At 38.3% G+C, this 69,565-nt stretch overlaps 3 protein-coding genes across 3 annotated transcripts; all 3 read right to left on the reverse strand.

Moving 5' to 3' along the window:
* Positions 1-19,117: 19,117 nt before the first annotated feature.
* Positions 19,118-21,469, reverse strand: LOC104234654 (cytochrome P450 710A11). Its single transcript, XM_009788255.2, has one exon. It carries the CDS (start codon positions 20,921-20,923, stop codon positions 19,403-19,405), a length of 1,521 nt encoding a protein of 506 aa, XP_009786557.1. The 5' UTR covers positions 20,924-21,469; the 3' UTR covers positions 19,118-19,402.
* A 12,027-nt stretch (positions 21,470-33,496) lies between these two features.
* On the reverse strand, positions 33,497-36,816 carry LOC104234655 (small ribosomal subunit protein uS11y). Its single transcript, XM_009788256.2, has 6 exons — positions 36,635-36,816; positions 35,798-35,917; positions 35,666-35,711; positions 34,207-34,292; positions 33,963-34,092; positions 33,497-33,800 (listed from the first exon to the last, which is right to left on the reverse strand). The coding sequence occupies exons 1-6, from the start codon at positions 36,635-36,637 to the stop codon at positions 33,733-33,735; spliced, it is 453 nt and encodes a 150-aa protein (XP_009786558.1). The 5' UTR covers positions 36,638-36,816; the 3' UTR covers positions 33,497-33,732.
* Positions 36,817-62,151: 25,335 nt separating this feature from the next.
* On the reverse strand, positions 62,152-62,664 carry LOC138884914 (uncharacterized). Its single transcript, XM_070165781.1, has one exon. The coding sequence runs from the start codon at positions 62,662-62,664 to the stop codon at positions 62,152-62,154; it is 513 nt and encodes a 170-aa protein (XP_070021882.1).
* Positions 62,665-69,565: the final 6,901 nt, after the last annotated feature.

Genomic DNA, 69,565 nt, shown 5'->3' on the forward strand with positions numbered 1-69,565 from the left:
CACCACTGCCTTCTTGGTTACCGACTTGAAAGTTTTAGCTTCAACCCACTTAGTGAAGTAGTCGATGGTCACCAGAATGAACCTATGGCCGTTGGTCGCTGCCGGCTCAATAGGCCCAATGACATTCATGCCCCATGCAACAAATGGCCATGGCACTGACATTGTATGCAATTCTATTGGCGGAGAATGAATCAAATCTCCGTGTACCTGACATTGATGGTATTTCCGCACGAAATTGATACAATCACGCTCCATAGTGAGCCAGTAATACCCTGCTCGAAGGATCTTCTTTGCCAATACATATCCGCTCATATGTGGCCCATAGACTCCAGCATGCACCTCTACCATAACTGTCGTGGCTTGACTGGCGTCTACGCATCTCAACAATCCCAAATCTGGGGTTCTTTTGTACAACACTCCTCCACTGAGGAACTCTTTTTTGGTCTCCGGTGGCCTGCTCCGGGTATATACCCATCCTGAGGTACTCCTTTACGTCATGAAACCATGGCTCGCCATCCACTTCTTCCTCTACCATGTTGCAATAAGCATGCTAATCACGAACCTGAATGTGCAAGGGGTCAACATGAATTTTGTCTGGGTGGTGTAACATCGATGCCGAGGTGGCCAATGCATCGGCAACCTCATTATAAACTCTTGGGATGTGTCTGAATTCTACTGATCAAAATCGCTTACTCAGATCGTGCAAACATTGTCGATATGGTATGAGTTTCAAATCCGGTGTTTCCCATTCACCCTGAATCTGATGCACCAGGAGGTCCGAGTCTCCCAAGACCAAAACGTCCTGGACATCCATGTCTGCAGCTAGTCGCAGACCCAAAATGCATGCCTCATACTCAGCCATGTTGTTGGTACAATAGAAACACAGCTGAGCTATAACAGGATAATGACGTCGTGTTTCAGAAATAAGTACTACTCATATTTCAACTCCCTTCGCGTTTGCGGCTCCATCAAAGAAAAGCTTCTAACCAGGTTCCTTGGGTAATTCCAGCTCACCTGCATGCATTACTTCCTCATCCAGAAAATACGTCCTCAATGGCTCGTATTCTTCATCAACATGATTCTCAACCAAGTGATCGGCCAGCACTTGGGCTTTTATGGTCGTCCTCGTCACATAGACGATATCAAACTCTGTGAGTAAAATCTGCCATTTTGCTAACCTCCCTGTAGGCATAGGTTTCTGGAAAATATACTTTAACGGATCCAAACAGGAAATGAGATAAGTAGTATACGAGGACAAATAGTGCTTCAATTTCTGAGCCACCCAAGTTAGGGCGCAACATGTCCTTTCGAGCTGAGTGTACTTGACCTCATATACTGTAAACTTCTTGCTAAGATAATAGATGGCTTGCTCCTTCCTTCCTGTAATGTCGTGTTGCCCCAACACGCAGCCAAACGAATTCTCCAAGACCGTCAGATAAAGAATTAATGGTCTCCCTGGCTCAGGTGGAACCAACACCGATGGATTTGACAGATACCCTGTGATTTGGTCGAATGCTTCTTGACACTCCGCCGTCCATTCTACCGCAGCATCTTTCTTCAGCAGCCGAAATATGGGTTCACAAGTCGTCGTGAGTTAAGCGATGAACCTGCTGATATAATTTAGTCTTCCCAACAGACTCATCACCCCCATTTTATTCTTTGGCGGTGGAAAATCCTGGATGGAGTTGATCTTGGATGGGTCCAACTCAATACCCCGTCGACTGACGATGAATCCTAACAGCTTTCCTGATGGAACCCCAAAGGCACATTTGGCCGGGTTGAGCTTAATATCATACCTTCGAAGTCTTTGAAAAAACCTCCTTAGGTCTTCTACATGGTCTTCCTGGCGCCAGGACTTTATGATCACATCATCTACGTACACTTCAATTTCTTTGTGTATCATGTCATGAAACACAGTAGTCATTGCCCTCATGTATTTCAATCCGAATGGCATTACCCGGTAGCAGAAAGTTCCCCATGGCGTAATGAAAGCCATCTTCTCCGCATCTTCTTCGTCCATTAAGATCTGATGATACCCTGCATAGCAGTCCACAAAGGATCCGATCTCGCGCCCCGCGCAATTATCGATCAAGATATGGATGTTGGGCAATGGAAAATTATCCTTAGGACTTGCCTTGTTGAGATTGCAGTAGTCGACATATATCCTGATTTTCCCATCCTTCTTCGGCACTAGTACCACGTTGGCCAACCAATCGGGATATCGAGTGACCCGAATAATTTTTGCCTGCAGCTGCTTGGTCACTTCTTCTTTGATCTTCACACTCATATCCGTCTTAAACTTCCTTAATTTTTGCTTGACAAGAGGGTATGCCGGGTCCGTGGGCAATTTGTGAACCACTAGATCGGTGCTTAATCCCGGCATATCATCATATGACCATGCGAAAACATCTTTGAACTCAACGAGGGCTTTGATTAGTTCCTCCATGATGTTTGGCTCAATGTGGATGCTGATTTTGGTTTCCCTGACATCGTCTGCATCCCCTAGATTGACAGCTTCGGTATCATTCAGATTAGGCTTGGGCTTCTCTTCGAACTGGCATAATTCTCTGTTTATTTCTTCGAATGCTTCATCATTGTCGTATTCGGACTCATCATCATAACCGATCTCTTGTACAATTAAGTCGGAGTCAGATTGATTTTTTAGACTAGGTCGAAGATCCGTCGTGCATGCCATGTCATTAGAACCAGTAAAAAGAGAACTGTTCAGAAAGAGAAAAGAATAAAACAAAACAAGAAGAGAGAATTTTATTAAAATGCGAGATAACAGGGTTCACACTTTACAAAATAAAATGAGATTTGGATTACACCCTGGAATAATCCGAAAACAAGAAAGAAAAATCAAAGTCTACTACCAGGACTACCCCCCCCCCGGTAGGAAGAGGAGTAACCGTCCAATTGTTGGTATTGGCCTCAGGCCCCACAAACTGTATCTCTGTTCTGATGGAGCCCTCTCCAACTTCTATCACATTGACATCAGCGAACAGCCTTTCAAAGCTCTGATTCAAATCCTCGTCCATCCCAATCAATGGTCCGAGAATTTTCGGGACCGGTGACCCCTTGGCACTTGCTCTAACAAAGGATCTGGAGAGACGCGGAATAGGTTTGGGAATAACACAAACTCTCTTCTTCATTTTCCGCGCTCACTTTACATCTGACGCAGTAGGTTTGAACCCCAGTCCAAAGGTCTCTAAATTCTTGGGCAAGGAGACAAGTTGAACAATCCCCTGAAGCTCAGCCCCCAGGCCTTTTCCTGGCACGAACCCATTACCCAGCATCTCTGAAACCATCATGACGGTTGCGGAAGCTACCCTGGGGTGTGGAATGCTTTTACCCTCGGGAATCTTGTTTGTTGATACTGCATCAAAAATCTGGTAAACCCACGGACCTTTGTCACCGTTGGTTTCTAGGAATGGCAAAATGGCACCTCCCATGGTGCACGTAGTGTCTTCCCCATGCAGCACGACATCTTGTCTGTCCCATTCAAACTTGACCAGTTGATGCAATGTGGATGGTACTACTTTGGCTGCGTGGATCCACGGTCGCCCCAACAACAGGTTATAAGATACTGCGGCATCCAATACCTAGAACTCCATAGTAAACTTGACCGGGCCGATGGTCAACTCGAGTATAATATCCCCCACAGTGTCTGTTCCACTTCCGTCAAATCCTCTGACGCAAACGCTGTTCTTGTGGATTCTATCATGGTCAATCTTCAACTGGTTTAGTGTTGATAATGGACAAATATTGGCACTTGAACCGTTATCCACCAGCACCCGAGTAACTGCCGAATCTTCACATTTGACCGTCAAGTAGAGAGCTTTATTATGTTTCGTGCCCTCCACTGGCAGATCGTCATCAGAGAACGTTACCCTGTTTACCTCAAAAATTTGTTGGCAATCGTTTCAAGGTGGTTCACTGAAATTTCATTGGGCACATGAGCTTCATTCAGTGTCTTCATTAGGGCCCGGCGATGCTCGTCCAAATGGATCAATAGTGACAACAACGAGATCTGGGCCGGGGTTTTCTTCAATTGTTCGACAACGGAGTAATCCTGCACTTTCATCTTTTTCAAGAATCCCTCCGCCTCTTCTTCTAACACGGGTTTCTTTGTTACTGCTGGGTTGGACCTTCTCAACTCCACTGGAGCAAAACACCGTCCCGATCAAGTCAGTCCCTACACCTCACAACTATCCTCCTCCACTTGCTTTCCCTTGTACACTACCACTGCCTTTTCATACTTCCAAGGCACGGCCTTGCTATCAATCACTGAAAATTGGACTACCGGCTTTATGACGACTGGTTCCCTGCAGACCCCTTTCACAACAACTACGGGTGCAGATGATGCTCCCGATACTACCAATTTGGCTGGCTCTAGTTTCTTTGTTGCGGTGGATGGACTCTTCCCTAATACCACCACTGGCTTGACACCTTCCCCCTTCAATTGTACCCCTGCTTCCCCACCGGTCGATTTTTCTTTCGGAGTGGCACGGATCATCATCACTGTCTGTGAGGGTTTCTTGGGCTCCCCTCCTTTGTGCACCAGCTCGATCATGTGAGCTTCGTGGTGCACTGGCAATGGGTTCTGGTTGATGTTGGGTTCCTCCGGCGTCAATAAGATCCTGTATTGCCTGTTTCAACCTCCAACATTTTTCGGTATCATGCCCTAGCATTCCTGAGCAGTACTCGCCGCTTATCGATTGGTCCACATTTTGGGGTGGGGGGTTTGGCCACCTAGGCTCGACAGGACTTAACAAACCTAACTGCCTCAACTTGTGGAACAAGGCGGTATAGGTTTCTCCCAACTCAGTAAAGGATTTCTGTCTCTGTAGCCTTTCATTTCTAGAAGCTTGATTTTCTCGAAAGCCTGCCCCTGGAGGGTTCCTGTACGCCCTGGGTGGAGGATAGGCGTCTTGGGGTGGAGGGTATGTGTTCTGTGGAGGTGAATATGCGTTTTGGGGAGATGGCGCGCGCCATTGCGGGCGAACCGGAGGCTGAGTATATATTTGGGCTTGGTGCATGGAGAAATGTAGTTCTTGAGGTGGATAGTAGTGTTGTGACGGGCTGTATGGATAATTTGGATTGTGGAGTCTGGGCTGGTTGTAGTATGGTTTGCCGGACCTGGACCAACTGCCTGCCTCAATTGTGGCGACTTCTTCTTTCTTTTTCCTCCCCAGCGCACCTCCCGTGCCGCTCTGAATAGCCTGAGTCGTTGCCTTAAGTGCTGAGTAATTCAGGATTTTATCGGACCTCAGCCCGTCCTCTATCATAACCCCTATGTTTACTACCTCATTAAAGGATTTTCCAACCGTCGTCACCAAGTGACCAAAGTAAGTTGGATCCAGCGTTTGCAGGAAGTAGTCCATTATTTCCCCCTCTCTCATGGGAGGATCAACCCTGGCTGCCTGTTCTCTCCAGCGAAAACCGAACTCACGAAAGCTCTCCCCAGGCTTCTTTCCGGTCCTCAGTAATGTGAGACAGTCAGGGACTATCTCGAGATTGTATTGGAAGTGACCTGCGAAAGCCTGCGCTAAATCATCCCAAGTGTACCACCTGCTGGGAACTTGTCTGGTATACCATTCCAATGTCGATCCGCTTAAGCTTTGACCAAAGTAAGCTATCAGTAGCTCATCTTTGCCGCCTGCTCCTCTCATTTTGCTACAAAAGCCCCGCAAATGTGCCATAGGATCACCGTGCCCTTCATATAAGTCAAACTTGGGCATCTTGAACCCTGTCAGGAGTTGGACGTCCGGGAAAGGACATAGATCCTTGTATGCCACGCTGACCTGGTTGCCCATTCCGTGCATGCTCCTGAAGGATTGCTCCAGGCTTTTGAACTTCCTCATTACCTCATCTTGCTCTGGAACCTTATCCAGCTTTTCCATCTCCGCCGGGACCTCCAAGTGTGGATTATAGGTATGGGTTCTGGTGCATTGAATGTGGGTTCAGAAGGATAGTATTGCGCTTCGTGAACCTGAAACAACCGCTCACTAGTTGATCTTTGCAGCATGGCTGGTGTGGGTCCTATAAAAGTGGGAAACTTTGGTGGTGGGAAAGGTTGATAGGGTGGTGGAGCTTGGGAATCATAGGGGCTTCTCCCCTGATAATAGTGGTGATTCGGGAGGCTTGTTGAAGGGCCAGGGTGAGGGTATTCCGGCATATGCCCTAGGTGTAGGAGTAACGGGTGGTTCAGGGCTCTTTTGTACTTTGGCCAAGGCTAACTGCATCGCGTTCATTTCCAATCTGATCCTCTCTATCTTCTCCATTGCCTCTTTCAGCAACTGGCTTACTGGCCTTTCTTCCTCGACACTGTTTTCTGAAGTAGTCATGATTATTGGTACAGGTCCCTTGGATCTGGTTTGATAATGATGTGATGCCAGAACGTTTTAACAACTAACTGTCTGGTATTTTTGGAAAACAACAAACTTGTTAGCGTTAGAGTTTAACAGATTTGGCAATCGCACGTTGGGGATGTAATGTTCTTAAGCAGTTATCCATTTCTAACATGTTTTTGCTTTCAACCGCATGCGTCATCCCGGCTTGCTTTATTTGTGCCTTTAAAGTGTTTTGGGAACCCTTCGCTTTCCTCTCTATTATTTTTCTTCTTTCCTTTTTTCCTCTTTTCTTTTCTTTCTTTTTTTCTTTCTTCTTTTTTTTCTTTTCTTTCCTTTTTTAGTGGTGGTCGAATCTTATGTGGATTGCCTACGTATCACGTCCCCGCGTGAATCAGACCTGGCGTAGTTCTGCCACAAAGTACAGACACAAAATTCTTTTGGAATCATTTAGTTCATAACCAAAATTTTCTATTACAAACTACTTATTTTAAACAAAGAACAGCAAAATGCGGATTCCAAAATTCTTAACTTGACTCGATGAAAAACACCATATGGGAAGATATCGGACCCATAAAGTCAACAAACAAGACTCGAACTAGGAATACATTAAAGATTTCAACTTAGGTGCTCGCGAGGCATCGTTCGGCCTTTCCGTGGACTTAGGTGTAAGACCCCTCTGCAAGCTCTTCAACTCATTCATGATCCGGTGGACGTAGCCCATGATGAAGGCAAGAAGGATATCACAAGGTATTTGCTCACATGCTAGGCATCTCATGTAGATGTAGTGCCCAATCTCATCAATCCTTCCTCGGATGTGGTCCCTTTCAACGAACAGTTGCTCTATTCGCCGGTTCTTTAGTCCCAGTATTTGAGAATTGTCGGCGAGTCGATCCTGAAACCTCTCCATTAGTTCTTCCATTCTGGCCATTAAATCATAAGAGTGCCTTCTGTCTGCTTGGGCATCTTGGGCTTGTCTGAAGATCCGCTCTTCGAGAGTGGATATTGTTCCTCTCAATATAGTGATGCCCCCTCATAGTCCCTCTTTATTTGCCGCATATGTTTTGCTCGCGCTTCTGTACCCCTTGCCCATCTGGCTCGGATTCTCACCACGCTAGCTTCCGATCTTTCTAAACCTTTTTGACACTTGGTGATTTGATTTTTTAGCCCATTTATCAACCTTTCGTCCGACCGACTCCTTTGTTGGTTGTCAGCCTCTTTTCTTATTTGTCGGATTCCGGCCTTCAGCACCCCATTTTCTTGGGCCAACTTGTTCTTTTCCCCTTTGTCGGCAGCAACTTGCACATTGTTTCCAAATTCCAGGTCCCTAATCTGTTGTTTTAGCTTGCCTATTTCTGCCCTGTAGTTTTCTTCTTTTGCAAGCCAGCCCCACTATTCTTGCGATAAGTCAACAAAATCTTGGAGGTGAGGTCTTTTGGTTGGCCGTTCTGGTTCACCTCTCGCAGTGCTCTTCCTTTTTATGCCAAGCGAGATAAGCAGGTGAGACTTCACCTCTGGATAGGTCACACACTCGAGTATTTGCCGGCAAATACTAGCATTCGCTCCATATATAACGAACTGTCTTTTCATGAAATTGGTCGTCGTTGCTAACCTCGACTGCATAAATACTGAGATCTTCGTCTGGGTGTACCACCTGACATCTTCCCAATTGTCTCATCACCCGGTAAGGTGCATAAGGTTGAATACCTCTGAGTCCCATTAAGAGGAAGTAAGGACCAGTGGCGGGCATATACACAATTTCTTCAACAGGAAGCCAACCCAATGTCCAATCTATTTGTACTGCGGTGATGGCACGGAGATAGGATACCCAGTCTTCAAACCCTTCCGGCAATCTGAACCCTGAAACCCTCGGGTTATATCCTTCGATGCAGCCTTCGTTCGTAGATATATAGCTTATACACTGAGGATGATGACATAAGTGCTCGATCATCCACATCTGCAATAATAAATTGCATCCTTCGAAGAAATCTACCTCGGCTTTACAGGCTGTGAGAGCTCGGTATATCTCGGACACTATCATAGGAGCAAGCGTGCTTTTGTTGTTGGTAATCAGGACCTTGACGATTCCAACCACCTTTAAATCAATATTTCTATCTTTCCGAGGAAACACCACAATGCCCAAGAACGCTACCATGAAGGCGAACCGCCTATGTTCATCCCACTTTGTCCATTCCCTCTACTGCAAACACCGCTTTTCGGATCATCGAACCCTCCTATATGCCCGTACCTCTGTTATGTGAATTGTAGAGTAGAAAAAACCCTATCCAACTCAGAGTACGGGACTCCCTTTCTTATCTTCAGTAGATCCATGAACTTGTGCGAATTTACGGCTCTCGGAGCGATCAGATATTTGTGCCTTAACCCCTCAGTAACGTCCATGGAGCCTGCTACCTCTTCTAAGGTTGGGGTGAGTTCAAAATCCGAAAAGTGGAATACATTGTGGGCCGGGTCCCAAAATGTAACCAAAGCCTTTATGATGTCGCATCTGGGTCTGACATTCAACAAACTGGTCAGACCTCCCAGATGCAGTTTGATCTTGTCTTGCTCTGACTTTTCCAAATCCTCCCACCACAAGCGCAACTCCAAAGGGATCTTGCTCCTAACTATTACCGGCAACTTGGACCTGTGCTCATTCTGAATGTTGGTTTGGGGTGATTAGGACTCGTGGGACTCAAAGAAAGAATAAACCAAAATTGACGCACATTTAAATAAAACTCCGGTCTTGTCAATACGGCCTTTCAGCACTTCGAAGCAGATTTAAAGGCTATGTTTTACCAACCGGACGAAATCCTTGAGAAAATGAGCAAGAGCGGCGTTCTTGCAAAAACAGCCTTCCGACATCTTTTTAGGGACATTCGGCCATTTTTCAAGAATGGAGTCGCCTGACTTCTTTATGACGAAAATTTTGAGGTTTCGATATTTTTTGCCTATTTTTGCAAAAGGGAAAGTTGGACCCGATGGGGGTTGCCTACGTATCTCACACCCTGCGAGAATCAAACTGGCGCAGTTCGGGCAGAGAAAATAAACCAAATTTTGGAAACAATACTCTTCTTTTCATTTTCCATGACACGACAAACTATTTTTCCTTTTCTATTTTGAAAATAAGACAAAACAAAAACTCTTTTTTTTTCTTTTCGTAACAAACAATGACCAACCTATTTTCCAAACTAAAAATAAGAGACTCTTTTTCTATTTTTTTCTTTTGCTTTTTTTGAGTGAAACAAACTATATAAAAAAATATTTTTCTTTTCATTTTTCCCAAAATTTCGGCAGAATTTCGACAGTATTTGGGGCATTGGTTTTTTTTCTAAAATAGGCAATTAACTCTCTACACTGTTACTTCCCTCTTTTTTCGCAACTTTCCAATATTCCCGATTTTCGAAGCCGGTCAGCATGCAAGTCTGAAACAAGTAAATGCATAAAGCACACAGTATGCATCAGGATGGTCTTTTCACTTCAGGTTGCTAGTCCTTGACGGACCCAACCCCAGTGTTGAGTCCCCTAAGTCAAATGCGTATGATGCAAATAAGCGTTCCTACTAGGGATCCGACATGTGGCTTTGTTATACTAAGTTTTTTTTAAACCTAGGTGTTTGTTCTAGACCTGGCTTACCCGAGCGGACGACTCGAGCCGAGGATGGGAACTGTGTACCGGTAACCAAAAGGCCATCCAGTTTTGCCACTTCTCCGAATCCTCGTTCTATTTTGGTATATGACACTAACAGAAAGAAGTCACGACCAGCGTGCACTCCTCAAGAGAGAGAAGAGAGGGGTTTCGTCACAGTTTATATATACAGTCCAAGTAATACCAAAACGGTAAAAGATATCATTTTGCACATATAAAATCAGATAATAGACAATGCCGAATAATAACAATTATTCTGAGCTCGAATTCTTGAACCCTGAACCAGAGATTCTGGGTCTCCAATCCCCAGCAGAGTCGCTAGAGCTGTCACACCTCCTTTTTCCGTCCCCGCAAGGGGTGAAGGAGTTTTTCCAATTAAAGGACAATCGAAACGGGATTTGTTTATTTATTTCAGAGTCGCCACTTGGGAGATTTAGGGTGTCCCAAGTCACCGGTTTAATTCCGAATCGAGGAAAAGAATGACTCTGTTCAACAGTTCGCGAACCAGAAATTCGGATAAGGAATTCTGTTAACCCGGGAGAAGGTGTTAGGCATTCCCGAGTTCCGTGGTTCTAGCACGGTCGCTCAACTGTCATATTTGGCTTGATTATCTGATTTAATGCATGTTGAGCCTATGTGTGAATTTTAACTTTTAACCGCTTTTATCATTACTATTATTTTTATCAAGAATTGCAACATCGTGGAAACACATCTCGAACCACGTCACATCAATGCACCCGTGGTTGTTGGCACATTTCAACTCTGTTGAGATTTGGATTTGGGTCACATAAATGTGCACTCGAGTTTAAGAAGATAACATTATTAAATACGCGCCTAAAGCGACGAGCGTATCATTATTTTGGGTAGGGCCGTGAAATTTGCTAAACGGCCCGTCCCGGAATCTAAGTACTCGAAATAACTATCCGGTGAGGGCCCCGCACTTTGGTATTCTTGTTTGTCGAGGCTCGTCTCATTCGTTGTTTATTGTTATTATTATTATTATTATTATTTTGGGGAATTTGCAACGTTGTGGAAACGCATCTCGAGCCACGTCACACTCAATGTACTCGTGATTAGAGACACATTTCGACTCCGTTGAGATTTGGATTTGGGTCACATAAATGCACACCCGTATTTAAGAAGGTGAGATTAATTAAGCCGCGTCCTAAAGAAACTACGTATTATTATTTTAGAAAAAGGCCGTAAAAAATTCACTAAACGGCCAAATCCAAAGTCTAGTCAATGGTTATGTATTTATTGAGGGCCCCAGCGATGTGTGATTTATTTGGCGAGACGCGCCTCATTTTATTTTAAAAGGTCATCCTATAGTGGCTATGTTTTCTATTAAGTTTGTCTCTAATAATGCAAAAAGAAAAATGGTCCAACTTTATTTACATGCTTACAAGTTAGTTATAGTTGGGTTCCGAATATGATTTGCAAAATCCGAAACATGAACGCGTATATGGGCAGTCGTTTGGATATTATGGGCCCAAATAGTTCACAACAGAATAATCAATTCATGCAAGCCAACTGAAGGCCCAATTCAAAATAAGGTATTATTCAAATCACTACTACTAGATTATCACTCAAACACATTTATACTTCAAACCAGCTGGACTACGGAATTGAATCAACGAGACACAGACCTCTTTTAAACTTGTTTTTTTTCTTTACGATCACTGGAAATAAATTCATGCTTAACAACACTCATTTAAACTAACACTAACAATTAATGATTGGAAACTAGCATTATTCACTACCAAATTACAGCATACTGGACTATTTAGAGTGTACAGTTAACCTGAAAGTCTATGCTACTGAATTCAGTGTTTAACTACCAAATCTATAATCAAATAAGGTGAGATTACTGATCCCATACAGTCCTCGTTAAGTACACATTCCACAGCTTCAAATTTCATCGAGTGTTAATCATCTCAAAACATATTACAACTATCATTTATAATGGAATAACAACAGACTCCTCATTCAGCGAACAACTGCCCAAATATTTCGTTTCATGCTTAATCTCGGAGTTACATCATCAGTGAGTTCATATGTGTACTGGTATTGAAATAAAAGAGGAAAAGGGTGATGATCAGCAGAGCAGTATGCAACAACACAGCAACACAGCCACAAAAACCCAGTGACAGATTTTTAAAACCAAACAGAAACCCAGGACGCTCAATGAAACATCAACAGGTCACCCAAGTGCAGACCAGCAAAACCAGTTTGGAAAAACAACCAGCAATATCAAATGATGAATAGACCAGTGAAGCTGTAACAATACTGTATTCAACAGCAAAGCAAAGACCTCTCTTTTCAGTTTCTATCTCTCAATCTACTGAAAATAACTGTAAGAAAAGCAGCCTAGAACAACAGATCTCTAACTCTGGACATTTTCGATTCAAAAATCCAGCCTGTCTCACACTCAATATACTCTGACTTTCAAGATTTAAAAGCCAGCACTGTTTTTGCTTTTTCTTACTCTCAAATCTTAATCTCCAAATCCTCCTCCTCTCAAAATTCGTCCTCTTTTATTGTTCTAAATGAGCCTGTTTATAGGCCAGAAATGGCAAGCCCCCAGGCTGCCTTCCCACTCTGCCCATACCCCCTTAAACTAATCAAAATGCTCATCCTCCTGACAGCCTTCTCATGTGTTTTTGTACCCAGAAGGTATGGGGAGACTACAATACTCAATTACCCCATGTTATCAAGTTTTGTTCCCCACTATTGTATTAGTTTAATCATATTTCAGTACCCTACTGTCAGCCCTTTTAAACTAACCAATTTGTGAATTTTTCAATCCCCAAACTACCCCTTTAACCCCTGTGTATTACTGTTTTACCCTAAGCTTCAGCAAACTGAAATTTGAACTTATGGAAGTTCAAACTCAACAACTGCCCTAGACTGAGTTCTAGCTATTTCTCTAATTGCACTGCAGCTACAAACCATTCACAGATAATTTCAAACAATCAGCTAAACTACAATAGTTCGATCAATCATGTGAGGCTATCAGAACATTCAAACCTATAAAATTAATCGACGACGTTTATCCAATCGACTATACTAGCTATAACACAGAACAATCAGTCGATAAACAAATAAAACGAACAGGGCACCAAATGACTTCAAGCAGCTTTGCACAAAACAGGGGAACAACATAAATGAAACACTCGACGATATTAATCAAATCGAGTATGTATCTCACCATACGTATTTAACAATAGACAGAAGAATAGTCGACCAAATAAAAAGGTCTTACGAGGATGGAGAAAATTGACAGAAAATATCAATAAAATCAACAAACTAACTAAACATGCTAACAAACACAAACCGCATTCAAACAAGGACAGAAAGGAAAAAGAAAACTTACTTTGGAAGCTCAACAACAAACGACCCAGGCTTTGACTGGATTTGACCATTTGAGGTCGAACGGACTTTAACCGAGAACACCTCGATTAAGGTCTATTAGACCCCAACCCTCCGTTTAAACTGGCTGGATTCCCAAAGCTTTTGTGTTCTAGGGTTTATACGGTCTGATTTGGGGCTTGAGGGTTTCTGGGTAGATTCGGACCAAACTAAACTTGGTTTGGTCACGAATGAGGCCAGGGTAGTGACCGGTGTGAATCTGGGGTGGGTTGGTGTAGATCGGGGTTTTACTCGAACCTTCCAACGAAGATTTGAGACGGTGGGGAATGATTCGAGGCAAGACGCTAACGGATTCGTGTTCAGGGTGGTTGGGTGCATCAGGGGTGTTATTTTGGTGGTCACCGGCGTCGTGGTTGCCGGGTTTACGGTGAGAGTGCAGGGTGGCGGCTAGGGTTTGGAACGGGATGTTTGGTTTGTCTCTGGGACGATGGTGCACAGTTGGTGAGGGGGGTTTGGTTTGGGGGCGTGGGTAAAGGGGTGAGGCTTATATACGGTTTAGAAGAATCGATCCTGGCCGTTGGATAGAACGTGATCGATGGCCAGGATCCCTTGGCTAGCGTAAAACGGTGCCGTTCCATTTAAAAGGAGGTCGGGTTGGTCCGGGGCCAAATGGGTCGGGCATCTGGGGGTGGTTTTGAGGCCGTTGGATGGGATTGGGTTAACATTTAGATCAGACAGCCCTATACGGCATCGTTTGGGGTAAGTGAGTGGTCTGATCTGGGCCGTTCATTTGAATCAATCAATGGTTTGGAATGGGGACACCAATACGACATCGTTTCACTGCCTGTGAGACCAGGTTGATTTGGACCGGGTCCATGTATCGATTTTGGGCCTGATTTGTTTGGGTCCAATCCGAATTTTTCATTTTTCCTACTTCCTTTCTTCTTTTAATCTTCCTAAAAAAATTAAAATTCTAAATTAAGTTATAAATTAAATTAACTTATCACAAATACTAACTAATTCCTAGCAATATTTATCATATATAATTAAACACCAATTAAAACAAAATTGCACAATTTGACATTGAATGCTAAAAATGCAAACGATGCATATTTTTTGTAATTTTCATTCTTGTAAAACAAACTTAATTACTCCTAATTGTAGAATTAAATTATAAATGCAAATATGACATATTTTTGTATTTTTATTAATTTAACAAATAAATATGCATGGACAGATACAAATAATTATCCTAAAATGCCACGAAAATTCTCAAAATTGCACACAAAGAAAAATCATTTTATTTTTGAATTTTTTGGGAGTGATTCTTTCATAGGGCAAAAATCACGTGCTTACAATTACAAAAATAACCAGGCCCAACCGAACCATTAACACTCTACTAACTATCATTACAATAATAATATAGTGTCTAATTGACCCCACTTGGGTGGGTTCGCCACTGGACTAAAAGGGATGACTTCTTTTTCCCCGCAAGATAGGACTGCTTTTTAATGATGGTAGAATTAAAAGCAACAGCTTTGAAATCTTAAGTTAACTTATAGCTTGTTTGGCCAAGCCATAAATTAGCTTATTTTAATAAATATTTTTTCTTAATACTACTTTTGGTGAGAAGCAATTTGTGGTTGACTAATTAATTTAAAAAGCATTTTTGAGGAGCAATTAGTGTTTGACCAAACTTTCAAAAACTGCTTCAAAATGTAGGTTTTATATAAATTTGTAACTGTACCGATAATTAGGGTAGGTTTTTTATTTTATGAAAATAAACCGAAAAAAATGAACCGTGCCGAATAAATTTACTTATGAAAAATATATTATATATTAAATTTAAAAATAATAAAGCATTAAACTTTTTCTTGGGCCATGAAATTATGAAAACTGTTACAAGTCAACAAGTAATTATATTGAATCCTAATCCAACCCTATTATGCTACTTCTACCTAACATAAATTATTTTCAACATATTTAGCAGCAAGACACAAAGTATTCTAGCAATTATGAGTAGTAAACTACAATGTGTTAAATATGTTTTCTTTCGTATGATTTAGATTTATCTTTTTGAATATTTAATCTTCTATAGATTTTATTCTTCAGTCCCAACTTGGCGAATATCTTTACACTCGTGTGATTTATATTTTTTTCTTTTCTTAGTTTTTTTTACGTTGTTATAAAATAGTTTATAGGATCTATATTATGGATATCTTTTATGTTTTCTTAATTCATCATACTTTAAACAGTAAAAATATCTAGAGAGTTTTGCTAAGTCTTATAAAAGTACGTATGTTATTGCATTCTACTTCTACTACTGACTTTTATAAAACATTTAAAAGCATATAAAAAATTAACCGAACTGTGCCAATATCGAAGAAAAACCGACATGATTGAGACGGTTTCGAAAAGTCTAATTTGATTATACATAATAAAATAACCGAAAAATTAATATGGTACAAATTTTATAAAATAACCGGTCCAGCCGAACCATTAACACTCTACTAACTATCATTACAATAATAATATAGTGTCTAATTGACCCCACTTGGGTGGGTTCGCCACTGGACTAAAAGGGATGACTTCTTTTTCCCCGCAAGATAGGACTGCTTTTTAATGATGGTAGAATTAAAAGCAACAGCTTTGAAATCTTAAGTCAACTTATAGCTTGTTTGGCATAGCCATAAATTAGCTTATTTTAATAAATATTTTTTTCTTAAAAGTACTTTTGGTGAGAAGAAATTTATGGTTGACTAATTAATTTAAAAAGCATTTTTGAGGAGCAATTAATGTTTGACCAAACTTTCAAAAACTGCTTCTAAATGTAGGTTTTATATAAATTTTTAATTGTACCGATAATTAGGGTAGGTTTTTTATTTTATGAAAATAAATCGAAAAAAATGAACCGTGCCGAATAAATTTACTTATGAAAAATATATTATATATTAAATTTAAAAATAATAAAGAATTAAACTTTTTCTTTGGCCATGAAATTGTGAAAACTGTTACAAGTCAACAAATAATTAAATTGAATCCTAATCCAACCCTATTATGCTACTTCTACCTAACATAAATTATTTTCAGCAAATTTAGTAGCAAGACACAAAGTATTCTAGCAATTATGAGTAGTAAACTACAATGTGTTAAATATGTTTTCTTTCGTATGATTTAGATTTATCTTTTTGAATATTTAATCTTCTATAGATTTTATTCTTGAGTCCCAACTTGGCGAATATCTTTACACTCGTGTTATTTATATTTTTTTTTCTTTTCTTAGTTTCTTTTACGTTGTTATAAAATAGTTTATAGGATCTATATTATGGATATCTTTTATGTTTTCTTAATTCATCATACTTTAAACAGTAAAAATATCTAGAGAGTTTTGCTAAGTCTTATAAAAGTACGTATGTTATTGCATTCTACTTCTACTACTGACTTTTATAAAACATTTAAAAGCATATAAAAAATTAACCGAACTGTGCCAATATCGAAGAAAAACCGACATGATTGAGACGGTTTCGAAAAGTCTAATTTGATTATACATAATAAAATAACCGAAAAATTAATATGGTACAAATTTTATAAAATAACCGGTCCAGCCGAACCATTAACACTCTACTAACTATCATTACAATAATAATATAGTGTCTAATTGACCCCACTTGGGTGGGTTCGCCACTGGACTAAAAGGGATGACTTCTTTTTCCCCGCAAGATAGGACTGCTTTTTAATGATGGTAGAATTAAAAGCAACAGCTTTTAAATCTTAAGTCAACTTATAGCTTGTTTGGCCAAGCCATAAATTAGCTTATTTTAATAAATATTTTTTTTTAATAGTACTTTTGGTGAGAAGCAATTTGTGGTTGACTAATTAATTTAAAAAGCATTTTTGAGGAGCAATTAGTGTTTGACCAAACTTTCAAAAACTGCTTCTAAATGTAGGTTTTATATAAATTTGTAACTGTACCGATAATTAGGGTATGTTTTTTATTTTATGAAAATAAACCGAAAAAAATGAACCGTGCCGAATAAATTTACTTATGAAAAATATATTATATATTAAATTTAAAAATAATAAAGCATTAAACTTTTTCTTGGGCCATGAAATTATGAAAACTGTTACAAGTCAACAAGTAATTATATTGAATCCTAATCCAACCCTATTATGCTACTTCTACCTAACTTAAATTATTTTCAACATATTTAGTAGCAAGACACAAAGTATTCTAGCGATTATGAGTAGTAAACTACAATGTGTTTAATATGTTTTCTTTCGTATGATTTAGATTTATCTTTTTGAATATTTAATCTTCTATAGACTTTATTCTTGAGTCCCAACTTTGCGAATATCTTTACACTCGTGTGATTTATATTTTTTTTTCTTTTCTTAGTTTCTTTTATGCTGTTATAAAATAGTTGATAGGATCTATATTATGAATATCTTTTATGTTTTCTTATTTCATCATACTTTAAACAGTAAAAATATCTAGAGAGTTTTGCTAAGTCTTATAAAAGTACGTATGTTATTGCATTCTACTTATACTACTGACTTTTATAAAACATTTAAAAGCATATAAAAAATTAACCGAACTATGCCAATATCGAAGAAAAACCGACATGATTGAGACGGTTTCGAAAAGTCTAATTTGATTATACATAATAAAATAACCGAAAAATTAATATGGTACAAATTTTATAAAATAACCGGTCCAGCCGAACCATTAACACTCTACTAACTATCATTACAATAATAATATAGTGTCTAATTGACCCCACTTGGGTGGGTTCGCCACTGGACTAAAAGGGATGACTTCTTTTTCCCCGCAAGATAGGACTGCTTTTTAACGATGGTAGAATTAAAAGCAACAGCTTTGAAATCTTAAGTCAACGTTTGGCCAAGCCATAAATTATCTTATTTTAATAAATATTTTTTCTTAAAAGTACTTTTGGTGAGAAGCAATTTGTGGTTGACTAATTAATTTAAAAAGCATTTTTGAGCAGCAATTAGTATTTGACCAAACTTTCAAAAACTGCTTCTAAATGTATTTTTCTCAAAAACGCTTTTCAAAAAAAATGCTTTTGAAGAGAAACTATTTTTTCTGCTTCTCCAAAACTGTTTCTACTTCTCTTCAAAAATATATTTTTTTCTTCTAAATTTGGCCATACACTTTAACTTTGAGAAAGAAAAAAAAATACTTTTTTTGAAAAAAAATAATACTTCAAAGATTGGATAAGTTTGGCCAAACATGCTATTAATTCCATCCAAAATCAAAACCATCAGCGTTACTAAAAACCGCAAATCAATTGGCCTCAAAACGATTAGCATGACTAAAATAACGAAAATCAGTTGGCCAGTCTATGTCACTCACTCCTAAGCCTCAAAAGATCACTTTTCTTCCAAGGGCGTAATTTGACTTGTTACAATAAAAACAATAATAAATTTAGCATAATTTTATTAGTAGAATTTGAGAATGATAGTGTGTTCGACTATAAAATAAAATAAAATTTGCCTCGTTTAACTTCTGAATTTTCAAACTACACTAGTCATTGCCTTACAAAATAAACGCATGTGGGAGTGGGACAACTACAAATACTAGTAGATAAAGGTCCCTTAAAATAAAGACAAGATTTCCAGGCCAATGACAGCTCTATAATACTTCCAACTTAGAAAAACTCACAACCCACATTACCACAAATTAACTCAACTGTCTCACTATATTTAAATAAATTTGTTGGAAATTCAAGATATGATAAGCTAAATGGATCTAAAAGGATCCTTTTTAAAATAAAATTAAATTAAATTTCCACATAATCCCAAATATTTGCCACGCCATCAATTGCTCCAAACAAGCATCTCCAAAGAATCTTGATCATTTGATTATTCACACTCATTAAAGTAAAGAAAAAGAAAAAAAATGAAAATGACAAATACATTTGACCCCATTCTTGCAATTGCTCCTCTTTTTTCTATTACATCCATGGTCCAATGGGACCAAATATAACGATCAGAATTAAATAAAAGGGGCAATTTGTTCATGAAAAAGATGGGAATCGAGTGCACCTCTGTGAAAGGAACACTTTGCAATCATCCTTTGGAGCAATGGTTGGAATATACGCGATATCATCACAGCCGTCCGTTTTGTGCCTCTTGAAATCAATCAGAGCCGTAAACAACGCAATGAAGAGCATCAATTGATTTATAGCGTACCTCTGTCCCACACATCCATGGGACCCAGCTCCAAATGCTAGATAGTTCTTCTTGTAAACCCGTTCCTCTTGCCTCTCCTCCATAAACCGGTCCGGGTCAAACTTCTCCGGTTCAGGAAACCCCTGGAAAGACGAGTCAAAAACAGAAGGGAAAACAATAGTCCCTTTAGGAATAACATAATCATCAGTTAACCGGAATTCTTCGCCGGCAATGTGCGGCACCAAAGTCGCCGGAGTTCTGATTCTAACAACCTCACGCGCCACCGCTTCCAGGTACTTCATTTCCCTAAGCATCTCCGCCGTCAACGGCTGCTCAGATTCTGGCGACCAGAATTTCACCACTTCCGACCGGACTTTCTCCAGAACTTGCGGGTGGGATTCCAAAAGCACCACTGCCCATAACAGAGAAGAAGTAGAAGCATCTTGAGCCGCAAAGAGGAAGTCAAATAAGTAACTACCAAGTTCCTTGCCGGTATACTCGAACGGCTTTTGTGAACCATTAATCTTAGCTTCCTGAATCTCTCTGAAATACTCCTGCATCCAAAAATCAATTAAGCACGTGGGTTCTTCGTCACCTCGCATCTTATTTTGGCTCTGTGCTGCACAAACGGAAAGCGTATCAACTAGTCTCCCAACAGCTAACCTAGCGTCTCTGAAGGCGAAACCGGGTAAATCAACAGGGAGTTTCATTAACCCAACATTGAAGTAATTATAGTCAACATTGAACCGCTTTCTGGAATCTTCGTTTAAGTATGGGCCGACGAAGACAGTCTGAGAAGTATCCAAGTTCATATCGCGACAAAGGAGGCGAAGTGTGATTGGTTTGTTAGGGGATTTTGATGCTTCGTCCAACCAGGACTGAAAGTGTTTGATAATAATTTTTTGTTGGATAACAGTGTAAGTAGCAAGAGCTTTAGGGGTAAAATTAGGGGCCATTCGACGGCGATGGTCTTTATGTTCTTGACCAAACATGTAAATCAAGTTATGCTCACCAAATAGCCTTTTCCCAAAAGGGTGCCCGATCAGCTGGAAAGCGTCAGGACGGACATTGGCAAAGACTTTGTGGGAAAGGTCAGTGGAGTGAATAAAGAGAATGAATTTACCGATGATGTAGTTAGCACAGAAGCCATGGCCTGTAGACTTGGCGAAAGAGGTTTGGTCTTGCCAGAATTTGGTGGGATTGATGATTAAAGAAATCACGTTGCCGAGGAAAGGGAAGACAAGAGTTGGACCAGGAATAGAACGCTTCTTCTTCAGGTAAGAGATCTGTTCAAGAAGAAGTAGAAGAGCTATGAAGGAGAAGAAATAAGGTGTCCATGGGGATAGAATGACCCAAATGGATGCCATATGCAGCTCAGCTCAGCTCAGCTCTATTTCTTCTCCGGTCCTCACCAAAAATGGTTGTGATACCAATGAATCTAAAATGCTCTGTGGTTTTTTGGTGTATTGGGTTTATATAATAGGAAGATGGGTCAAAATGGGAAGGGTGGATTGGTGGGTCAAACAAGCAATGCTGAAGTTAATAAGGAAAACCGTGCAATAAAACTTGGAAAACGTGGAAGGAGAAAATGAAAAGTAAGAGATACCAAATCTGAATTGTTTAAAGGCAGAAAATCTCAGATTGTTCAAAGAAAAAGAGCGACTGGCTGCTGAGTACAGTGACTCAATCATATGGGTAATTTATGGTGAGTCCTGACTCAGGTGGTCATGGCTTGTTATCAAGGAGGAGGATTTTACAATAGTTTTGTGGTCTGAGTTGCATTTTGGGAGGGGTTTGGAGAGGGAGGAAGTGCACTATTGGATATAGGGATTGGGTTTTTGTTGGAAAGATTGGAAGCGAAAAAGATGGATAAGAGAGCCAAGAACAAAATGACAATTGAGAGCCCTCTTTTAAATTTACCTTCAAGAGAGATAATTTTTGTCTATTAGTACTATTTTAGCATGGATTGAAAGCTTGCTTGGATGGTTGTTACATATTATTTCTTAACGTATCATGGCATAATACCTTAACACCCCCTAAACTTGACACGTAATTACAGTCTTAAATTATTTGTGGTCTTAATTATCTCCTCCCCCTCAACTTGGCCTTATGAGAGCCACTACCTTCTAGACGCTGATGTGGCAAAAATTGTGGGTCCACTTGCCTGCCACATGAATTTTTTTGTATATGTGGCATTTTTAAAAAAATAAAATATATTTTTATCTTTTTAAATATGTTACTTTTTTGGATAATTTTTTTCGAATACAATTTATAATAAAACTTGGATAGAACTACATTATTTAGGCTAAATTTTTTTATTTGGCTAAAAATAATAAAGTTTTGGTTAATCTTTTTTTTTTTTGAATTTGACCTGAAAATAAATATTTATACAATTGAAATAAATTGTCAAGGCATCTAAAAAGTTATAAAAAATACACAATTCGAAATTAATTATTTTGGCTATAATTTTGTTATATAGCTCTAAATTATGGTGCTCTAAAAATATAATTTTTTTTACAGATTTTACCTGAAAAAGTAAAAATACACAGTTGAAATAAATAGTCATTGCATCAAAAGAAGAAATAAAAAGAGTGTACAATGCAAGTGATTTCTTTTTATTGCATCAAAAAAGAAATTAAAAAGTACACAGTTGAAATAAATAGTCATGACTATTTATTTCAACTGTGTATTTTTACTTTTTCAGGTAAAATCTATAAAAAAAATATTTTTAGAGCACCATAATTTAGAGCTATATAAAAAATTATAGCCAAAATAATTAATTTCGAACTATGTATTTTTTATAACTTTTTAGATGCCTTGACTATTTATTTCAATTATATAAATCTTTATTTTCAGGTCAAATTCAAAAAAAGATTAACTAAAACTTTATTATTTTTAGCCAAATAAAAAACTTAGCCTAAATAATGTAGTATCCAAGTTTTATTATAAATTGTATTCGAAAAAAATTATTCAAAAAAGTAATATACTTAAAAAGGTAAAAATATATTTTATTTTTAAAAAAAATGCCACATACAGAAAAATCCTCGTGGTAGGCGAGTGCACCCACACTCTTTGCCACAGCAGCGTCCAGGGGAGTAATGAGTCTCAAGAAGGCCAAGTTGAGGGGGGAGGGGGTGATTAAGACCACGAATAGTTTAAGGTTGTCACTAATAATCCGTGTCAAGTTTAGGGGGAGTTAAGGTATTTTGCTATCGTATTATATTGTATTGTATTATGTTAATGAATATAATATTTAAATAGATCGTGTCGTTCTTCATTGTTTTATTATGTCACACACCACAATTTGAAGAATAAGCTTACAATATTATAAAGAAAACATGATTTATCGAATAGAGTAATTATTTAAAATTAGGGTAAAAAGTACTCCATCCGTTCCAATTTATGTGAACCTGTTTGACTGGACACGGATTTTAAGAAACAAATGAAGACTTTTGGAATTTGTGGTCCTAAACAAGTCCAAATGGGGCCCAGAGTATTTGTGTGGTTATAAAAGTTTCTCATTAAAGGTAAGAGTTGTAACTTTAAGCTAATTGTTACCAAATTTAGGAAGGGTTTATTTTTTTGGAACGGACCAAAAAGAAAATAGGTTCACATAAACTGCAACAGAGGGAGTAAAATATTAGTAAGGGCAAGATGAGAAAAAATAAAAATAAAATAACAACACGATCAAACCAAATTGATCGCTATACAAGAGGGGTTTTATCATTACAGAACAACAGACTTCATATTATGATATAACAAAATTTAAGTAACAATAAAAATAACATAGTATATAAAGTAATAATATAATACAACATAATACTCCATCTGTTTCAGTTTATGTGAACATATTTCATTTTTGGTCCGTTCCAAAAAGAATGATCTCTTTCTAAATTTTGGTAACAATTTAGCTTAAACTTTCAATTCTACCCTTAATAAGAAGCTTTTAGAACCACACAAATACTCTGGGCCCTTTTTTGCTTTGTTTAGGACCACAAATTTTAAAAGTCTTCATTTTTTTTAAATTCCGTGCACAGTTAAACAGATTCACATAAATTGGAACGGAGGGAACAGTAGGTAACAACCATCCAAACAAGCCGTAAAGAGTATCTTCCCAAGTCAATTTCAAGTTTCAAGATTGGATTGATGTTTGAGTTGGTGAGAACAGCAAAATTGATAAGGTGTGAGGCCAGATCCTATTATGAAAATGTTTCAATTATCAATTACATAAGCCATATTTGTTAAACGAAACAAGAAGAGGTCAAATTACGGGTTAAGGAATCGAGTCTTAACCATAACGATTAACGAAACACCTGTTAGGCTATCAGCTTGTTGACTATTAGCAATATAATAGACAACAATGATTAAACTTTAGAGTAGAAAATGCTTCTATTTTAATTAAAGGGACCTGTTGGCTTTGCTGTTGCTGCATACAAAAAGCAAACAGATAACCATATTGGGCTGTGGTAGGGTTGAAATCCAGCTGGTCATAAGTGGAAGATTCCAAGACATTTGCAAAGAGACAAGCACATGGGAAATTTGCATTTCTCCTTTGAATCTCTCTGTCCAAAATCCTGTCACCAATTGAACCTTACGGGATTTCCAATTTATGTTGCACTTTTAACTATGACAAAACTGGTATTTGTGTTAGACAATTCTTTATCTTTTTTATATAACGGTGATATTAAAGCTCCGCGTAGCTCAATCAAAACTTAATCACTACTCCACTAATCCATAATAACTGACCAATTTGCTTTTCTATTTTGGTCCAAAATAAGTGTGCATTTATATAATTAAGAAAAAATTCAATTTGTTTTTTCAAAATTATCTTTATGTACGTATCCCGAAAAAATCATTTACTCCTCACATTTGAAAAGAGAAGTAAGCACTACTCCCTCTGGTCCACAATAAGTGACCAATTTGCTTTTCTATTTTGGTCCAAAATAAGTGTCCATTTATATAATCAAGAAAAAATTCAATTTGTTTTTCCAAAATTGCTCTTATGTACATATCCATAAAAAGTCATTTACTCCTCACATTTGAGAAGAGAAGTAACTGTTACTATAATTATGGTGCAACATTTAATGAAGGGTAGTTTAATCGTACTACCTATTTTTGTCTAGAATTTAGTATTTCCTTAATGGGTGCGCCCAAGGCAAATTGGTCATTTATTGTGAATTGGAGGGAGTACTAAACTATGGTGCAACATTTAATGAAGGATAGTTTAGTCACACTAACTATTTTCGTCTAGAATTTAGTATTTCCTTAATAGGTATGCCCAAAGCAAATTGGTCACTTATTGTGGATGGAGGAAATAATAATTTTTTTTCCGTCGAGATTTGAACTCTACTTGTCTTAGACAATTCTTTATCTTTATCTTAAAAAAAACTTTCCTTTTTCTTTTTGGTAGAGACCTTGTTACATAGAGCTTCTATTTTGTTTTTGTCCTGACATATACTTCCTCCGTTTCAATTTAGATAAGGTAGTTTGATTCGATACGAAGTTTAAAAAAAAGGAGGCTCTTGAAACTTGTGGTCTTAAAATCTTAAGGGGGAAAAAAGTTTTGTGGGATCATGACATATGTGGTTATAAAAGCTTCTCATTAAGGATAAAATGAGTAAAATGAAGAGTTTAAAATTGAATTATTTCCAAATTTAGAAAGGTGTCATTTAGTTTGGAACAGACTAAAAAGGAAAGTACCTCATCTAATTTAAAACGAAGGGAGTATATTTTTCAGTTTTTAGTAACATTCGTCCTATACTAATATTAGTGATTTTCCTTAGTTGGACTTCTTCATACGGCTGCCAACAATGAAAGAGTTTAACTCAGCTCATATTTAAAAAGACAGATTGAAAACTTACATATTCTTCATTGTGCCAAGCTTAGAGAATAAAACCTAGAAGCTTCATGAGCTCAGAGAAACGAAAATAAAAATGGAAAATATTTTATTATCTGTAATGAATGAAATTCTGTCTATACAAAATAATGGGAAATATTCTATTTATATTATTTACAAATGGAATCGGGTCGGATCAGTGTAATAAATATGGGCTGGTAACTTTGGGCCTCTTCTGTTCATTCTCTTCATGGGCTTTAACACCCCCTCAAGCTGGAAGGGGAATCCATTCCAAGCTTGAAGATGAATGCCTGCTGATGAACACCCAACAGAGATTTAGTAAAAATACCAGCAACTTGTAAGGAGGTAGAGATAGATTGTAAAGTGATAACCCCTGACTTCAGAGCATCCTTTACAAAATGGCAATCCACTTCAATGTGTTTCGTCAGTTCATGAAAAAGATGATTCTTTGCAATATGTATCGCAGACTGGCTGTCACAATAAACATCAACAAGAGTAAGATTAGCAACACCAAGCCCAGTCAATAGTCTGAGAACCCAAGTCACCTTAGCAACTAGCAGTCGCAGGGCCTTATACTCAGCCTCAGCCTCAGCAGAGGATAGGGCAATGATGGACTGCTTCTTAGATTTTCAGGCAATAGTGCATCCACCAAGGAAGAGAATCAGACCACTAACAGACCTTCAAGAATCAGTACAGCTAGCCCAGTCAGAATTACAAAATCCATGAAGAGCAAGATAAGAAGAATTAGACAACAAACCTAGAGTAGTGGTCCCAGCCAAGTACCTGAGCACATGATAGGCTGCATCTAGATGGGGCATCCTCGGGCAGATATGTATTGGCTCAAGTAATGGATAGTGAAGGAAATGGATGGCCTAATGTGTTAGAGGAAATTCAATTTCCCTACCAATCTTCTTTACAAAGAAAGATCGGGCAATAGATCCCCAACATCAGCTGAGAGTTTGGAGTGAGGATCAAGAGGAGAAACCACAAGAGAAACAGCTAAACAATGAAATTCAGAAAGAATGTCCACAAGGAACTTATGTTGATTAATCAGAAACCCATTAGACTGTTTGAGAACTTCCAAACCAAGGAAATAGTGGATCTCACCAAGATCCTTGATTTTAAATTGATCATCCAAAAAACTCTTCAAAATAAGAATCTCTGATAAATCATCACCAGTGACAAGTTTATCATCTATATATACTACTACCATAGTTAAACAGTTAGCATGCAGTTTTATAAACAATGAGTAATCATTCATAATTGATTGAAAACTTTAGATTGAAGTGCGAAGGATAACTTGGCATACCATTGCCTGGAAGCTTGTCTAAGACCATATAGAGACTTATTAAGCTTGCAAGCAAGAAAATGCCCAGAAGAAGAGGATTGGACTCTCAAACCAGGTGAAATTTTCATGAATACCTCTTTATCAAGATCCCATGTAAAAATGCATTGTTGGTATCTAATTGAAAAACTGTCCAGTTTCTCTTAGCAGCTATAGTCAACAAACATCTAATTATGGTCAATTTAACTACGATAGAGAAAGTCTCAGTAAAATCAACTCCTTCATGTTAATTATCACCCCTAATAACTAGCCTCGTATTATATCTTTCAACAGACCCATCTGCCTTTTGTTTAACTTTGTAGACCCATTTACAAGGAATTGCTTTCTTTTCAGAAGGATGTGGCACAATAGTCCAAGTGTTATTGGCATCCAAGGCCTGAAACTCCTTTATCATAGCTTCTTGCCATGCAGGATGTGAAGCAGCTTGATGATAAAATTGAGGTTCCGCCAAGCTTGTGTCAGGAGTATAAGAGCAATTCTTAGAACTAAAACTGAGGTGCAAACATAATCATTGAGGTAGACAGGAGTTTTAGATGGTCTCTTAGGTCTTCTGAGAGGAGGATCAGAAACATAAGAAGGAGGAATTGTAGAACTAAATAAGGGATCAAAAGAAGGATGAGGTACATGAGGAATTGTTGAAGTGGAATGAGATTCAGGTATAACAATAGCAGTAAGGGATATAAGAGGAGGAAATAAATGGGCAGCAGAGGAATCAGAGTAATGAAAGAGGTTTTCATGAAACACCACATCCCTAAAATGAAAAATAGCTGAGGTAGACAAATTTAACAACTTATAGGCTTTCTTTCCTAGACTATACCCAATGAAAACAGAAGGAATTGTCCTATATTTGAATTTTTCTCTGTAAGACTCAGGCATAGAAACAAAGCACAAGCATCCAAAGGCTCTTAAATGTTCAAAAGAAGGAGAGGAATCATGCAGCAATTCAAAAGGTGATTTGTGATGAAGTAAAGGGGAAGGGAATCTATTTATGAGATAAGTAGCAGTTAATATACATTCTCCCTAGTATTTGAGTGGAAGTTTGGATTGAAAAAGGAGTGCTCTAGCAATTTCAAGAAGATGCTTATGTTTTCTTTCCACTACACCATTTGGTTGAGGTGTATGGGGACAAGAAGTCTGATAAAGAATTCCTTGGGCAGAAAAGAATGATACAGCCTCAGAACTGCCCCTAACTCAAATGTATTATCTGATCTCATTACCTTAACATGAGAACTGAACTAAGTCTGGACCATAATGATAAATAATTTTAGAATGGTAAAAGCATTGGCTTTAGAAGATAAGAGATAAGTTCATGTTGCCCTGGTAAAGTCATGCATAATAGTTAAGAAATATTAGAATCCATTATATGTTTGAGTGTGATATGACCCCCACAGATCCACATGAATTAATTGAAAAGAGGCAGTACAGTGAATAGAACTTTCAGGGAAATGGAGTCTTTGTTGCCTGGCCAAAGGGCATATAGGACAAAGAAAAGACTGTTTGTGGGGTAATTTGTTGGAAAGAAAAGGTATGTGTTTCATTTTAGCAAAAGGGGCATGTCCCAACCTTAGGTTCCACATATGATCAATAGATCAAGAAGAAGTAGAGACAATATCAGAAGCAGCCACACTATTTCTAGAAACAGCACACATAAGAAGACGATGATTAAAATTGCTCTTATTCATTTCATTAATGTTAGCAGTTATGGTATTTACAAAAAAAGAAGTGGAAGAATCAAAATTACTAAGGTCAGTTGCCTGAAGAATGTATAGCCCCTTCTGAAGCTTACCAAGAACCAGTGACTTCTTCAGAAAAGGGCTCTGCAGTAGAACACAAGCATAATGAGTAAAGAAAGCATTACACTTAAGGTGTACCAGCAACTGATGCAAAGAAATGAGATTGTAGTGAAAGAAGGGAACAAATAAGACATCAGGAAGAAACATGGTGGCAGAGAGGAAAGAGTACCAATTTAGGTTACTTTAACCTTATAGCCATTAGGGAGTGTAACAAGATAAGGTAAGGAGAGAGGTTTAATATCAGTGAGTAATGTTGCATGAGGAGTTATATAATTAGTTGCACCAAAATCTATAATCCAAAAATTATCCTTTACTCTAGACAGATTGCAAGTATGAAAACCACAATTCTCAAAAGTAGTATTAGCTATCAAACCTGCAAAGTTGGCTGGAGCAGATGTAGTATCCTGAGAAGTAGATGAGAACTTGGATTGTTGAAATAGAGTTAATATTGTTCCTTTGTCAAAATATCCCTCTCCCCCCAACCAATGTCAAGTGGAATTGCTTTAGACCCTTTAGAACCAGAATTATCAGGTTGCCCCATGTTGGATGAGTCTGACAGATGAGCATAAGCTGCATACCTCTTGAATTTAGCTCCAAATCCAGAGGGATACCTATGTAGTTTGTAATATTTATCAATGAGATGTCCTAGCTTCTTACAGTATCTACACACCAAATTGGAGTTGCTCTTCTTTATGGAGTTAAAATTTACCTTTGAATTGAAAGTCTTCTGAGTAGTAGCCTCTAAATTGTAAGTAGAACTGAAGGGCTTCTGAACTGAAACAAAAACTGAATTGGAGGGTTGATTCTCAACCTAACTCTCGTCTTCTATCAGCATTGCATATACACTATCAATGTTAGATAATGGTTTCATGAGCAAGATATTTCTCCTAACTCCAGTGTAAGTCTCATTTAACCCCATTAAAAATTGTTGAACCTTCTATTCTTCTTCTATCTTTTGAAATGCTTCCTTACACCCACAAATGCGGTCTGGATATGAGATAGAGTACTCATCCCAGAGTTTCTTAATACGATTAAAATAAGATGCAACACTAGAGGACCCCTGGGAGATGGATGCAAGATCCTTTCTAATTTGAAACACCTTAGTACCATTTGCCTTGCCATAACACTGCTCAATCTCTTGCCATAGCTTTTGTGCAGACTCAGTATACATCACACTATATCTAATTTTTGTATCCAAACAGTAACCATATCGTTACAACAAACCCATGGTTCAAATAGAACAGAATTTGCTCTAGGTTTAGCGATGGTTCCATTTATAATCCCTAACTTATTCTTACATGACAGACCAATCAGCATGTTTCGTCTTCATCCTCCATGCCCCGTCCCATTAAAATACTTTGTAACTAAAACTATGCTAGAAGACATACTAGATGGAGTAGTAGTAGTAACATTTGAAGGATCAACATTAGGAGCCATAGCAAAATACTTCGAGAAAATTAGGGTTCAGAAATTCACTAAACCAGAAATCACACGAACACAGTTATAATTAGGGGTGACAATTTGAGACCAAACCCGCCCAACCCACCCAGAGATTAACGGATTGGATTACAAACATTTTAGTTCATGGGTCAATTTGGGTTGAGCCCAAGTTAACTAATTATATTTTATAGTCCATTCTGACCCATTAAGCAGTCCAAATACAACCCATAAAACTCACCCAAAACAAAAGGTATCTCAACCCAACTTATATAGAAATTTATTTAGTTGCCCCAATTTAACTTTTTTTTTTGTATTTTTAATTTTATGTTCTTTTGTTTTTTTGCACCATCCACCCACTCTGCCTCCCTCCCCTCAAAAAGAATTTTTTTACTTTTTCTTTTTGTATTTTCAATTTTCAGTTTTTTCTTGCACCACCAACCCCCCCTCCCCCCTCAAAAAAATTTTTTTACTTTTTTTTTAATTTTAAATTTTTTGTTTTTTTTTATATTATTTTTCTGCATTACCCACCAGCCTCAAACCCTCCCCCAACCCCTACCCCCACTCCCACCCTAAATTTTTTTTCAACTTACACATTTTAAGGTAAATATCTTTTTTTATGCAAGATGGGCATGATTCTAAAATATGGGTCAAGTTGGGCGGGTTGCGTTATGACCCATTGTTTAGCCCATCTTAGTCCAAGTACACATTGGGCTGGGCTGGGCTGGGCAATGACTCATTTATTGACCTAACACATCTTGACCCGCCCAAATACAGCTCAACCCGCCCATTTGCCACCCCTAGTTATAATCGGAAGAAAATTACCAATTTTCCAGTGAAATTGGAAGACAATAACCTTCAATCTGAAGATAAAAACTTCCGCCTTCGAGTTTCACCGGAAAATCACACTGTATCACCACAACACCGTCGTCGAAAAACGAAAACTTTAGAAACAGCTCGGGGTAACATCGATCCGCCGAAAAATACGTGAGCTACGTCATCCTTAGCTCTGATACCATGAAAACTTATAGATTCTTCATTGTGCACAAGCTTAGAGAAGGAAACCTAGAAGCTTCTATGAGCTCAGATAAACGAGAGTAAAAATGGAAAATGTTTTATTATTTGTAAAGAATGAAATTCTGTCTATACAAAATAATGGAAAATGTTCTATAATATAAATGGATCGGGTCGAATCAGTGTAATAAATATGGGGGGTAAGTTTGGGCCTCTTCCCTTCATTCTCTTCATGGGCCAGATCTCATGGTATTCTCACGCTGATTTGAAGGAAAAATACATCCAATCAAATACCAAATGTGACCCAAAATAAGATATCAAAACATGCTCAAATATGCATTTTAACATCGAATTACACTGCAAGATGCTAAACTGTTTTTGTCTGTTTTCTGGCGTGTCAAAATATAATTCTGAAGGGTTTCCTATGAACCTTGATAATTTAATAATGCTTGTTATGTAACACGTAATAAGAATGTTACACAAAAAAGTAAGTGGATTTTGAACGCGCAAAAATAAGGGGATTTCTCGGGTGGTTATGATTTGAGAATAGAAGAGTAGGCAAGTTGTAGAATATTTAACTTCAGCTATTTATTAAAAAACAATATACATTTTTAATAGGATTATTTTAAACGTTTTTTTGAATTTTAAGATGATTATTCTAAGCTCCTTTACAAAATTCGTTAAATTTGTTTTTAACAGAAATGACTTTTTCATTGTGCTCTTAGTAGAATCAAGTTTTTTTATTTTAAATGTATTTAAATTTCAAATTAGATTAGTCTAATTGGATGCCTATTATCAAAGTGCCTTCTCAAAATAGCTAAATCTATTTTGCCCGAAGGACTTCTCCATTTGTATTCTTGTTGGAATTCAAGATTTTTGCTCAACTAAAATTCATTTCGCCTTGTAAATCCCAAGGAATCCATACACCCAACAAAAAGTAGGAGCATAAATTCCTTAAGGATATAATTAATTTACTCCATCAAATCATCTATTTTCCAACATAATAGATGATAATAGATAATCATCTATTATCTGATGTGATAAGAATGTGCCACTGAGACTTAAGATAAGTTCTACAAAGTAGTGGTTAGACCGACCATGTTGTATGGGGTAGAGTCTTGACCGGTCAAAAACTCTCATGTCCAGAAAATGAAAGTGGCTGAAATGAGAATGTTGAGATGGATATGTGAGCATACCATGTTGGATAAGATTAGAAACAAAGTTATTCGGGATAAGGTGAGTGTGGCCCCCTTGGAGGATAAGATGCGAGAGACGAGGTTGAATGGTTCGGGCATGTTCAGAGGAGAAGCATAGAAGCCCCAGTTAGGAAGTGTGAGAGGTTAACTTTGGTGGGTATGAGGAGTAGAGGCAAGCCAAAGAACTCTTGGAAGAGGTGATTAGGTGGGATATGGAGCAGCTGTAGCTTACTAATGACATGACTCTTGATAGGAGAATGTGGAGGTCGAGGATTAGGATAGAAGGTTAGTAGTAGGTTGTCAAGCATTTCCCTTTGTCTTCTTCAACTTAAGAGCATTAGTGTTCGATTGTTATCCCTTTATTCTTAGATTGCTATTACTATCGTTTAATGGCTTCAGTCCTCTTTATCTTCTCGTTGTTTATAGTTACTGTCATTACTTCTTTTTATCATTTCTTTAGCCGAGGGTCTTCTGAAAACAACCTTTCTGCCTTCCAGGATAAGGGTAAGATTACGTACATATCACCCTCCTAAATAAGGATAAGATTGCGTACACATATCACCCCCTAAAACCCCACTTGCGAAAATTCACTGGATTGATTATTGTTGTTTTAACTGGCTAGATAGATAGATGGTAATGAAAATTCAGTATGGAAAACTACACTATCTCATTCCCAGTACATCCCTGGAAAGAAAGTCAAATTATATTAATCCTGTGAGGACATAGGTTGAGTTCCACATACTATATTTAGCAATCCAGAAACGCCTTATAGGATGGTAGGTGGCAGAAACTAAATCACTCGTTAGATTGCACTTTATATTAGATGGAAAGGGAGAGGAAGGAAATAAGGTGCGGTATTGTGGTACTTAAAATGTTTTTTATGCTAGTAGTAGAAATATCGCCTCTGCTTTAGTTTGGAGTGATTTTATTTTGTGTCTTGCACAACTGACACTAGTTGTGTGAGGTCTCTTTTTATCTCACATATTTGTAGACTCATATCTTACACATCTAGGTCCACAAAATTCTGTGACCCACAGTTGTGAGACAAAAAAGACGATTCCCGGCCATTCTTCGAAGCTGATTTGAAAACAAAACATTCGTTCCGTGACGTGAGGCTCCAGCTTAAAACTTTGAAACTATACCAAATCATACTCGGCAACTGAAGCATGGAGGAGAAGAGCCGGAAAGGGCGAAACCTCTCTTTTCAAAAGAAAGCGACCCGCCAAAAAACATTGCAATAGAGAACTCTTTAGCGGAAATGGTTTCCTGGCCTATTGAAACTCTTTCAGCCGATTCGCGGCAACACATGAAATATAGATTCTCAACCAGCTAATAGATTGTAGGCCACAATTCATAGTCCTCATAAATGTCTCACAAATTTAACCACGAAAAAGGAAGCAAAATCTATAGGCAAGGCCAACATTAATAGAACTACATACATAGTAGACGAGCAAGATTTAAGTTCATATCAAAACTAACACCTCCAACATTCTCAACAAGAATCCGAATTTGCTTCCTGACAAGAGCAGCAAGCTTACAGCCTTCTTCCTCTCCTACCACCCTTTCTACGGGTGCTATCAGTAGGAATTGGAGTCACATCCTCTGCAATATAATAAAGTCAATTATGATCATCCACATTAAACGTGTCCCGTAAAAAATACAAACCATTACGTGTGCCCTATATGAAGGTTTTAGTAACATAAGCGACTGCATATAGTTCTGAACTTTTGATACACAAAAGCTAGAAGGAAGGCTAAGCAATACCTATACGGCCAATTTTCATTCCTGAGCGAGCAAGAGCCCTGAGAGCAGACTGAGCACCAGGCCCAGGTGTTTTAGTCTTGTTTCCACCTGTAGCTCGAAGCTTAATGTGAAGTGCATTAATGCCAAGCTCCTGTAGTCAAGGAGAAATTACCCAAATGAGTGTCGACAAAAAGGAAACACATTATGCAACTGATGGCAGCGGGTAAGGGACGTAAGAAAATAAGAACTGAACATAAGCTAAGACCTTGCATCGCTGAGAAACATCTTGTGCAGCAAGCATAGCAGCATATGGGGAAGATTCATCCCTATCGGCTTTGACCTTCATACCACCTATTAGAAACAGGTGACAGCAGAGATTCATTACAACTTGTTCCTATAAATAATAAAGATAATCGTAAAAAGCAGAAAAAGTAGATAAGCTTTGGAAGCCCTAAAACATCAATGGAAAATCTACCGATCCTTCAAACCATTCAAGTTAAGAGAATGATAAGAAAACACCAATGCTGACATGTTAACAAAGCTTGTTGCACCAGAATGACATTGAAAAAGCAACGGTTCTTACCGTCTAAGAGGAAGTGTAAAGCATATGGTTGCGATGTAAAAGAGAAAACAAACGCAAAAAGTTGGTTACATAGAAATTTAAGCTAAGATTATTGAGCAGACATGCTAGGATGTAGAGTTTGAAGTGCTTAAATGGTCACAATAATAACAAGCTCACAATTCAGAACTACTGAAACTTCACTAGACAAAAGCTCAAAGGTCTTACACTGGGTAAGCGAAAAGGAAGGGAAGGATATTAAAAGCTAAGCTTAAAAAAATGAGCACCAAAGTAATGGTAAATATGGATTAAAACAGTATTTTAGAAAGACTAATACAGGTAATGCAGAATATGGGAGTTTAGAAGCCAAGTATGGACTAGTAATAGCTATACTGAGGAACTCGAGGAAGTGCATGGGAATAGGAATAGCTATACTGAAGAACTTGAGGAAGTGTATAGCTGGCAAAGGAAGAACCAGGATTCTAAGTAGCGGAACTTCATCAGTAGCTAATCCTTCAAAGATTATGGGCTACTTGTGAAAGGATAGAGAAGAAAGGAAAAAAAAGGACAATAATAACTAGGAACGACAAAACTCAAAAGATATTGTGAAGTTCAACATAACCATAAATATAATGTGAAGGTAACATATTCATTCAATTTCCAAACAAAACAAAAATAACAGAAGTACCATGGGCCATAATGCTTGAGATAAGCAGTAGCAGCTAAGAATTTTCGCCAGACTCAGAATAAACCACAAATGTCAACTAGAAAACATAGTAATAACAATATGCACGAATTATGACATTAAAATAATTTTCAAACGACATCTAAAATGTGACAGGAATTATAAGTGAAACCAACACAACCTACTCCCATTGAAACCAAATGTTGATTTTGTGTATTTCTTGTCAAAGTTAGAATCAAGGTATACATCAATTAATATAAGAAAATGCATGGCAAAGATGTTATTCCACTTGTTATTTTCTGTTGTCGAAACAGAGCTTACAATTGAGTATCTTAGTTTTTAATGAAAACGAAGCAAATAAAAGCCAGATTATGTTACATTTGAGCTCTTAATTTATCTGTTCCTCAACAACACCCCAAGCAAAGTACCAAGATATTCAGATTTAAATAAGCCTATTGAGTGAAAAGGTATAGTCCTTACCAGTAATACGAACCATTGTTTCCCTTCCAGACAAATCAGTCACATGCTGCAGTCCAACAATAAAAGTCTGTAACTATTTGAAACAACATAATCAGATAATAGAGAGCACTGAATTCAATGGTTACCACATACAATGAAAGTGTCATTGAATGATGCAAAAATGTGGGCAACACCAAAAACAAGCTCTCCCTCTCTCGTAGCAGGTCCAAGGGTGACAGTCTCTTCCTTTGGCTCCCTAGTCCTCCTCTTCGACTGAAGGCGAAGTCATCAACATTACAACAAATCATTAACATTAGAAAACTTCACAGCGACCATTCTTTCCTTCACATTCTAAAACTCCACATCAAGGCATCATTATTTCATGAACGCCAACCGAGCAAACAACAAATATTCAAACAAAATTAAACCAAATAGTTTCAAGGTTCAGCGCAGTTTATTTATAGAGCTAAACTTTATGCATCACTTGTCTAAAATAAGAAATTAAGAGCTATATCTGATTTTACATCACTTCAAATCAATCTAAGGCCTGTCCAAATAAATCTAACCAACTAGTCATACGTTTCAAAATTTTGTCTTCATTAAGCAAAACTTTATTCAACCATTATATACGCCCAAAATGTGATGTACCCGATTTGCATCACTTTTCGAAACAATTAAAGCCTGATATCTTTCTTTTTTTCTTCTTTAAAAGCTTAATATGTAAACATTGTAAAGTAATGCTTTCTGCTCGTGTTTTTTTAAGCAACAGATTAAAATGGGGACCATGTCTTTAAGCAAGATCAAAATTACCCAGATTTTCATGAGGAAAGGCACAAACTTGTGATTAAACATCCAAAACAATTACTAATCTAAGTAAACCCAAATTACCCATGGATTGTACTGACGCTATCCCAAAAGATAAAGCAGCAAATTACATTCAAATTATGCAACAATACAAGAGAAAGTAGTTATTTCGAGAGATTTGATTACCATGGTGTTGTTGCTGATGAGACTTCTACTGGTGTTGAATACAGAGGCAGGTTGAATTCAGACTTCAGAGGAGACGATTTAGTTCAGCTGCAGCTTTATATGCAGCAGGACGGCTTTAGGGTTTCATCTATGAAACTTAGAACTAATATTTTCTAAAAGAACCCATAAGTTTCGGATATTGTAGAATTGCACCATAAATCTCTTTATTTTTTTCTTCATCCAAATTGCATAATTTCTAAAATTTTCTTTTTGAGAAAATGACGTATACCTACTCTCAAAATAATAATCAAATATATATATATATATATATATATATATATATATATATACAGAAATGATACATTTTTTATATATTTTTTGAGCTATCAAATATAAATAATTTCTGGCGCGGGCTAAAAGTGAAAAAAATCCCTTATGTTTTTATGATAGTGATCTTACTTCTACTACTTTATCGGGTAAATATTATCAGATAAATATGTCCATCAAAATTAAATTTTGTAAAAAAAACTCTCTTTAGCTCTATTTTCTTCGATTATTAACAGCCATGGGCAGAGACTTCTTTCACAAAAATTATCTTCATACATTCAAATACGGTAACCATACGTATCATGTACTTGGTCATTTATTTTTATTTTTCTGTAAAGATATTTATTTATTATAATTATATAAAGATGATACGAAGATAAATACACAAGTTATCCTTAATATACTTTGCTAACCATAAATCAAATTTTGAATTCTCTTATTCCTGTTATAATTTTTTGTGTATTTGAATTGTCCACTATTTAGCTTTTGACTATCATAGTGCAAAAAACACTAGTCATATGCTTTATATGTTAAGTCTCGATCATCTAAACGATGTTAAACTTTTCTCCACGTAAATATATGATCGCCAAAAATAAGAAAATATGTAGAAGCACTTAATCTGGAAACGTTTGTTCGACTTTTAGAAAGAATAAATAATGCTCCTGGTATAATATAACATATCCTACTATTGACTAAACAAAGACATTTTTATTTATAGAACATAAGCATTTATCTTTGAAAGGTTATAAAGTTTTAAAAGGGTTAACTGTACAATGAACTGATTAGTCGTTATGCTTGTATTAGGAAAAGTCAAGTTAACATCTGAAATTAATTAAGTGCTCACATGTCAAGACACATGGATCAATAACAGAATGACAGCTGACAGAGAATAGTTGAAGAGGCACGAACCTTAACAGGCACGGGTAAAAATTCAAAAAAACAAGAAGGAACGGTTATTCGGACCTCTTGATAATTTGAAGAGGCATCGGAGCAGTGAATCTAGATAGCAAAAAAGTATAGATACGTATTATCCGTGATTAATGAGCATCAATGATGAAAAACGTTATAGAATCTTCACGAAACAGTTATGATTGTCAATTATAACGTTACATTAATACCATTAAATGCTCATAATGGCTCTGTTATGAGAGGAAAGAAACGTATTACTTAGAAATAGCTATAAAAGGAGAGAAATAACATTTGTAAAGATACAATATATCATTGGGATACACTAATTTACTTTGCTTTCTTTTACTTATTCTGCTATCATTTAAGTCAATTTCTCTTATTTGTTTTATATTTGATTATCAGTAACCCGAGTTCTTATAAAAGTAAGCATTGACCGAATTCCTATTTTCTGGTTAAACAAATTGGTTCCATTGCGGGAAATCTGATAATCTTCTGCTTTCCAAATCGATTCTTTATCAAAAATAATCATGTTGAATGTCAACGACAATAACCAACAAAATTTATCACTCCAAGGAGATTCACAACAGCTGAACCAACAAGGTGACAGAACTCCCCCTCCTTCGCCACAACATTCTTAACGACAATCACGAGAGGGGTTTCCTAACATATCTTAATCGAATGAAAATGATAGACTTGCAAATGATCAAGCCATCGATTAACATGACTTGATCAAGCAAGAAATTGAATCGGTATTGGTCAAAAAATTCGGCGAAACACTCACTAAGGGAGCATTAACATGGTACTCTCTTTTACCCGAAAATTCTATAGATTCTTTTACTGAGCTTGCAGATTCATTTATCCAAGCTCACTGGGGAGCTCAAAAAGTTGAAAAGAGAATGGAGGACATTTTCAAAATAAACAAGAAGATACAGAGCTGCTAAGGGAATTCGTAGACAGATTCTAGCGTGAGAGGATGATGTTGCCACGTGTACCTAATAACTGGGCAGCTATGGCGTTTGCTAGTAATCTAAATGAGAAAAGTTCAGAGGTCACGAGAATATTTAAGGAAAGTCTACGAGAATTTCCAGCAACAACTTGGAATGATATTTACAACAGATACAACACGAAGCTGCGGATAGAAGAGAATACCATCACTCAGTCTCGAAAAGAGGAAAGGGTAAGTACAAGATGAGCTGAAATTGAAAAAAGGTCAGGTAAAAATAGGTTTGAGCCTTACATGGGACCATCTGGAAGAGACTCTCGTTCAAAACAAGAAAACCCGAGGTACGATCATAGATCACAAGATAGGGAGTTAGGTTCATCATCAAGGTTCGGAAAAGAATGAAACACGCGAGACGTGCAAGATGATGACAGAAGCTCGAAGGCAAAGATTGGCGGTTACAGTTTTAATGTTAGCACATCCAAATTGGTGGCTGTTTTAAGGAACATGGGAGACAAGGTACGCTGGCCAAAGGAAATGAGATCAAACTCAAATAGGTGAAATCCTGATTTTTGGTACGAGTTTCACAATGATCACGGTCATAAAATGGTGGATTGTAGATTGTTGCAAGGCGAAGTTGAACATTTATTAAAGCAAGGGTATCTAACCGAATTGTTTGGTGAAAGGGGTAAGCAAGCGTATATGAAGAATAGCCAGGAGCCCCCTAAACCCCTTTCACCAAAAAGGACGGTTAATGTCATAAGCGGAGGAGAAGAGATTAATGACGTAATATATACGTCAGCAAAGAAAGTTTCAAAAATTACAGTCACACACGGGAAGCGAATTCGACAGGTTTTGGAAGAAGAAAGTATTACATTTGATGATGTAGATGCAGATGGCGTGCTAACCCCGCATAATGATGTACTGGTAATCTCTTTACTTGTACATGACATTAATGTAAAATGAGTTTTGATTGATCCAGGTAGTTCCGTGAATATCATTATGTTAAGAGCGGTAAACGAGATGCAAGCTGATGATAAGCCGATACCCAAGGCAAACACCTTATCTGGTTTTGATAACTCGAGCATCGTAACAAAAGGGAAGATAATACTCACCATATTCACAGAAGGAGTCGTCAAAGATACAAAATTTCAGGTCATAGAAATGGATATGGCTTACAATATGATTCTCGGTAGACCATAGATTCACGAAATGGACATTGTACCATCTACTCTACATCAAGTTATCAAATTTCCATCACAATGGAGGATACGAAAAATCTGTGGTAACCAACAAGCTTCACGAAGTATTAATTCTCTGGCAGATTCAAACGCAAAAAGTAATGAAAAATAGCAATCATAGAATATAGTTGAGGACGCATCAACACGAACCTCAACTGAAGATGGGCAAACATGTGTAGATTCCAGGCCCGATACTATTCAAGAACCAGAAGAAAATGAAAATATCAAGACAATGATCGAGGAACTGGAAGCTGTGGTGATGTTTGTACATTGTCCAAACAAAAAAGTTTACATTGGAACCAACCTCAGCCCGAAAATAAAACGTAAGTTGATTGAATTTTTAGAAGCTAACGCAGATTGTTTTACTTGGTCCCATTCAGACATGACAGATATACCACTGGAGGTAATGACCCACAAATTAAGTAAAGATCCATTGTATCCACTTGTCAAACAAAAGAAAAGGAAGCAAGGCTGGTGATTCAAGATGAGGTGCAGAAACTTTTAAAAATTGGGTATATCCGCAAGGTAAAGTATCCAGATTGGTTAGCTAATACCGTGGTAGTACCTAAAAAGAATGGTAAGTGGCGAGTTTGTGTAGATTATACTGATTTGAATAAAGCTTGCCCTAAAGATTCGTTTCCATTACCGCATATAGATCAACTAATTGATGCTACTATAGGGCATGAATTGTTAAGTTTTTTAGATGCCTATTCAGGATATAATGAGATTAAAATGGATCCTCTAGATGAAGAAAAACTTCTTTCATCACGGACAGGGGGACTTACTGTTACAAAGTCATGCCATTTGGTTTGAAGAATGATGGGGCCACATACCAAAGGCTAGTGACCAAAATATTCCAAGAACATTTAGGCAAAACCATGGAAGTGTATATAAATGATATGTTGGTCAAATCACAACAAACAGGGGACCATATTCAACACTTGACTGATACATTTCAGATTCTTCGCAAATTCAACATGAAGTTGAATCCTGAGAAATGTGCAGTTGGCATCTCATCAGGTAAGTTCTTAGGATTTCTTGTTTCTAACCGTGGCATTGAAGTAAATCCTGCGCATATTAATGCTATCGAAGAGATTCCAGACATACTCACGAGAAAAAAAGAAGTTCAAAGGCTCATACGAAGAATAGCAGCCTTAGGTAGTTTTATTTCCAAGTCATCAGTAAAATGCTTCAAATTCTTTTCAGCTTTAAAAAAAAAGCAGAACCAATTTGAATGGTCTAAAGAATATCAACAAATCTTAAGAATTTAAAGGCGTACCTGTCAAATCCACCACTGCTAGCAAAACCAAAAGAAGAGGAGAAATTGCTTATCTACCTTTCAGTTTCAGAAGTAGCGGTAAGTGTCGTATTAGTTCGGGAAGATCAAGGTAAACAATCACCAATCTATTATGTTAGCAAATCTTTGCTAGATGTTGAGACTCGATATCCTCATTTAGAGAAACTTGCATTAGCTTTGATTATGGTATTTAGGAAATTAAGACCTTATTTCCAATGTCATCCTATTTCTGTGGTAATCGCCTACTTCTTACGTAATATATTACATAAACAAGAGTTATCTAGTAGATTAGTCAAGTGGACTATAGAACTAAGTGAATATAACATTACATATCAACCTAGAACTGCAATAAAATCACAAGTTCTAGCATATTTTATGGCAGATTTTAGCCAAGGTATACAGTTAGAAGCAGAAAAAGAACTCCAGGTATTTAACGGATCTAATCCAGGTACATGGACCTTATTTACTAACGGATCATCAAATGTAAAAGGAGCAGGTCTCGGCATTGTCCTGGTACCACATACGGGTGAAACCATAAGACAAGTAATAAAGTGTCATCCAATCACTAATAATGAGGCAGAATATAAAGCTGTAATTGCAGGTTTAGAGTTGGCACGAGAGCTCGGAATATAGCAGGTAATAATCAAAAGTGACTCGCAACTTGTTGTTAACCAGATGCAGGGGACTTATACAGCCAAAAAGGCGAGGATGCAGCAATACCTGGAAAAGGCACTAGATTTGGTCAGGTAATTTCACACTTGGAAAGTCATGCAAATACCAAGGGAAGAAAATGCCGAGGCAGATGCCCTAGCTAATCTTGAATCTGCTGCAGAAGTGACAAATGAAGAGAATGCTTATGTGATTCATTTGTTTCATTCAGTACTCGATCAAGACAAAAACGAGGTGAATTACAATAATCTAACTTGGGATTGGAGGAACGAGATTGTCAATTTTTTGCAGCATGGAATTTTACCTGAGGATAAGAAAAAAGCTCAAGCACTTCGCAAAAAAGTTGCTCGCTACTGTTTAAAGCAAGGCAATCTTTATCGAAAAATGTTCGGTGGTCCTCTAACAAGATGCCTCGGGCCTTCTCAAACAGAGTACGTGATGAGAGAAATACACAAGGGACATTGTGGAAATTATGCTGGAGGAAGATTTTGGTAAAAACTATGATTAGAGCCGGCTATTATTGGCCAAAAATGGAAGAAGACGCGGAAAATTTTATGGTAAAATGTGACAAGTGCCAAAGATATGGTAACAAATGCATCGACCAGCTGAATTATTACATCTAGTCGTTGCACCATGGCCTTTTATGAAGTGGAGAATGGATATCGTAGATCCACTACCACAAGCCAAAGGCAAGGTAAGATTTTTATTAGTGCTCACTCACTATTTTACTAAATGGGTAGAAGCGGGAGCTTTCAAACAGGTATGAGAAAAAGAGGTCAGAGACTTCATATGTCGGAATATCATATGCCGATTTGGGGTACCAAAGGAAATCGTATGTGATAACGGCCCGCAATTTATAGGTGCACAAATCATAGAATTTTCCAAAGTTGGCGAATTAAAAGGATTATTTCAACTCCTTACCATCCGGTGGGTAACTGACAAGTTGAATCAACAAATAAAGTCATTATCAATAACTTGAATAAAAGACTGGAAGAATCTAAAGGCAATTGGCCAGAGGTACTACCTGGAATCTTATGGGCTTATCGAATAATAGCAAAAACAATTACGGGAGAAATACTATTTTCACTTGTTTATGGAGCTGAAGCCTTAATTCCAGTCGAGATAGGGGAACCAAGTACGAGATATATTCAAGCCACCAAAGAATCGAACGAATAAAAGATGCGGGTAAACCTGGATTTGCTTGAAGAAAGAAGGGAAAATGCACTAATAAAGATGGCAACACAAAAACAAGTTATTGAGCGGTATTACAATAGGAAAGCTCGTCTCAGATACTTCAAGATTGGGGATTACGTACTCAAGAAAGTTTTCCAATCCAAGAGGGCAACCAATGCAGGAAAGCTAAGTCCAACTTGGGAAGGGCCTTATAAGGTTCATGGTATCGCAGGAAAAGGAGCATACGAGCTTGAAACGTTGGATGGCAAGATTCTACCTTCAAATTGGAATGTTGTTCACCTGAAGAGATACTACTTCTAAGGGAAGAAAATACCAACGGGTAGGTATCCTCACTAACGATTTTTATTTTGAATTATTAAAATTTTACTAATGATTTTCGATGATAGGCAGAAAGCTAGCCCGTACTAAATGATGAATTATGACCTAAAAGACACGTGGAAAGAACATAATTCCCGGTCTAGGGTTACAACTATTCTGATGGAAATTTAAATGGGTTAAGCAGTCTTCATCTAGAATCGTACCTCCGAGTCCCGTATGTTTTTCATTTTCAGGAAAAGGACCACATGGAATAAATAATCAAGTGCTCGAGATTTCATACTTTAAAGCTCAAACACTTGGGGGACTATATAATATACATATGATGTATGTATAAGGAAGGCAAAGAAGGCTGAAATGATTAAATTTCAAGTCAAGCCTAAAGTTTACTCAATAAATATCAAGTTCAGAGCAAAGTCACGAGCCTAAAATGCAAGCCTGATCCAAAAACCTGTGAAGAAGACACTTGTGGATACAAATTTCAGAATCTTACGGATGTTTAGGTTAAAGACATTATTTAGCCATGGGTCATAAAGAAACCCTTGGATTTTCTTTTTTGTAAATCTGTTGTAAAGAAAACATTTACGGAAGAGTAATAGAAGATAGTTAAATACATGTAAGATGTTATCTAAACTTGACAAAGTTCGAATGAAAACTTTATCAAAGTTATTTCAAGAAACATGTGTGTTCCTATTTCTCCTTTCGTATGTTTACACCATTATGAAGTTGAGGCGTCTTCTTCATTAAGTTTCGTATATAAAAGGGCCCTCTTTTATAAATTCATGTTTGATTTAAAGATCCATGAAGTTAATAAATCATTTCTAAAAATGCAAAAAGTCAAAAGGGTAATACAAAAACCCACGAATTAAAAAGCAAGACCTTGGACTTATAAAAAACAAGGAAAATTACTAAAAGAGTATAGCAGAAACTCGAAACTTAATAATATTAAGTTAAAACTAAGTATGAACTTAGTTATAAATTGATTGTCTTGTTACAAAAAACCCCGAAAGGACCTGAGGACTTGTTATCACCAAAAAACATAACCCCCAAATGGGACCAGGGGTAAAACCACCACATATTCCACCAAAAAGGAATAAAAGGAAGTCAAACTTCACCAATAAACTTTCACTATGGAGCAGGAGAAGGGTTCAAAACAACATCACCAGCAATAAAAGGCTCGATTTGATCTCAAGGAGTTGGGATACCCACCACACTAGAGTCATCTTCAACGTGCTCGGGAGTATCAGCCATGGGAGAAGAGAAACTTTGGCCTTGCTGAGTTTTCTCAATGGTTTCCTTAATCTTTGCTAACTCAGCACCTAAGTTAAAACCTTTTTGGCTAACCTCTATAAGGGTGTCATGGCGTGTGTTCAATATAGCCCAACTTACTTCGACATCAGCTTTGTCCTCAAGAGCCTCGTAGTCTCTTTCCCAATGGTCAATTTCACTCTTGAGCTCCTCCCTTTCAGCTAAAACACCATCGTAAGAAGACTGTAAAGAGGCAAGTGAACTCTCCAAAAACTTGACCTTATCAGAAGACACACGAAGATCCTCTTGGGTCTGGGTGAGTGTTTGAACAAGTTCTCCAGCATAGACTTCTTTCTCGTTCAACAAGGCCCTCAAACCTCTTATCTCCTTGGTGGCTTTGGAGAGTTGTTCGGCAACTGATGACTCAAGGAGAGTTTTATCCTTGCCTGCCTGGTTGGAAGAAGCTTTTTCAACTGCTAACTCCGAAGCCATGTCCCTCAACTGCTGCTCTAAGGTACATTTGATTTCTTCTAAAACTTCCATGTCAAGCTGAAGACTTTCATATTGTTCTTTCCAATTGTCTGCCTCAATTTGATAATCATGCATCAACTGCTCTGTATGGGAAACCCTTTTCATCATCTCCGTACCGATGAGATTGATCTAAAAAAAGGGATAAGAATCCTAGTAAAAAGAGAATGAAATAAAACATGAAAAGAAATTAATACCTTCAGTGATGACGACACGATATCATTCATCCAAGTCAGAGAACTATGACTTTCCAGTTTGGACTTTTCAACCGAACCAATCAAGGGTTTCAACTATACGTCTGCCCGACCTGACTTTTTCAAAAGACTACCATCTGTAGGGACTTCAATGGTAATCTGCTTCATCACTCTACTTCCACTTGAAGAACCAACTCAAGTGTGAGGAACAATAGTAGTGGGGACTGTAGAGGAAGTCATAATAGCTTGAAGTAGGGAAGAAAAAACAACAGTAGAAACAGGTAAAGAACATTCCACTGGAACAGACATGGAGAAAGAGGCAAGAGGTACTTTATCAGACACCAAATCAAAATTTTCACTATCAAACCCACGGGAAAAAGTTGTTCATCGGAGTCACGAGCTGCCATAGGAGTATTGTCATCGGAACTCACTAAGGTGGCTTCAACAGGCTCGGTCACAGGAATAAAACGGGGAGGAGTAGCTTCGTCATCCGAAATGACACGTCTTCTAGCCCGCGACCTTCTAACCAAGGAACTTCCATCTCGTTCCTCTTCCTCCTCAGAATCCTGGGATGCATAAACTTTCCTTTTCGATGAAGAACTCAAAATTATCTCTTGAGCTCTTGCCAAAGAAACCCTGGAAGCTACGATTGACTTGGCACTAACACCATGAATAGGAAACCCTGATAAAAAGACGGGTCAAATACATTCTAAATGAAAGATGAACAAAAATAGAAAGGGAAAGAGTAAAGTTTTTACCATGAATTTTAACCTTCCAACCAAACCTGTTCGAAAGGTATTTCCAAGATCTAGTCTCCATTAGAGCAATGGTCAATAATTTCTCTACCCAACCACGAAATTGGGAATCTCTTCAACAGTTCCCATGGTTGCTGAAAAAAGAAAAAGTGAAATAGTCACGAGAAGAACAAACCTTTTCAAAAAAAGGGGGGAAAAGGGAAAAAGAGGAAAGAGAAAGTTTTTAAGAAAACTTACGTGCAAAATTCAACTTTTTAGGGAATGGAGTATTTTCTTCGCCTACTAACCCTATAGTAGGAGCAGCAACAAATCTGGCATACCAGCCACGGTCCTTGTCATCCTCAGGGCTGACTAAAACCCTATTACTTCTCGCCACCAAAGTAAAGATCCCATGTTGGAATAGCTTAGGGGAGTAGAGGTGGATTAGATGAAAAAAAGTAAAAGGCAATTGAGCCAAGTTCGCCAAGTACCTTAAACAAGCTACAACCCTCCATACAATGGGGTTAATTTGTCCTAAACAAACATTGAAATAACGACAGAACTCGATGATAATAGGATCAATGAGGGGTCTAAAATTCAGTGTAAAAGGATATGTATACACGAAAGAAAATCTAGTCATGTAGGATGTGATTCTTTGATTTGTATTAGGAATTATGATTGGGAAGTCACATTTCCAATGGCAATCTCTACGGACAATAGAAATTAAACCTTCAGTAATTTAAGAAAGGTAAACGTCAGTACGATCATGAGAGGACATAGAGGAAACCTGGTTTCTAATTGATTCTCTATCGGAATAGAAGGAAAGTTCAGAAGGGATATTTTCGTCTACTATAGGTTCACGGATTGGCTCACTGGAATCCCTACTTCTGGCAGAAGATCTATGTAAAAGAGAACCCCTAGTTCTAGAAGAAGAAGGAGGGGTAGAACTAGGTGGAGGCAAAGAAGCACCTCGAATAAATGATGATCCTAAACTGCATAGTCTTCCCCCTCTTCTGCTTCTAACATGAACAAGGGGAAGTTCATCAACAATAGGAACTCTTCGGGGATTAGGGTTCAAAGAAGACATAGATGTACGAGGAAGAAGACAAGAATAAATATTCAAAGATGGAAAACTTTTATGGAAAAGAAAAGACAAAGGTTATATTTATACTCAAAAACAACCATCAAACAAAAAGGTAATGATAAGAACATCATAATGAGAACTGTCACTTCGTGATTGATGCACGTCGGAAAAAGCCTCAAAAGGCGCTGAAAGGTTGCAAAACCAATCAAAAGCCACCATGTGTCACGGGCATTAAATGGAAGTGACATGCAAAGCGTCAATTTTAGAGAAGTTATAATGATACGAAGAATGGCAGCAAAAATTCTTGCTTGTATGAGATCCACTTCCCAAATATTCAATTGATGAATAAATGGAAAATGGGGGGACTATCTGTATTGGGAAAAATCGAGTTAACATTTGGAAGTAATTAAGTGCTGACACGTCAAGACACGTGGATCAATAACAGAATGACAACTGACAGAGAATAGTCGAAGAGGCACGAACCTTAACAGGCGCGGGTAAAGATTCAAGAAAATAGGAAGGAACGGTTATTCGGACCTCTTGATAATTTGAAGAGGCATCAGATGAGTGAACTTAGATAGCAAAAAAGTATAGATACGTATTATCCGTGATTAATGAGCATCAATGATGAAAAACGTTATAGAATCTTCACGAAACAGTTACGATTGCCAATTAAAACGTTACATTAATACCATTAAATGCTCATAATGGCTCTGTTATGAGAGGAAAGAAACGTATTACTTAGAAATAGCTATAAAAATAGAGAAATAACATTTGTAAAGACACAATATATCATTGGAATACACTGATTTACTTTGCTTTCTTTTACTTATTATGTTATCATTTAAGTCAATTTTTCTTGTTTGTTTTATATTTGATTATCAGTAACCCGAGTTCTTCTAAAAGTAACTTTGAACGAAATTTCTATTTTTTGGTTAAACAAATTGGTTCCGTTGTCGGGAATCTGATTATCTTCTGCTTTCCAAATCGATTCTTTATCGAAAACTATCATGTCGAATGTCAAAGACAATAACCAACAAAATTTACCACTCCAAGTAGATCCACAACAACTGAACCAACAAGGTGACAGAACTCCCCATCCTTCTCCACAACATTCTCAGCGACAATCACGAGAGGGGTCTCCTAATAGATCTAAATCGAATGAAAATAATAGACTTGCAAATGATCAAGCCATCGATTAACATGGCTTGACAAAGTAAGAAATTGAATCAGTATTGGTCAAAAAATTCGGTGAAACACTCACTAAGGGAGCATTAACATGATACTCTCTTTTACCCAAAAATTCTATAGATTCTTTTGCTGAGCTTGCAAATTCATTTATCAAAGCACACTCGGGAGCTCAAAAAGTTGAAAAAAGAATGTTGGACATTTTCAAAATAAAACAAGGAGATACGGAGCTGCTCAGGGAATTCATAGACAGATTCCAGCGTGAGAGGATGGTGTTGCCACGTGTACCTGATAACTGGGCATCTATGGCATTTTCTAGTAATCTAAATGAGAAAAGTTCAGAAGCCACGAGAAGACTTAAGGAAAGTCTATGAGAATCTCCAACAACAAAATGGAATGATGTTTACAATAGATACAACACGAATCTACGGATAGAAGAGGATATCATCACTCAGTCTCAAAAAGAGGAAAGGGTAAGTACAAGACAAGCTGAAACTAAAAAAAGGTTCGGTAAAAATAGGTACGAGCCTTACATGGGACCATCAGGAAGAGACTCTCATTCAAAATAAGAAAACCCGAGGAAGATACATCGTATGAAGTGCCCCTAAGTTTTATTCCACAGTATTAATATTACAGTCCAAAATCCTTTTAGAAAAAATAGTTCCTAGAATGTCTGCCCAAAAAGTTTCATTTGCAAACACCGAAGGAACTTCCACGATTGTTGTTCTTCCAAAAAGGTCTTTCAATGCTCCCTGTTTTGCCTTCAGATTAGCTACTTTGTTCATCTCCCTGTAGTTGTTTTCACCATTGTGTCTCCCAATCTTAGGATGACCGATCTACATTCACAAATAATTGAGTCAAATACGTAAATTAAGCATTTTATTACCTCTGTCGAGTCTATGTTGTTTTCTAGGGGTGTAAGTCCTCTTTGCTCTATAATTTGCAGTCCCTTAAGTAGTGCAAGGAGCACAACTCTTAGTGGAGTGTGAAAGGCTTCTTATGAATCCCAGAACCCAGTTGTCGCTGGAATTTCTGAAAATGTTTCCCACACCACCCTTCCCAGTGTTCCCAAGTACAACCCTATTAATGTTGAGCTTGTATTGGCCCCTTGGTGGAGGATCCCATTTGACCTAGATGGTCTTCTCTTTTCTGGATGTGTGCCCAGTTGAGATAGTAATATACTCAGTTGCCCTTGCTAGGACATTAGAGGTAGGGACTTGATCTTTTTTATTGTTGAAGAGATTATTGTTCCTAGTAATCCACAACTGTCATAAGTTAAACGGAAAAAGGTCTTCCCAGCAAAGAATATTGTTGAAAGGCTTGCTCCGTAAGGTTGACCCAATGTTAGACCAAGAACTATTTATGAAGGTGAGGTTCTGATATGGGGGTTGTGGTGGTGCTTTTGGAGATTATGTGCAGCCAGAATGTTTTCGCATTGGGGGATTCAAAGAAAATGTGGGAAGATGTCTCAATTTCAGCATAGTGGAAGCAACACATGGGATTACAAGGAACCCAAATTTTTTGAAGATAGGCCCTTGTAGGAAGCCTTCCACGGAATAGGAGTCATAGGGAGGTCTTAATCTTGTTAGGGATCCTTAGCTTCAAAATCCACATGTAGATGTTGATTAACCTTCCAGCCAGATGTTGGAGAGCCTTGTTTGCAAGGAAGGTATATGCTGATTTAGTGCTGAAGAGGTCATTGTTTGTTTTGCCCCAAATCATTTTGACCTCCTTTATAGAGACTAGGTGCGATGAAAGTAGATTAAATTAGATCTCTCATGTTATGAGGGATGCTTAGGTATATGGAGGATGTGTCTCAAGTACCATTTTTATAAATGGTGGCCACTGTAGCCAAATGATCAGTTTGTGTAAGAAGACCCTTGTCACGCCCCCTTTTTTCCTCTGCAGAGAAAAGTCCGAGTTTCGACATTCATGGAGAACAACTCATTTTCTTTTGGGAATTGGGTATTTGAAGAGTCGCCGCCTAAGGGATTATAGTGCATTAGGGCACCTAGAGCAATTAACTCTTGGATTGGTTTGCATTACAAGAGATTTAAGGTAAGGGCTCGAAATAACCTTGAGGGGAAGGTGTTAGGCACCCCTCGCAGTCCACAATAGTGGGTCCCGACCGAACTTAACTTATGAATTAGTCCATTAATAAATAAATAGTAAAATCAAATAATTTGCAAGTAAAGCACGTTGGACGTTGTATAATAAGACAAAGATTTTGAACAAGTCGTATACATATAAAACAAAGTTTTAACGAAAGGGATTTGGGAAAGGAGGGGTCTTAGGTTGGTTAGCTTACATGATCACCCCACACAATGTTCGATAAACACTCCTCAATGAGGGGCTACACGTGACATTAGCACGTAGTCATCATATCACATATCTACCCTTCCCACCCCCTTAGTGGTTATTAAAGTGAGTGTCGGTTAGCGATCTCTATTGCGTGTTGTTACCTGTCCCTTCTTAATGGTCATAGAGGAAATTTAGGACCTCTACCTATAGAAAGTTCTAGACAGACCCCTAAGGTTTAAAGGAAAAAATACTAAGGCGACAGGAAAGAACAAATAGGACCTTAGCACATAAGGCAGAAAAGAAGCAATTAGAGGCTCAAGTTTACCTCCACAAACAACGCACATAAGCAGCATAACTCAAACACAAATCAGGGTCGTATTGTTAAACGGTATCCTAAGACATGATGTCTAAATAAATATCAAGACATAGAAGATATGCGGTTTATTTTTTATAAACTCAGAAGTAATGGCCCTATCAGTTTGCCTACTGATTTTAAGCTTGTTAATCAAAACAACATTAAGTAGCAGAAATAGTTCCAGAGTTGCAGGATTTGAAAATGCCCTATAGGCTTGTCTATACGCTGAATAGTGGTGTCCTAAGAGCATGATAACTACGTTTGATATAGTAAAACAGTGGGCAAATTTTAAAACAGACACTTGAGTTCCTATACGCATGCTTTCTAATAGTAAATTAGAGCAGTACTCGAAATAATTCATTTCGGGGAAAACAAACCACTAATTAGACCAGTTTCAAAGTAAACTGATCGGGAACTGGATTGACTTATTTAAACTAAACTGATTTTGGATCTATATGCAGAATTTCTGATGTTGTTACCTATGAGCATGATATCTAGTAGTTTATAAACTTATATGCATGATTTCTAGTGGAAATAAATGTAAACAACTATTGGAACAGAAACTTGAACTTGATCACATGCTTAAGTATGATATCTATTTGTAAAATTGGTTGTAAAACCTATAGGCATGATTTCTAACTTGGTGAGGCAAACATAGCAAATATATGAAATCCTATAGGCATGGTTTCTAACATGGCAGAGCAGACATATCAAATATGAGATCCTATAGGCATGGTTTCTACCCATATTACCCCACAAATATGTAACTACCCACCCTTTTTCACTAGTTACCCCAATATTCGTTTATAAATTATTACAAACTAGATGAATGAATTACATAAACAAATAAGAAGAAAAAGAAGAAGTTACACTATAGGGAGCCTCAAGCAGGCCCAAGTGGTTTCCCAAACCTCCAATAGCCTTAAAGGCCAATTTCATAAACAATATCATTGTCTAGGTGCGTCAGAGTTCCCTAAGGGTCTCAAGGATCCTGGGCAGTGCTCACACCTAGACTTTGTAACCAAATTCAGTAAGTGCAGTGTGGAATGATCAGCCTCAGTGTGCCAAAGTTCAGAGAGATCTCAAGAGGATCCCAAGGCAGTACACACACTGGAGGGGGCAGAACCTAGGGACATAGGAGTAAAGTGAGAGTGCTTGACATAGTTTGAAAGGTTTTTAGTAGGAAAACAGTGTTAAAAAAGAGACTTAGTTGAAATAACTTGTAAGCAAGAGAGTTGTTGGGTAAACAACTTTTGAAAATAGTGGTGTAATTAAACAAATAGCAGGTCAGTCATACAAGTTCAACAATACTCAAGTAACAGTCCTTCATACAAGGGAATGGGAATTGGGGACACACATAGCACATAGTATCATGAGCATAGCAAATCTTGTGGGGTTTAAGGGATAGTTATTGGTACCAATACGTAGGAGTTTCATAAACAACCATAGAATCAGCCATTTAAAGTGACAGGTCAGCTTGCATATCAAAATTGGATAACAAGTAGACAAGCATTCGAAGCAGGGTAGAGTCATGTTGAGACAGACTACTAGGGGAGGGGGTAGGACATGTTCTGAAAAGCCCTAAGAAGGTTAGATTAGCATGCTATATGAAGCAATAATGTAAACATGACAATTGCATGTTGAACAACAGAACCATAGATAGAAGCAAATGAGAAACATGATAAAGTGAAGTAGTAAAAGAAACATATTGGTTTTGAGACTTGAATTGAAATCAGAACTTACCTGTAGAGAGATGGTAAACACAAAGTGAGGAATAGGAAAGCACAATAGTTAGCCTTAGCTTGCAGCCGACTAACTCAGAATAATAGCAAGTAACCAAAGAGATAGCAGAAAGTTTTGAGTGTGAGAGAGCTTTTTGAACTAATGTGTTCGTGTGTTTGTGTTAATGAGAGAGTATGTATATATAATAGTTCAAAACTAGGTAAAATAAGGCAAGAATCACAATAGTATAGTAATTATTTAACTCAGAACCAATCAGAGAAAAATCAGTACAAGTACTCCCTTAATTTAAGGGAATGGGTTCAAACGGTAAGAACAAGTAACAAATAAAGAAAAAAATCAATGTATGACCAATAAGGAAAGGTTTCAAATACAGTAAGTATAGGGTAAACAATTAGGGCTAAGTTTAGAAAACTCTAATTAAGGAGATAGTCAGCAAGAATAAGGTACCAATGCAGATAAGGTAGGCGAATCAATCAATTTGAATAGAAAGGATTGGAATCAAAGGTTTAAAGGAAGGTCTTCCAATAAAACCATGAAACAGAGAATCCAGAATCAATTAAAGAGAAAGTCATGAGTCAGTGTTTAGCATATAAATAGGTAAGATAAGAATAACCAGACATAGCAAACATGAAGGTTAAATAGCACTGATAGAAAGAGTCAAGTCTTGAACAGTCAATGTCACACCTCCTTTTTCCGTACCCGCGAGGGTACAAGGGAGTTTTTTTCAATTAAAGGACAATCGAAACGGGATGTGTTTATTTATTTCAGAGTCGCCACTTGGGAGATTTAGGGTGTCCCAAGTCACCAATTTTAATCCCATATCGAGGAAAAAAATGACTCCATATTACAGTCTGCGTACCAGAAATCCGGATAAGGAATTCTGTTAACCCGGGAGAAGGTGTTAGGCATTCCCGAGTTCCGTGGTTCTAGCACGGTCGCTCAACTATTATATTCGGCTTGATTATCTGATTTTTTATATATTGAACTTATGTGCAAATTTTAACTTTTACTGCTTTCATTATTATATTTTACGAGAGTTGCAACGTCGTGAAAACATATCTCGAACCACGTTACATCAATGCACCCGTGGTTGTTTGACATATCTCGACTCGGTTGAGATTTGGATTTAGGTCACATAAATGTGCACCCGAGTTAAGGAAAATAAATTATTAAAGGCGTGCCTAACGCAACTAGCGTATTGTTATTTTGGGGAAGGCCGTAAAATTCGCTAAACGGCCTGTCCCGAATTCTAAGTGTTTTAATATATATACATTTGGAGGGCCCCGCAGCTTGTGCATTTTGTTTGTCGAGGCTCATCTCATTCATTATTTTTAAAAGGAATTTGCAACGTCGTGGACATGCATCTCGAACCACGTCACAATCAATGTACCCGTGATCAGAGACACATTTCAACTCCGCTGAGATTTGGATTTGGGTCACATAAATGCGCACCCGAGTTTAAGAAAGTAATTTAATTAGATCGTGTCTAAAGAGGCTAACGAGTTATTATCTTTGGGGAAGACAGTGAAATTCACTAAACAGTCCATCCCAAATTCTAAGTATTTATTATGACTAATTATTGAGGGCCCCGCGATTTGCATTTTTATTCGGCGAGGCTCATCTCATTTTTTATTTTTTAAAGATAAACCTATAACCACTACATTTTCTATTAAGTTCGTCTCTAAAAATAAAGGAAAAACTCTTAATTAATTACATGCTGAAAAACGTAATTTATTAGTTATTAGTTTACGACTAACACAAATGAAAAATTGCAGCAGAGTTTGTACAAAAGGGATTGCTTTCGTTCTATATTCTTTTATTCAAGAAGACTGAAACATGAGATTGATGCACAATAATATCGAAGCAGATTATTCTTAGGCGAAGAAATTAGACGTATTCGACCTTATTCATTGACAGGCATACGTACGAAGTTCAGTTAATTATTTCTTGCATGCTTGACACTTAAAAATGGAACAACTGAAACTAACCCTACCTATCTTAAATGGTATTACCATGTGTTTAACTACACTATTTTTTTTTATCTTTTTGCTATAATCCAAATTGCCTAATATGCCTTTGAAATACACATTACCTACTGATGAATTAAGGTGACACAAATGTGATCACTGCATTTATTTTAACAGACCCTATGTGAAACCCTTGTTGGCCGAGTATCATTATTCTTCAGCTAGCTTCTTTCTGATTTACATACAACAAACAGGTTACCGGACCAAACTCAATAAGACTAAAAAAATTGTTTCGTTACATAGTTTGAAAGCCAAACTTTACATGTTGAATATACAAGTATTCTAAACTACAAGCAGCAGAAAAATGGTAACTATGCTAATGTTTGGACTGCAATACTTCTCATGCTTTATTCAACTCCAAACTTCACCATTTACATCAATGAATTTAGAATGTGTACCTGGATGTTTGGACGATAAGAAGGAGAAGAAGAAAAGTATCAGCAACAGTCAACCAAACAGCAAAAAACACAGCAACAACAACCAGCCACAATGATGAAGCTCACAAGTGGTCGAGCACCAAGCAAACCAAACCCAGGAAACAGAGTAGTAAAATACAACCGAGAAAACCAGAATGTTCAATGCAATAGCAACAGAAATTCAATAACCACAAAAGCTCAGCAAACAGCCAACACAGCTTCGATAATCAGCGAGACCAAGACTCAATCCACAGCATATAGAAACTCAGAATAATAGTAATCCCAGCATAAAACAAACAGAATTTCCTAATGGAATAGTAACAGCCCCAGTTAGAACAACTGACTTGGCCAAGACAGCTTAACCAACTTAATTTCTTATGCAGTTTTGGACATTGTTTAGTTACAGTGTTCTGAAAATTTCTTCCTGTTTTTCTCTTTCAGTTTTTCTAACTCATAAAACCTCTCTCCAGACTCCAAAATCCTCCTCCTTTCTAATGAAAGGTCTGCCTCTTTTATAGCCTAACATCAGCACTTTACAGTCTGTTGGACAACTCAGAATTCCCCCTTCATGCTGTTTTTCCACTCAACTATTTAAAATAACCAAACCTCCCATGAGATCCCCCGACAGCCCCTCTCTATCTGGTTGTTAAAGTGGCCTAATCTCTTATTTATTTAGCCAAAGCATGGGCAGCAGGAATATAATCTGACAGCACATGCTGTCCAATTATTTAAATTCCTTAACAGCTGACCAATCATATGCTGCCCAAAATCTGAACCAAGCAAACATGCTATCCATTTAAGACCAAAGTCTGAACTGCCATTATAACACACCCCTAAATGTTTTCTGATTCAAATTGAACAAATCAATGGGCAACATACTTCAGTTCCTAATTGAATTCAAATACGACCACAGCAGAACACAAACAACATGAATCAAATTGTTACCATTCAATGGCTGAAACTAATTGACGACATACATCGACTCGACTATATTAATTGTGATACAGGACAAGCAATCAACCAAACAAAACAACACAAAACAAAGTGTAACAACGTTCTTGGCAATTTGCAACGATACAGGAAAACAAACGGGCATTATTGGTTTGACGAATACAAACTGAATTGAAATAAGGACACTACCACATGAACTTAACATAATAGAATAAACTAAACAAAAGGTCTTGTATAGATGGGGAGACAAACTGATAACAGAAATCCCAGGACCGGACAAACAAACCAAATATGCCAACAGATTAAACTAAAAATGGACAACAACAGGGACAAATGAGCAAACATGAATAACCTCAAACATAGCTGACCCTAGGCTCGGCTTGATTTGCCCGTTTAAAGTCGAACAAATCCTAACCGAGGTGTTCTCGACCAAGAACACTTCGATTAGGGTTCACTAGACTTCAAACTTGTCTAAATTCAAACAGACCCCACGAAATCTTTATGTTCTAGGGTTTGACTTTTCCAGCTTTGTTTTTTTTTTGGGATTTGTGGGTGGATTCGGACCAAACCAAGCATGGTTTGGTCACGAGGGATGTCAGGGGAGTATCTAGTGTGAATCTGGGGTAGATCGGTGTAGATCGAGTTTTGTCTCGAATCTTCCAATGAAGATTCGAGAAGGTGGAGGAGGATTCGAGCCAAACTGTTGATGGATTTGGATTCAGGGGGTTGAGGTGCATCAGGGGTGTTAAGGAGGTGGTCACCGGCGTCCTTGCTGTCGAGTTCAGGTGACAGGGAAGCTATGGCGGCTCTAGGGTTTGGGTGTTAAGGCTGGTCTGGGGGACGATGGATTGGGTGGGGACTTGGATAGGGGCATGGGGTGTGATGGGGGGGTTTATTTTATATACGAAAGGGGAAAATAAATCATGGCCGTCAGATCAAGTGAAATCAAAGGCTAAGATCCCTTCCCTTAAGGGGAACGGTGTCGTTCCATCTAAAGTAGGTCGGGCTTGGAAACGGGTCGAGAAAAGGGGTTTAGGGCTGTTGGATTGGATTGGTTGGAACGGCTGAGATGAGCCGTCCTCGAAACGACGTAGTCTTGGTATTGAACTACGTCGTTTTGATGGCCTGGGGACGGGTTGCTTGGGCTGCTGACTTGGGCTGCTTTTTGTGCTTAAAACATTTAAAACAAGCAGGCCCAAGTCCGATTTTCTGAATAATTTGCACTCTTTTTTTTTTGTTTTCTAATTTTAAACACAATTAAAAATAAAAATGAAATAAAGACACCCACATTTATCACACACATGTTAAAAAATTTTAAAATAGGTTAAATCACATCCTAGAATAAAAGATGCATATTTTTGTGAATTTTCTTTTAATTTTCTTTTAATGACCGACCCACGGTTCAGTTACACATATAAGATTAAATAAAAAAAATGGACAGAACCACAAATGACTACCAGCACATGTCACGAAAAATCGAAAAACTGTACAGCGAGGCCATTTATCATTATTTTTTGATTTCTTTTTGGAGTGAGCGTCCGTGAAGCAAAAATCACGTGCTTACAGTCAAGATGAATACAAGCACATAGAGTTAATATAAGTTAGGCTAAAAAACTCAGTAGGAACATATTCAAGGCAAGATGGTCACAGAAACTCAAACAAGAACCGGTCAGTCATGCTGATACACAGAATCAAACAAAGAAACCTTGAAAATTAGGGCTTTCAACATATGCGATTTGAAGAGGTAATAAAATCATAGAATTAGTCAAAAATATGCAAGAAATTGAAGTTTAAAAATAAAGAATCAGTTAAATAAAGTTTTAAAAGAAGTTCCAAAACCCTAATTTTAGAAGAAGGTGAAAAACACTTGAAATCAACGATTCTTGTAAAGAGTTCCAAGGACAGTGTAAAATATTAAAGAAACAAACTCAAAATCGTCCTAGATCTATGCAGATCTAGGAGATATAGGAAGAAATGAGAGTTTCAAAAGAAACCCATATAGAGATGAGAGAACCTGTCTAGAATCCCAAGGATCGTAACAAATACAGCATGACTTTGCTCGAAATCACACTGGAGTAGCCAAGAACAAACAAGTGACAAACCCTCGATGCAAGTCGGCATGGCCCTGGGCCCTTGAAGACCTTAGAGAAGGCAAGCGTGGCATGAGAGGAACCTTAGGAGACGATGAGAGGTCATCGGAGATGACCGGAGAAGAGAGGCCAGCGGTTGAAGGGATAGGGTTAGGCTGAGAGTGTTTTGAGAGAGGAGAGGATCTTAGGGCGGCGGATGTGGGAAAATGGTTAGGGTTGGGGTCGTTTGGAATAAAAAGGCAAGAATGAATGAGGGTTGTTGATCAAAAGATCAACGGCCAGGATCTGATGGGTTTTGGGTCGGGCAGGTGCATTTAGGACCTGGGTCGGGTTATTTAATCCGAAATTGGGCTGGGATATTGGGTTTAATTGAGGTTAAAATTGAAATGCAATATGGCTAGATTTTAAATAGCCAATTTATACCCATATAATTTATAATAAATAATAGACAATTTCTAAAAAATAATTTCGTGTAATAAAATGATTAAAAATAGATATTTAACATTTTAAAAATATAGAAGATCAATTTTATGTATATAAATGTAATTATACATTAATAGGGCTAATATTGCAATTATATGCAAATTAGTTTTAAAAATATAAATGTATTTATAAAAATGCACTAAAAAATATTTTAACAATATTTTAGCATAAATATAGAATTTAAATGACTAAATTACCACAATAATAATTTGAGGGATAATTATTGGGGATTTTATGAGTAAAAAGGGGAGGAAATAAATCAATTTAAAAACTTTAAAATTATAGAAAAATTATAAAAACCTTACGCATGCTCATATATGTATATGTATGCTATTTTGAAAGTATTTATGCATATTAAAAATATATAGGAAAAAATTGGGTATCAACAGCTGCCCCTCTTTACTTGGGAAAGATGAAAGAGTTTTCGGGTAAAGAAATGATGGCCAATTTTGATTGGCGGGATGCTTTGGGATCATTGTAAGAATGGACCGAGGTGCTAAAGTGGCTATGGTGAGCAGTTAAAGCTCGGGACGGTTGAAGGAGCTGGAGCGAGATCGCTCCTACTAGGATAGCGGCTGCTTACTGGTTACCTGCACATAAAAGATGCTACAAACATGTGTGTGCGAAAATTTTAACATGATGAAAATTCTCTTTGGACCATGAAGGATGTCTTCGGACGGTTAAAGATGACGTTCTCAGACCATGACGTCTTGAGCCATGAATTATATAGTAAGGGATTCGCAGGCCATGAAATGATGTTCTCGGGCCATGAAGATGGTGCCTCCGAACCATGACACCTTTGAATAATGATATGCAAATTTAAGAGGTCCTCAGGCCATGGCATGATGTCTTCCGGCTATGAGGATGATGCCTTTAGACTATGACGCCTTTGGATAGGTTGGCGATATTTCAGCCCATGATATGCAATAGTGATATTAACAAGACAAGGCTTAGTCTTGCGAAATGGAGGGCAGAGCTTAGTCCGTCAGAAGAGCAACTAGATAGTGCTAGAAATAGAGCAAAATTTGTGCGAAAAGGTACAATGCTTAGTCCCACGTGAATGAGGAGGCAAGGATTAGCCCCATGCAAGTATGGAGGCAAGGATTAGCCTCATGCAGATATGGAGGCAGGGATTAGCCTTATGCAAATATGGAGGTAAGGATTAGCCTCATGCAAATATGGAGTCAAGGATTAGCCTCATGGAGTCAAGGATTAGACTCATGCAAATAGGGAGGCAGGGATTAGCCTCATGCAGATAGGGAGGCAAGGATTGGCTTCTTGCAAATATGGAGGCAAGGATTAGCCTCGTGCAGATATGGAGGCAGGGATTAGCCTTATGCAAATATAGAGGCACAAATTAGCCTAGGGGTGGGCATATATCGGGTAAAACCAATAACCCGAACCGTTAATTATTTATTGGATTATTGGGTTAACGGTTCGGTAACAGGTTAATTTTTTTTATTGGGCTATCGATTCGGGCTCAGTTTGGCAATTCTGTTATTGGGTAAAACCGATACCCAATAAGGATTAACTAATTACTAGTTTACCCTTAAGTATATACATACTAGGGTTTCATAATTCATAGTTCACTGACTCACTCTTTGATTTCCCTATTCTTTCTAAGTTTCTCCACCTCACGCCCTCACCAGTCAGCCCCCGTCAAGACTCAGGTCGGCGCCATTCGGATCACGCCCTCACCCAGTCAGCCCGTCAAGACTCAAGCCGATGTCAATCGCATTTCTCAGCTTCTTTCTTTCACTCTTTAGTCGCATCTTCACTTCATTTCTCAGATCCATCAGATTCTTCAGTCGCATCTTCACTTCACTCTTTAGTCGCATTTCTCAGCAGCATTATTCAGCTTCATCTTGATTCTTCGTGTAAGTTTTTAGTTGCTTCATCTTCATTTTTTTCTTAGTTTGTTTGAAAGCATTCTTGCTCTGAATTTTTCTTAGTTTGTTTGAAAGTTGAAGTGGGATTTGTCGTGTGCTTTAATTGTTGAGCTGTTACAAAGTTATCTTGTGTCAGTTGTTATAAAATTTGTATTTCATAACTAATAAACTTTTTAATCTATATACATATTTCTATACTAGAGTAAAAAAGTAGATATAAATGTTCAAAACCCTATACGCTACTTGATTTTGGGTTGAAGAATGAAAGATAGAAACTTTGGTTGGTGTTTATTTTATTGGATGTTGCATTAAAGTTAAATTCGTGAAATAGAACAGTTATGAAAAGTGTTTTAGCAAAACAGTTTTAGCAAAATAGTTCTTAAAATCTTATAAAACTATTTTGGTAAACCAGCTTTATACCGAAACAGTTTTATACATTGTGAAACAGTTTTATACATTGCGAAACTATTTTAGTTGTTTTATCTTATCGGGTAAACCGATAACCGAACCGATAATGATCGATAATCGATTAACCGATAACCGATAACCAATATCTTATCGGTTTGGTTATCGGGTTATGAACCGATAACTATTAGGCAAAACTGATAATATTCATAATCGAATCGAACCGACCGATGCCCACCCCTAGATTAGCCTCATGCAAATATGGAGGCAAGGATTAGCCTCATGCAAGTATGGAGGCAAGGAGTAGTATATGTCTTAGCTGGAGATATATTTGTTGTCTGATGGCCTGATTGATAGTGATCTCTTTGTGTATACATGTTTGCGAATGCTATCGTTACGTTAAATGTGCCTGCGTTCAAAGAAAAATTGTAAGTTTTGTGAGGGGAGGTTGGTTTGTGCTTCGTCTTGCGGCCTTGCTTTGCTCCATTCTGAAAGCCCTTTCGAGTTCCCCTAGGTAACACCTAACTGTTATGGAAATAGAGATTTTGAAAAATATGCAATCATTGATAAAAATAGAGTTATTTTAGAAATGTATTGATATATCAAGTAATTTTAAATGAACTAGTGAGTGTAACACATCTCAAAGGCATTGCAACTCTCTTATATTGGAATTTTGAGGGTCCTCCTCAAAATTCTGCCCCAGTTTGGTGGATGATCTTTTGACTATTTGCGGATAATAGGCTTTTCTGAACCTTCCTTGGAATTTTGAGAATCCTTTTCAAAATTCTGCCCCAATTTCTTAACTGACTTTCTGGTATGCGATGGCGTTGGCTGGACTTGCTCAGGAATTTTGAGGGTCCTCCTCAAAATTCTGCCCCAGTTTCTGGTCTTGGGGGAAATGAAAATTTTATTATGATATGACCGAACCCATAAGGTTGCCTACGTATCCCCTCTTAAGGGAATCAGGTCAAGCGTAGTTCAATTACATCTAATGAAGAAATGTAAATAATCTAAGCATAGTATCTCTTGACTGCGTCTGAATTGATTGGCCTTGTCCAGATTCTCCCGCCCATTTCTACAAGTATGAGTGCTCCTCCTGTTAGCACCCTGTGAGCCATGTACGGACCTTGCCAGTTGGGGGAGAATTTCCCTTTGGCTTCATCTTGATGCGGGAAGATTTTCTTCAATGCTAGCTGCCCTGGTGAGAACTGTCTTGGTTTGACCCTTTTGTTGAAAGCGTTGGACATTCTGTTCTGATAAAGTTGGCCGCGACATACTGCATTCATCCTCTTTCCATCGATAAGGGCCAATTGTTCACAGTGACTACTTATCCACTCTGCATCGCTGAGTTCAGCTTCCTGTATGATTCTTAAAGAAGGAATCTCCACTTCGGCTGGGATGACAGCCTCGGTACCATAAACCAGCATGTAGGGAGTTGCTCCGGTTGATATGCTAATCATGGTGCGGTACCCCAATAGAGCAAATGGTAACTTCTCATGCCATTGTTTGTGGTTCTCTACCATTTTCTCTAGTATCTTCTTAATGTTTTTGTTGGTGGCTTCTACGGCTCCATTCATCTGAGGTCTGTAGGCTGTGGAATTCTTGTGCTTGATTTTGAAAGCTTCACACATAGTTTTCATTAGATCACTATTAAGATTGGCGGCGTTGTCAGTAATAATGGACTCGGGAACTCCAAATCGGCAGACAATACGATCCTTGACAAAATCTGTGACGACTTTCTTGGTTACAGCTTTGTAAGATGTATCTTCTACCCGTTTCGTGAAGTAATCAATGGGCACTAGGATAAATCTGTGTCCATTTGAAGTAGTGGGCTCAATTGAACCAATAACATCCATTCCCCAGGTGGCGAATGGCCAAGGTGAACTTGTTGCATTGAGATCGTTCGGCGATACTTTTATCATATTGGCATGCACTTGACATTGAAAGCATTTGCGGACATAATGGATGCAATCTATCTCCGTGGTCATCCAAAAGTAACCGACTCTAATTATCTTCTTAGCCAAGATGAAACCATTCATGTGTGGGCCACAGGTCCCGACATGTACATCCTCAAGTAGCTTAGAAGCTTCCTTCACGTCAACACACCTTCGTAAACCCAAATTAGGAGTTCTTCTGTACAAGTATCCTCCATTGTGGAAGAAGTGATTTGACAATCTCCAGAGTGTGCATTTCTGATTGTGGTTTGCATGCTCCAGATATTCTCCCTTTGACAAATACTCCTTGATGTCATGGAACCAAGGCTTTCCATCCATTTCTTCTTCAACATGAGCATAATATGCCGGCTGATTATGGATCCTTACCGGAATGGGATCAATATAATTCTTATCTCGATATTGTATCATAGATGACAAGGTGGCCAATACGTCGGCAAACTCATTCTGAATTCTGGGCACATGTCGAAATTCTATCTTCGTGAACCTCTTTCTCAATTCCTGTACATGGTGCAGATATGGCAATATCTTGGAATTCTTGGTGGCCCACACTCTTTGTACCTGGTGCACAAGCAAATCTGAATCACCGATCACCAGCAACTCCTGAACGTCCATGTTGACTGCCATGTTGAGCCCTAATATGCAGGCTTCATACTCTGCCATGTTGTTGGTGCAGGAAAATCTGAGTTTAGCTGATACCGAATAATGCTGACCCATTTCTGATACCAAAACTGCTCCAACGCCTACTCCTTTAAAATTTGTGGTTCCATCGAAGAACATCCTCCAACCATCGTATGCTTCGGTAATGTCTTCCCCTACGAACGACACTTCTTCATCAGGAAAATATGTTTTTAAAGGTTCGCATGCTCCTCCCACCAGATTTTTAGCAAGGTGATCTATCAATGCTTGTCCTTTGACCGCCTTTTGAGTTACGTAGATGATATCGAATTCACTCAACAATATCTGTCATTTGGCCAACTTTCCAGTTGGCATAGGTTTCTGGAATATGTACTTTAGAGGGTCCATCCTAGATATGAGGTATGTAGTGTAGGCACAGAAGTAATACCTCAATTTTCGAGCTGTCTAGGTCAAATCATAGCAAGTGCATTCAAGCAGAGAATACCGTACTTCATAAGGCGTGAACTTCTTACTCAAGTAATATATGGCTTTATCCTTTCTTTATGTCTCGTCATGTTGTCCCAGAACACATCTGAAGACTCCATCCAACACGGATAGATATAGTAGCAAAGGGTATCCTGGTTCTGGTGGGACCAGAACTGGTGGTGCGGACAGGTACTACTTGATCTTGTCAAAAGCTTTCTGACAATCCTCTGTCCAGCTTGTTTCAGCATCTTTCCTCAGCATCTTGAAGATGGGTTCACATAAGACTGTGGACTGTGCTATGAATCGACTGATGTAGTTGAGCCATCCTAGGAAGCTCCTCACATCCTCTTTGCTCTTAGGTGGTGGTAACTCCTGCATAGCCTTGACTTTAGACAGATCCAACTCGATCCCTCGGCAACTGACAATGAATCCCAGTAACTTTCCTGCGAGAACCCGAATGCACACTTTGTGGGGTTCAATTTCAAATTGTACCTCCTTAGCCTGTCAAAGAACTTTCTCAGGTACGCTACGTGATCTACGACCCTCTTGGATTTGATAATGACGTCGTCCACATACACCTCTATTTCCTTGTGTATCATATCATGTAAAATGGTTGTCATGGCTCTCATGTAAGTGGCCCCAGTATTTTTCAGACCGAATGGCATCATCTTGTAACAGTATACACCCCACGGTATGATGAAAACTGTCTTCTCTGCATCTTCTTCATCCATCCAAATTTGGTGATAACCCGCGAAGCAATTTACAAAGGATTGGAGTTCATGCTTGGCACAGTTATCGATCAGGATGTGTATATTCAGCAGCGGGAAGTCATCCTTGGAACTTGCTCTGTTTAAATCTTGATAGTCAACACATACTCTGACCTTCCCGTCCTTCTTCGGAACTGGCACAATGTTAGCTAACTAGGTTGGATATTCAACCACCCTGAGAACTTTGGCTTTGATCTGCTTGGTAACTTCCTCCTTGATTTTCAGGCTCATGTCTGGTTTGAACTTTCTGAGTTTCTGTTTTACTGGCGGACACATAGGATTAGTAGGCAACTTGTGAGCCACTATGGAAGTGCTCAAACCGGTCATGTCATCATATGACCATGCAAAAATGTCCTCATACTCTTTTAGGAAACGAATGTACTCTTCCTTCTCTGTTGGTGACAAGTGAATGCTGATGCGGATCTCTTTGATGGTCTCATCATTTCCTAAATTTACTGCTTCGGTTTCGTCCAGATTGGACTTAGGCTTATTCTCAAAATTTTCAACCTCCTTGACAATTTCCTTAGGTATCTCATCTTCTTCCTCTGAATCACTATTCTCATGTTGCGTTGCCTCATTACATGTCACAGTCACTGGTTTATCAGAAAAAGTAATAATAACACTGTAGAAGGAAAATTATAGAAATAGTAATGAATAATGATAAAGAACAAATGCATTTGATTAAAACTGGAAAAAAAATCATGCACACAAAGTTTGGCTTGATGAATCGAGCATTTATTTTGAAACAAGTAAATTTTAAAACAAAATTACTAGAAATCTTTGATGCCTAGAATAGCTATAGAAGTAAAAATCTGCCAGGCTACCTAGGGACTCGGCGGGCTCGGGATAGTGTAGCGGTCCAATTCCTGAGAACAACTCCTTTATTCACGGTCTGAATAGTGAGGCTCCTCCTCCTCAATTATGGCACTGCAGTCCATGTCCTCATCCTCCAAGAACAAATTCTTCAACCCAGCTAGTGTTTCTTCTTTTGAAGTCCCCCATATTGTGTCAGCCTGGTGAAAAAGGTTGTTCCAAACGTGGCACTGGCTGCTCAAGAGGGTAATATGGTCCACGCCATGGAGTCGACCAATCATTGTACTCTTGCCATGTATACTGGTATCCGAGCCCAAAGGTGGTACCATGATTTTTCAGCTGTATTGGTTTGGTGATACCTTAGAGGTTCTTTCCCAACCCTTTGCCGGGTTCATATCCTGACCAGCTAGTATTCTTTCCATTTTGTTACTCCACCACTTATCCTTCTCGACGGCGTTGACCCATTCAATATGATGATAGCCTTCCCCTCTTAGCCTCCTTCTATGTCTAATAGCTGGGATGGTTTGACTGGTGTAAATGGGGTTACTTCCATCTCCGTGAATGATTACCTCCTGGCGGTTCCATTCAAACTTCACAGCTTGATGTAGTGTGGAAGGCATGGCTCCAGCGGCATAGATCCATGGTCGGCCCAACAGAAGATTATATGAGGCTGGTATGTCAAGCACTTGAAATTCAACATCGAACCAAGTTGGTCCCATCTGCAAGCGAAGGTTGATTTCCCCGATCGTGGCCCTCTGGGACCCATCGAAAGCCTTCACATTCATGCTTCCTACCCGTATCTCATGGAAACCTTTGTCCAACCATTTCGGAGTGTCCAATAGACAAATATTTAGGCTCGAACCTCCATCAACCAAGACCTTGACAATGAACTTGTCTTCAAATTGCACCGTAATATGCAATGCTCGATTGTGATTCAGTCCCTCGGGTGGTATCTCATCTTCGTGGAAGATGATCTTATGACTTTCTAGTATTTGCCCAACCACGTTAGCCATTTCTCCACCGGTGATGTTATTGGGTACATAAGCCTCGCACAACACTTTCATTAAGGCATTCTTGTGTGCCTCTGAATTCTACAATAGCGATAGGATAGATATCTGAGCAGGGACTTTGTTCAGATGGTCAACAACAGAGTACTCCTTTGCCTGTACTTTCCTTCATAGGTCATCTAGCCCGATCTTAATGATAGGCTACCTAGTAGTGGCCTCCTTACTTGAACCTTCCAGGTGTTCAGGTATATAAACTCTTCCAGTTCTAGTCATTCCTTATGTAGCGTCAGATTCCTCTACCTTGGCCTTCCTTTTCCACCGAGCCACAACAACATAATCCCAGGGTATTGCTTTTGAGTTGAATGGGGGTGTGGTTGATATTGTCATAGTGAAAGGTGTGACCACTTCTACTTCAAATGGAGCGGGGGTGGCTGCGGGTGGAGCCACTTCCACTTTGAATAGAACTGATACAGTTACCTCAACCTTGATTGGTGCCTGAGTTTGAACCACAATAGGAGTAAATGTGACTGCAACCTTAAAGTCATCGCCTTCTCGAATAAGCCTGATCGACCCCTCAGGGTCCCATTCTTCATTTGTCTCTATCACATGTACACCATCACCTCTGTGATCGGGGAGGGGATTGTTGCAGACATTAGGTGCAGCTTCCTTTGCTTGTATGACCTTGTTGTCAATTAGCGTATGGATCTTATCCTTCAATGTTCGGCACTCAGTAGTGGTGTGCCCTTTTATACCGGAATGGTACGCACAAGTTTTGTTCGGATTGACCCATTGGGATGGATTTTCTAATGCCACAGTGGGAACAAGAGTGATGTAACCTGCGGCTTTCAACATTTCATACAGTTGGTCGATGGGCTCAGCAATGGCAGTGTATTGTCTGGGTGGCTTGCGGTCAAAGTTGGGTCTTGGTCTTGGATAATTTTGGCTAGCTGGTGGTGATTGGAAGTGGGATGGTTGGGAGTTATAGGTGTGATGGATAGTGGCTGGTTGGGAATATCTGGGAGATAAAGGTTGATATTTTGGCGGTGATGCTTGGTATGTGGGTGGAGGTATTTGATATGTGGGCAGTGATATGTGGGTGGAGGTGTCTGATAGGTAAGTGGAGATTTTGGGCCCTGGGCCACCATTACTGCCTCAACATCTCTCTTCTTCGATATGCCACCTGATTGTAGTGCCTTATTCGTGGCTTGCAGTGCCTCGAAATTTGTTACCATCCCGCTCTTGATTCCTTCTTAGATTCTTTCTCCGATTTTGATGATGTTAGAGAATTTGTGATTTTCAATAACCATCAACCTCTTATAATATTGTGGATCCTGTGCCCTGATGAAAAATTTATTCATCTGTTCATCCAAAAAGGGCCTGACTTTGGCCGCTTCCGACCACCAATGAGTAGTTCACGAAAAGTCTCAGTAGGTTTCTTCTTAAGATTCTGAATGTAGAAAATATTCGGTGCATTTTCTATGTTGAACCTGTACCGGTCTATGAAATCCGACACCATGCTTACCTAATTGGACCATTTCTTGGGATCTTGACTGATATACCAAGACAAAGCATCCCTAGTAAGACTCCTCATAAAGAGCTTCATCCGGATCTTTTCATCTTTTCTGACCCCGACAAGATTGTCACAATAGGTCTTTAGATGAACCCTAGGGTCACCTATGCCATCGAACATTTCGAACTTGGGAAGTTTGTACCCCTTTGACAGTTCGATATCCGGCTGTATGCACAGATCTTCATAGTTCATACCTTTTATTCCTCTATCGCCCTCAACACGTTGAACTCAGCTTATTAACTTCTTAAGTTCTTCAGCCATGTTTTTAATGAGCAGGTCCTTCTCGGAGGATTCTAGTGTATAGAAGATTGGTTGGGTAGAGTGAGGTACATTTTCCACATATATAGGGTTTCTTTGATGGGTGCCAGGGACTTGGGTGTAATGATGGTCATTGGTGGAGTTTTGGGGATCGAGAATAGGTTGTGGTGTGTTTTGGGGAGTGTGGTAAGTGGTGGTTGGTGGGTACTGAATTGGTTGATGATGATGTTGTGGTGGAGTTGGTATTGGCAGCAGATTGATATTTTGGGGTAGAGTTGTGTATTGATTTGGTGCGGTAGGATTTTGTGGCTGTTGGTTTTGTGTGTTCTGAGGAGGTGTTGGGTTCTTTGTGTTTTGTTGGTGGATATTGGGGACATTGAGGGTGAGTGACAAGTTTACCAAATTGCGAACCTGCTCAAGTTCTCCTTGCAATTCCATCATATTTTGTTCCAGTCTCAAGACTAGATCATTTGGGGCCGGAGTACTACGGCCATCTGAAGTCTTTGCTTTCTCAATATTCTCCTTTAGGATTCCACTTAAGTCGTCCGTCTTTGTTTTTCCTCTACCTTTTGTGTTGCTTGGAGAAGGAGGAGGTGGAGGGCTTCTAGATCTGGTGTGATACACTAATGAGGCCAGTATGAGTGAACCAACCAAGGGGATGGGAATAACAATAAAAAATAAGCAAAAATAAAAAGGTAACAAGTCAGTGAGGATCCTGAAATGTTTGCAATATTTAAACACATATTGCGGAAATGTAAATTCGCATCCTAATTTGGGAGCCTCGTTGTGGCCGAGGTAGGCCTAGCGACAAATAGATTTGGAGAACTTTAGATGCCAATAAATGCCTCATTTCATTAAGATAAAATAGATGAACCCCAAAACGACACTAAATAAGATAAGTCACTAATGGCAGTTGGATTTATTACATTTGAAAAGCAAGTAAACCTAATCTA

Source organism: Nicotiana sylvestris, chromosome 2 (assembly GCF_000393655.2).
Source record: "Nicotiana sylvestris chromosome 2, ASM39365v2, whole genome shotgun sequence".
In the NCBI taxonomy this organism is placed as follows: Eukaryota; Viridiplantae; Streptophyta; class Magnoliopsida; order Solanales; family Solanaceae; genus Nicotiana; species Nicotiana sylvestris.

Bases quoted from the DNA above. Each gene is read 5' to 3' on its own strand.
- LOC104234654 (XM_009788255.2), bottom strand. From the start codon at position 20,923: ATGGCATCCATTTGGGTCATTCTATCCCCATGGACACCTTATTTCTTC.
- LOC104234655 (XM_009788256.2), bottom strand. The intron at 34,093-34,206 runs GTCTTAGCTTAT...CCTTGACTACAG, and splicing joins ATGTTTCTCAGCGATGCAAG to GAGCTTGGCATTAATGCACT. The intron at 33,801-33,962 runs GTATTGCTTAGC...ATTATATTGCAG, and splicing joins AATGAAAATTGGCCGTATAG to AGGATGTGACTCCAATTCCT.
- LOC138884914 (XM_070165781.1), bottom strand. From the start codon at position 62,664: ATGGTAGAGAACCACAAACAATGGCATGAGAAGTTACCATTTGCTCTA.